This window comes from Aquarana catesbeiana, linkage group LG02, assembly GCF_042186555.1.
Source record: "Aquarana catesbeiana isolate 2022-GZ linkage group LG02, ASM4218655v1, whole genome shotgun sequence".
Taxonomy (NCBI): domain Eukaryota; kingdom Metazoa; phylum Chordata; class Amphibia; order Anura; family Ranidae; genus Aquarana; species Aquarana catesbeiana.
Genome location: NC_133325.1, coordinates 22,422,089 through 22,490,895, shown reverse-complemented (window position 1 = coordinate 22,490,895; position 68,807 = coordinate 22,422,089).

Genomic DNA, 68,807 nt, shown 5'->3' with positions numbered 1-68,807 from the left:
CCTGGCTGCTTCAGCCCACCGGCTTGGGCCCTCCGTCTGCTCTGTCAGACTGTCCAGTGCCAACAGACACACTTCTCCCTTGTACACCTGGACTCCTCGGGAGGGTGGAGCCCAGAACCCTGGTCCTGGTTCTGCTATAAGTCCAGGACCCACCTGTACAATCAACAAGCCAGACTCCTGGCTGTTCTCAAAACCCGGTCCCAGGATTGGAGATTCCATCATTCCAACATTTTGGTTCTGCTGAAGAAGAGGTCACTGCTGTGAGTTCTAGTGATACAGGTGAGTCTCCCCCTTCACCCATTTCTTTTACTGAAGTTTGTGCATTAAACGACTTAATGGAATTAGCAGATGAATCGGATCCACCCCCTGTTGATCCCACTTATTCACTAGATAAATTATCTATCAAATCTAGATCTGAATTTTATCCTGTGTCATCCAGGGGAAAAGATCTTGATCTGTTCCAGAGGTTGGTGGAGGGGGATCTGACCCGCTTGGCTCGCAGCTGCCACAAAAAACCTATCACTGACAATTTGACACAAAATGAAAAATTAGCTCTTAAAACGTTGACAGCAGATACAAGCATTGTTATCAGAAATGCAGACAAGGGGGGAACAGTGGTTATCTTAGATACTGAAACTTACACACAGGAAGCCCTACGACAGTTATCTGATACACACACTTACCAACCACTTCCATCCAATCCCACACTCCCCTTCAAGAATAAACTTTCTGCCCTTTTAGACAGAGCGGTGGCAGTAGGCATTTTTTCACAGAAAGATAAAGACAAACTTATTCCTGAACATCCTGTTATGCCTATTTTCCACCACCTGCCTAAAGTCCATAAAGGACTTTAACCCCTAACAGGACGACCCATTGTCGCAGGCATTGGTTCATTGAATGAATGTCTGGGTGAATGGGTGGACTCTCAATTGCAGCCTTTGGCAACTAGTTTGCCTGGCTATTTGAGAGACACCAAGCAATTGCTTATGAAACTTCACAATTTTCGATGGGAGAGCAATTACAGGTGAATCAGCTGCGATGTCACCAGTCTTTATTCTAGCATCCCGCACCATCTAGGCCTCCAGGCAGTTGCTTGGGCTCTCAAAACATCAGGCAGATTTTCACTTACATCTCAAGACTTCATCCTACTCACACATAACTTTTTATGTTGGACGGGGGCTACTATCTCCAAAGATGTGGGGCCTCCATGGGCGCGAAATTTTCGCCCTCCCTTGCCAACATCTTCATGGGTTGGTGGGAGAGGTCCCGCTTCTTTGGACATGATAGCCCCCGCAGACTGGATACGGTTTTTTACTGTCGCTTTATTGATGATCGTTTGTTTATTACATCAGATGCGCATGCTGATGTGGCAGATTGGCTTTCGTATTTTAACAATAATGATCTCAATTTAAAGTTCACAGGTACTCTACAATCCTGTAGTATTGAATTTCTAGATGTTAAACTTACAGGTGCAGGTAATTCTATTCACACTACCCTGTATAGGAAACCCACTGCGGGTAATACCCTTCTTTGAGCAGATTCAGCACATCCTAAGCACACCATACGAGGCGTGCCTTATGGTCAATTTCTAAGGCTCAAACGCCTGTGCAGTACCCCAGAAAGCTTCCAAAGTGAGGCAAATAAAATGGCTCAGTGGTTAAGAGATCGGGGATACGGTACAGCCTTGGTCAATAGAGCACTTACTACAGCGAGTGCTGTCCCTAGGCAGACACTTCTACGTGACAAACCCCACATTAGTTCCCCTCCAATCACCACTCCTGTATTTTCAACACCATATAGCGCGGAATTCAAACAAATAAGGAAAATTGTTACTAAATATCTCCCTATTTTACACAACGATGCTGCTTTCAACAGCATCCTCTCTAGGGGTATCAAGGTGGTCTCTCGTAGGGCGCCCACCCTGGGGAGTCTTCTCTCACCCAGTCTGGTATTGACCGAATGAACCAACTCAAATTGGTTGAGTTTGGTTGGCAACTATAAATGTGGCAAAAAGGGATGCAATTATTGCGGTCATATAAAGAAAGGAAAGCAAGTACAATCTTGCACTAAGGGCAAATCCTTTAATATCAACTCATTTATTAACTGCAACATCCAATTTATAGTATATATCATTACCTGCAACATTTGCCAGATTCAATATGTCGGGCGAACGACTCACCGCCTCAGGGACCGTTTATATGATCATTTATATGACATTGAAAAGGATAAATTAACCAATGTGGCTAGACATTGGATTTTTGTGCATCAGAAAGATGTATCCAGCCTCTCTATTCAGGGCATAGAAAAGGTGGTAACACCTGTCAGAGGAGGGGACAGGTTCCAACTGCTGTGTAAGCGCGAGGTATATTGGATATTTTCTTTAAACACGAGGATCCCCCTAGGCCTCAACTTCGAATGGGACGTCTCCTATTATTATGAGTAATTGATTATATTACTTATAATTATGAATATTTACATCATAAAAATCATAATAATTTTTCACTACCTTTATGCATTTTACAGTTATTCTCTACTGCTTTATCATACACTCTAGTCAGTTAAGTGCCAAGATATGAGTTATTTCTCCTACTAACCTCCAAGGTTCATGTATTCATGTATTATACCAAATACACAAAAACAATCTACACTTTTGACTAATCTACATGGTCTACATGAACCTCTTACCCATCACACTAGTGACTGTAGGTTAAGAATTTTAACACAGTTAAAGAGTTAAAGAGTGGTTAGTATTAATGCATGAAGTACCTTTTAACATTGTTTCATGGTGTCCATCTTGTTTATTAATAAAACATAATAAAATAAAAATTTGTACATGTAATAAACAATAAGAAAAAAGAAAAAATATTTTTATGATTTTTTGATGGACATCCATAGTACAATGTTAACAATAAATAAAAAAAATGTATTTTGTTTGTTCAACACTTTTATTTTCATTATTCATATTTATTTTTACATTTAGATTTATTGATTTATAATCTTATTTAATGTAATTTTTTATTTTTAGTTTTGAATAAATAACCTAACACACATATATATATTAATATTTATACAAAGATTTATATATATATTTTCTAATATATCTTAAACACAAAGATGTTCAATTATATATTCATATTTTGGGATCATTATTTTGTCATATGGAATATGGAGTATAGACCTGTTTTCACAATTGTATATATACATTTTATCCATTTTTCATTTTTCACTTGTTATATGTTGCATGTATGTGCACAGTAGTTGTGTGGCTAGTTTAAATGTTATAGAATGACACTATTTGTTTCATTGTGATATATAGCACAGTGATATATTTTTACCAACTTTATAGATTGGATCCGCAATGATTTCTTATGTGCCTGACTGTGTATTGAAAAATTTTCCATTTGCCGGACATATCATTATTTGGGTTATGTATCAGTGTGCTCACAGTTTTTTCACATTTTTGTGTTAGAAACCAGATGGTCAGTTGTTTAGCGGTTTTCGGCATTTGCTGATATTTATTGTTAAAGATACATTTCTATATGGGGCACCACGGGAATAACATTCAATATATTTTACATCTATTGCCACTTGAATGTGGCTTATTACTTCGATCTAGCCTTTTTTCCTGTTTTTCCGCAGTGCCCCACCTTTTATAGCCAGTTTACATTCCCCACATACATCTGTTATCCTCATAGAAACAATGTATCGCACTGCTACATTTCCTGATATATTCTCATTTAACTTTCAAGCCTCACCATTCATGTTCATTTTCTACTTGTTGAATGGTTTGCTTGCAGAGAGACTATCGTCCACTGCATGTCGTTTCACACTACATCGCAGGGCACTTTATTTTAACCAATGATTGCTCCGGCACAAAGACTGAAATGGTTAAACTGTACAATAAATTAACGGCTATGTCATGGGAACATGTCCAATTCATGCTCATCACTACAGTAACAGCATGACCACATCTGGTGTGTGTTTGCTGTCTGTTGGTGTTTGCTGGGTTGCATTTTGGGGACTTTTCCTTTTAGTTTTTAATTTGTCTTTTGCTGTCACTTTTTAAATAGCTTTATTTTTTTTTTTTTTTCTTGTTTCATCAGTCTATCAATTAAGGGGTGTGGTTAATTGCTCACAGGTGCCTATTTAACTTGTTGTAGGACTCAGTCTGAGCATGCTCAGTTTGAAGCTGTGGAGCTTGGTGTAAGTGGAGCTGGATTAAGTGGGAGTTAAAAACAAGTGTTAGAGTATACAAGTCTTGCTGTCTGTTGGTGTTTGCTGTCTGTTGGTGTGTGTTTGCTGTCTGTTGGTGTTTGCTGGGTTGCATTTTGGGGACTTTTCCTTTTAGTTTTTAATTTGCCTTTTGCTGTCACTTTTTAAATAGCTTATTTTTTTTTCTTGTTTCATCAGTCTATCAATTAAGGGGTGTGGTTAATTGCTCACAGGTGCCTATTTAACTTGTTGTAGGACTCAGTCTGAGCATGCTCAGTTTGAAGCTGTGGAGCTTGGTGTAAGTGGAGCTGGATTAAGTGGGAGTTAAAAACAAGTGTTAGAGTATACAAGTCTTGCTGTCTGTTGGTGTTTGCTGTCTGTTGGTGTGTGTTTGCTGTCTGTTGGTGTTTGCTGGGTTGCATTTTGGGGACTTTTCCTTTTAGTTTTTAATTTGCCTTTTGCTGTCACTTTTTAAATAGCTTTTTTTTTTTTTCTTGTTTCATCAGTCTATCAATTAAGGGGTGTGGTTAATTGCTCACAAGTGCCTATTTAACTTGTTGTAGGACTCAGTCTGAGCGTGCTCAGTTTGAAGCTGTGGAGCTTGGTGTAAGTGGAGCTGGATTAAGTGGGAGTTAAAAACAAGTGTTAGAGTATACAAGTCTTGCTGTCTGTTGGTGTTTGCTGTCTGTTGGTGTGTGTTTGCTGTCTGTTGGTGTTTGCTGGGTTGCATTTTGGGGACTTTTCCTTTTAGTTTTTAATTTGCCTTTTGCTGTCACTTTTTAAATAGCTTTTTTTTTTTTTTTTTTTCTTGTTTCATCAGTCTATCAATTAAGGGGTGTGGTTAATTGCTCACAGGTGCCTTTTTAACTTGTTGTAGGACTCAGTCTGAGCATGCTCAGTTTGAAGCTGTGGAGCTTGGTGTAAGTGGAGCTGGATTAAGTGGGAGTTAAAAACAAGTGTTAGAGTATACAAGTCTTGCTGTCTGTTGGTGTTTGCTGTCTGTTGGTGTGTGTTTGCTGTCTGTTGGTGTTTGCTGGGTTGCATTTTGGGGACTTTTCCTTTTAGTTTTTAATTTGCCTTTTGCTGTCACTTTTTAAATAGCTTTTTTTTTTTTTTTCTTGTTTCATCAGTCTATCAATTAAGGGGTGTGGTTAATTGCTCACAGGTGCCTATTTAACTTGTTGTAGGACTCAGTCTGAGCGTGCTCAGTTTGAAGCTGTGGAGCTTGGTGTAAGTGGAGCTGGATTAAGTGGGAGTTAAAAACAAGTGTTAGAGTATACAAGTCTTGCTGTCTGTTGGTCTTTGCTGTCTGTTGGTGTGTGTTTGCTGTCTGTTGGTGTTTGCTGGGTTGCATTTTGGGGACTTTTCCTTTTAGTTTTTAATTTGCCTTTTGCTGTCACTTTTTAAATAGCTTTTTTTTTTTTCTTGTTTCATCAGTCTATCAATTAAGGGGTGTGGTTAATTGCTCACAGGTGCCTATTTAACTTGTTGTAGGACTCAGTCTGAGCGTGCTCAGTTTGAAGCTGTGGAGCTTGGTGTAAGTGGAGCTGGATTAAGTGGGAGTTAAAAACAAGTGTTAGAGTATACAAGTCTTGCTGTCTGTTGGTGTTTGCTGTCTGTTGGTGTGTGTTTGCTGTCTTTTGTTGTTTGCTGGGTTGCATTTTGGGGACTTTTCCTTTTAGTTTTTAATTTGCCTTTTGCTGTCACTTTTTAAATAGCTTTTTTTTTTTTTTTTTTTCTTGTTTCATCAGTCTATCAATTAAGGGGTGTGGTTAATTGCTCACAGGTGCCTATTTAACTTGTTGTAGGACTCAGTCTGAGCATGCTCAGTTTGAAGCTGTGGAGCTTGGTGTAAGTGGAGCTGGATTAAGTGGGAGTTAAAAACAAGTGTTAGAGTATACAAGTCTTGCTGTCTGTTGGTGTTTGCTGTCTGTTGGTGTGTGTTTGCTGTCTGTTAGTGTTTGCTGGGTTGCATTTTGGGGACTTTTCCTTTTAGTTTTTAATTTGCCTTTTGCTGTCACTTTTTAAATAGCTTTTTTTTTTTTCTTGTTTCATCAGTCTATCAATTAAGGGGTGTGGTTAATTGCTCACACGTGCCTATTTAACTTGTTGTAGGACTCAGTCTGAGCATGCTCAGTTTGAAGCTGTGGAGCTTGGTGTAAGTGGAGCTGGATAAAGTGGGAGTTAAAAACAAGTGTTAGAGTATACAAGTCTTGCTGTCTGTTGGTGTTTGCTGTCTGTTGGTGTTTGCTGGGTTGCATTTTGGGGACTTTTGCTTTTAGTTTTTAATTTGCCTTTTGCTGTCACTTTTTAAAAAGTTTTTTTTTTTTTTTTTGTTTCATCAGTTTATCAATTAAGGGGTGTGGTTAATTGCTCACAGGTGCCTATTTAACTTGTTGTAGGACTCAGTCTGAGCATGCTCAGTTTGAAGCTGTGGAGCTTGGTGTAAGTGGAGCTGGATTAAGTGGGAGTTAAAAACAAGTGTTAGAGTATACAAGTCTTGCTGTCTGTTGGTGTTTGCTGTCTGTTGGTGTGTGTTTGCTGTCTGTTGGTGTTTGCTGGGTTGCATTTTGGGGACTTTTCCTTTTAGTTTTTAATTTGCCTTTTGCTGTCACTTTTTAAATAGCTTTTTTTTTTTTCTTGTTTCATCAGTCTATCAATTAAGGGGTGTGGTTAATTGCTCACACGTGCCTATTTAACTTGTTGTAGGACTCAGTCTGAGCATGCTCAGTTTGAAGCTGTGGAGCTTGGTGTAAGTGGAGCTGGATTAAGTGGGAGTTAAAAACAAGTGTTAGAGTATACAAGTCTTGCTGTCTGTTGGTGTTTGCTGTCTGTTGGTGTGTGTTTGCTGTCTGTTGGTGTTTGCTGGGTTGCATTTTGGGGACTTTTCCTTTTAGTTTTTAATTTGCCTTTTGCTGTCACTTTTTAAATAGCTTTTTTTTTTTTTTTCTTGTTTCATCAGTCTATCAATTAAGGGGTGTGGTTAATTGCTCACAGGTGCCTATTTAACTTGTTGTAGGACTCAGTCTGAGCATGCTCAGTTTGAAGCTGTGGAGCTTGGTGTAAGTGGAGCTGGATTAAGTGGGAGTTAAAAACAAGTGTTAGAGTATACAAGTCTTGCTGTCTGTTGGTGTTTGCTGTCTGTTGGTGTGTGTTTGCTGTCTGTTGGTGTTTGCTGGGTTGCATTTTGGGGACTTTTCCTTTTAGTTTTTAATTTGCCTTTTGCTGTCACTTTTTAAATAGCTTTTTTTTTTTTTCTTGTTTCATCAGTCTATCAATTAAGGGGTGTGGTTAATTGCTCACAGGTGCCTATTTAACTTGTTGTAGGACTCAGTCTGAGCGTGCTCAGTTTGAAGCTGTGGAGCTTGGTGTAAGTGGAGCTGGATTAAGTGGGAGTTAAAAACAAGTGTTAGAGTATACAAGTCTTGCTGTCTGTTGGTCTTTGCTGTCTGTTGGTGTGTGTTTGCTGTCTGTTGGTGTTTGCTGGGTTGCATTTTGGGGACTTTTCCTTTTAGTTTTTTATTTGCCTTTTGCTGTCACTTTTTAAATAGCTTTTTTTTTTTTCTTGTTTCATCAGTCTATCAATTAAGGGGTGTGGTTAATTGCTCACAGGTGCCTATTTAACTTGTTGTAGGACTCAGTCTGAGCGTGCTCAGTTTGAAGCTGTGGAGCTTGGTGTAAGTGGAGCTGGATTAAGTGGGAGTTAAAAACAAGTGTTAGAGTATACAAGTCTTGCTGTCTGTTGGTGTTTGCTGTCTGTTGGTGTGTGTTTGCTGTCTGTTGGTGTTTGCTGGGTTGCATTTTGGGGACTTTTCCTTTTAGTTTTTAATTTGCCTTTTGCTGTCACTTTTTAAATAGCTTTTTTTTTTTTTTTCTTGTTTCATCAGTCTATCAATTAAGGGGTGTGGTTAATTGCTCACAGGTGCCTATTTAACTTGTTGTAGGACTCAGTCTGAGCATGCTCAGTTTGAAGCTGTGGAGCTTGGTGTAAGTGGAGCTGGATTAAGTGGGAGTTAAAAACAAGTGTTAGAGTATACAAGTCTTGCTGTCTGTTGGTGTTTGCTGTCTGTTGGTGTTTGCTGGGCTGCATTTTGGGGACTTTTGCTTTTAGTTTTTAATTTGCCTTTTGCTGTCACTTTTTAAATAGCTTTTTTTTTTTTTTTTCTTGTTTCATCAGTCTATCAATTAAGGGGTGTGGTTAATTGCTCACAGGTGCCTATTTAACTTGTTGTAGGACTCAGTCTGAGCATGCTCAGTTTGAAGCTGTGGAGCTTGGTGTAAGTGGAGCTGGATTAAGTGGGAGTTAAAAACAAGTGTTAGAGTATACAAGTCTTGCTGTCTGTTGGTGTTTGCTGTCTGTTGGTGTGTGTTTGCTGTCTGTTGGTGTTTGCTGGGTTGCATTTTGGGGACTTTTCCTTTTAGTTTTTAATTTGCCTTTTGCTGTCACTTTTTAAATAGCTTTTTTTTTTTTCTTGTTTCATCAGTCTATCAATTAAGGGGTGTGGTTAATTGCTCACAGGTGCCTATTTAACTTGTTGTAGGACTCAGTCTGAGCGTGCTCAGTTTGAAGCTGTGGAGCTTGGTGTAAGTGGAGCTGGATTAAGTGGGAGTTAAAAACAAGTGTTAGAGTATACAAGTCTTGCTGTCTGTTGGTGTTTGCTGTCTGTTGGTGTGTGTTTGCTGTCTGTTGGTGTTTGCTGGGTTGCATTTTGGGGACTTTTCTTTTAGTTTTTAATTTGCCTTTTGCTGTCACTTTTTAAATAGCTTTTTTTTTTTTTTTCTTGTTTCATCAGTCTATCAATTAAGGGGTGTGGTTAATTGCTCACAGGTGCCTATTTAACTTGTTGTAGGACTCAGTCTGAGCATGCTCAGTTTGAAGCTGTGGAGCTTGGTGTAAGTGGAGCTGGATTAAGTGGGAGTTAAAAACAAGTGTTAGAGTATACAAGTCTTGCTGTCTGTTGGTGTTTGCTGTCTGTTGGTGTGTGTTTGCTGTCTGTTGGTGTTTGCTGGGTTGCATTTTGGGGACTTTTCCTTTTAGTTTTTAATTTGCCTTTTGCTGTCACTTTTTAAATAGCTTTTTTTTTTTTTTTTTCTTGTTTCATCAGTCTATCAATTAAGGGGTGTGGTTAATTGCTCACAGGTGCCTATTTAACTTGTTGTAGGACTCAGTCTGAGCATGCTCAGTTTGAAGCTGTGGAGCTTGGTGTAAGTGGAGCTGGATTAAGTGGGAGTTAAAAACAAGTGTTAGAGTATACAAGTCTTGCTGTCTGTTGGTGTTTGCTGTCTGTTGGTGTGTGTTTGCTGTCTGTTGGTGTTTGCTGGGTTGCATTTTGGGGACTTTTCCTTTTAGTTTTTAATTTGCCTTTTGCTGTCACTTTTTAAATAACTTTTTTTTTTTTCTTGTTTCATCAGTCTATCAATTAAGGGGTGTGGTTAATTGCTCACAGGTGCCTATTTAACTTGTTGTAGGACTCAGTCTGAGCGTGCTCAGTTTGAAGCTGTGGAGCTTGGTGTAAGTGGAGCTGGATTAAGTGGGAGTTAAAAACAAGTGTTAGAGTATACAAGTCTTGCTGTCTGTTGGTGTTTGCTGTCTGTTGGTGTGTGTTTGCTGTCTGTTGGTGTTTGCTGGGTTGCATTTTGGGGACTTTTCCTTTTAGTTTTTAATTTGCCTTTTGCTGTCACTTTTTAAATAGCTTTTTTTTTTTTCTTGTTTCATCAGTCTATCAATTAAGGGGTGTGGTTAATTGCTCACAGGTGCCTATTTAACTTGTTGTAGGACTCAGTCTGAGCGTGCTCAGTTTGAAGCTGTGGAGCTTGGTGTAAGTGGAGCTGGATTAAGTGGGAGTTAAAAACAAGTGTTAGAGAATACAAGTCTTGCTGTCTGTTGGTGTTTGCTGTCTGTTGGTGTGTGTTTGCTGTCTGTTGGTGTTTGCTGGGTTGCATTTTGGGGACTTTTCCTTTTAGTTTTTAATTTGCCTTTTGCTGTCACTTTTTAAATAGCTTTTTTTTTTTTTTTTTTTCTTGTTTCATCAGTCTATCAATTAAGGGGTGTGGTTAATTGCTCACAGGTGCCTATTTAACCTGTTGTAGGACTCAGTCTGAGCATGCTCAGTTTGAAGCTGTGGAGCTTGGTGTAAGTGGAGCTGGATTAAGTGGGAGTTAAAAACAAGTGTTAGAGTATACAAGTCTTGCTATCTGTTGGTGTTTGCTGTCTGTTGGTGTGTGTTTGCTGTCTGTTGGTGTTTGCTGGGTTGCATTTTGGGGACTTTTCCTTTTAGTTTTTAATTTGCCTTTTGCTGTCACTTTTTAAATAGCTTTTTTTTTTTTTCTTGTTTCATCAGTATATCAATTAAGGGGTGTGGTTAATTGCTCACAGGTGCCTATTTAACTTGTTGTAGGACTCAGTCTGAGCATGCTCAGTTTGAAGCTGTGGAGCTTGGTGTAAGTGGAGCTGGATTAAGTGGGAGTTAAAAACAAGTGTTAGAGTATACAAGTCTTGCTGTCTGTTGGTGTTTGCTGTCTGTTGGTGTGTGTTTGCTGTCTGTTGGTGTTTGCTGGGTTGCATTTTGGGGACTTTTCCTTTTAGTTTTTAATTTGCCTTTTGCTGTCACTTTTTAAATAGCTTTTTTTTTTTCTTGTTTCATCAGTCTATCAATTAAGGGGTGTGGTTAATTGCTCACAGGTGCCTATTTAACTTGTTGTAGGACTCAGTCTGAGCGTGCTCAGTTTGAAGCTGTGGAGCTTGGTGTAAGTGGAGCTGGATTAAGTGGGAATTAAAAACAAGTGTTAGAGTATACAAGTCTTGCTGTCTGTTGGTGTTTGCTGTCTGTTGGTGTGTGTTTGCTGTCTGTTGGTGTTTGCTGGGTTGCATTTTGGGGACTTTTCCTTTTAGTTTTTAATTTGCCTTTTGCTGTCACTTTTTAAATAGCTTTTTTTTTTTTTTCTTGTTTCATCAGTCTATCAATTAAGGGGTGTGGTTAATTGCTCACAGGTGCCTATTTAACTTGTTGTAGGACTCAGTCTGAGCGTGCTCAGTTTGAAGCTGTGGAGCTTGGTGTAAGTGGAGCTGGATTAAGTGGGAGTTAAAAACAAGTGTTAGAGTATACAAGTCTTGCTGTCTGTTGGTGTTTGCTGTCTGTTGGTGTGTGTTTGCTGTCTGTTGGTGTTTGCTGGGTTGCATTTTGGGGACTTTTCCTTTTAGTTTTTAATTTGCCTTTTGCTGTCACTTTTTAAATAGCTTTTTTTTTTTTTCTTGTTTCATCAGTCTATCAATTAAGGGGTGTGGTTAATTGCTCACAGGTGCCTATTTAACTTGTTGTAGGACTCAGTCTGAGCATGCTCAGTTTGAAGCTGTGGAGCTTGGTGTAAGTGGAGCTGGATTAAGTGGGAGTTAAAAACAAGTGTTAGAGTATACAAGTCTTGCTGTCTGTTGGTGTTTGCTGTCTGTTGGTGTGTGTTTGCTGTCTGTTGGTGTTTGCTGGGTTGCATTTTGGGGACTTTTCCTTTTAGTTTTTAATTTGCCTTTTGCTGTCACTTTTTAAATAGCTTTTTTTTTTTTTCTTGTTTCATCAGTCTATCAATTAAGGGGTGTGGTTAATTGCTCACAGGTGCCTATTTAACTTGTTGTAGGACTCAGTCTGAGCATGCTCAGTTTGAAGCTGTGGAGCTTGGTGTAAGTGGAGCTGGATTAAGTGGGAGTTAAAAACAAGTGTTCGAGTATACAAGTCTTGCTGTCTGTTGGTGTTTGCTGTCTGTTGGTGTGTGTTTGCTGTCTGTAGGTGTTTGCTGGGGTGCATTTTGGGGACTTTTCCTTTTAGTTTTTAATTTGCCTTTTGCTGTCACTTTTTAAATAGCTTTTTTTTTTTCTTGTTTCATCAGTCTATCAATTAAGGGGTGTGGTTAATTGCTCACAGGTGCCTATTTAACTTGTTGTAGGACTCAGTCTGAGCGTGCTCAGTTTGAAGCTGTGGAGCTTGGTGTAAGTGGAGCTGGATTAAGTGGGAGTTAAAAACAAGTGTTAGAGTATACAAGTCTTGCTGTCTGTTGGTGTTTGCTGTCTGTTGGTGTGTGTTTGCTGTCTGTTGGTGTTTGCTGGGTTGCATTTTGGGGACTTTTCCTTTTAGTTTTTAATTTGCCTTTTGCTGTCACTTTTTAAATAGCTTTTTTTTTTTTTTTCTTGTTTCATCAGTCTATCAATTAAGGGGTGTGGTTAATTGCTCACAGGTGCCTATTTAACCTGTTGTAGGACTCAGTCTGAGCATGCTCAGTTTGAAGCTGTGGAGCTTGGTGTAAGTGGAGCTGGATTAAGTGGGAGTTAAAAACAAGTGTTAGAGTATACAAGTCTTGCTGTCTGTTGGTGTTTGCTGTCTGTTGGTGTGTGTTTGCTGTCTGTTGGTGTTTGCTGGGTTGCATTTTGGGGACTTTTCCTTTTAGTTTTTAATTTGCCTTTTGCTGTCACTTTTTAAATAGCTTTTTTTTTTTTTTTTTTTTCTTGTTTCATCAGTCTATCAATTAAGGGGTGTGGTTAATTGCTCACAGGTGCCTATTTAACCTGTTGTAGGACTCAGTCTGAGCATGCTCAGTTTGAAGCTGTGGAGCTTGGTGTAAGTGGAGCTGGATTAAGTGGGAGTTAAAAACAAGTGTTAGAGTATACAAGTCTTGCTGTCTGTTGGTGTTTGCTGTCTGTTGGTGTGTGTTTGCTGTCTGTTGGTGTTTGCTGGGTTGCATTTTGGGGACTTTTCCTTTTAGTTTTTAATTTGCCTTTTGCTGTCACTTTTTAAATAGCTTTTTTTTTTTTTTTTTTTTCTTGTTTCATCAGTCTATCAATTAAGGGGTGTGGTTAATTGCTTACAGGTGCCTATTTAACTTGTTGTAGGACTCAGTCTGAGCATGCTCAGTTTGAAGCTGTGGAGCTTGGTGTAAGTGGAGCTGGATTAAGTGGGAGTTAAAAACAAGTGTTAGAGTATACAAGTGTTGCTGTCTGTTGGTGTTTGCTGTCTGTTGGTGTGTGTTTGCTGTCTGTTGGTGTTTGCTGGGTTGCATTTTGGGGACTTTTCCTTTTAGTTTTAATTTGCCTTTTGCTGTCACTTTTTAAATAGCTTTTTTTTTTTCTTGTTTCATCAGTCTATCAATTAAGGGGTGTGGTTAATTGCTCACAGGTGCCTATTTAACTTGTTGTAGGACTCAGTCTGAGCGTGCTCAGTTTGAAGCTGTGGAGCTTGGTGTAAGTGGAGCTGGATTAAGTGGGAGTTAAAAACAAGTGTTAGAATATACAAGTCTTGCTGTCTGTTGGTGTTTGCTGTCTGTTGGTGTGTGTTTGCTGTCTGTTGGTGTTTGCTGGGTTGCATTTTGGGGACTTTTCCTTTTAGTTTTTAATTTGCCTTTTGCTGTCACTTTTTAAATAGCTTTTTTTTTTTTTTCTTGTTTCATCAGTCTATCAATTAAGGGGTGTGGTTAATTTCTCACATGTGCCTATTTAACTTGTTGTAGGACTCAGTCTGAGCATGCTCAGTTTGAAGCCGTGGAGCTTGGTGTAAGTGGAGCTGGATTAAGTGGGAGTTAAAAACAAGTGTTAGAGTATACAAGTCTTGCTGTCTGTTTGTGTTTGCTGTCTGTTGGTGTGTGTTTGCTGTCTGTTGGTGTTTGCTGGGTTGCATTTTGGGGACTTTTCCTTTTAGTTTTTAATTTGCCTTTTGCTGTCACTTTTTAAATAGCTTTTTTTTTTTTTTCTTGTTTCATCAGTCTATCAATTAAGGGGTGTGGTTAATTGCTCACAGGTTCCTATTTAACTTGTTGTAGGACTCAGTCTGAGCGTGCTCAGTTTGAAGCTGTGGAGCTTGGTGTAAGTGGAGCTGGATTAAGTGGGAGTTAAAAACAAGTGTTAGAGTATACAAGTCTTGCTGTCTGTTGGTGTTTGCTGTCTGTTGGTGTGTGTTTGCTGTCTGTTGGTGTTTGCTGGGTTGCATTTTGGGGACTTTTCCTTTTAGTTTTTAATTTGCCTTTTGCTGTCACTTTTTAAATAGCTTTTTTTTTTTTTTTTCTTGTTTCATCAGTCTATCAATTAAGGGGTGTGGTTAATTGCTTACAGGTGCCTATTTAACTTGTTGTAGGACTCAGTCTGAGCATGCTCAGTTTGAAGCTGTGGAGCTTGGTGTAAGTGGAGCTGGATTAAGTGGGAGTTAAAAACAAGTGTTAGAGTATACAAGTGTTGCTGTCTGTTGGTGTTTGCTGTCTGTTGGTGTGTGTTTGCTGTCTGTTGGTGTTTGCTGGGTTGCATTTTGGGGACTTTTCCTTTTAGTTTTTAATTTGCCTTTTGCTGTCACTTTTTAAATAGCTTTTTTTTTTTTTTCTTGTTTCATCAGTCTATCAATTAAGGGGTGTGGTTAATTGCTCACAGGTGCCTATTTAACTTGTTGTAGGACTCAGTCTGAGCATGCTCAGTTTGAAGCCGTGGAGCTTGGTGTAAGTGGAGCTGGATTAAGTGGGAGTTAAAAACAAGTGTTAGAGTATACAAGTCTTGCTGTCTGTTGGTGTTTGCTGTCTGTTGGTGTGTGTTTGCTGTCTGTTGGTGTTTGCTGGGTTGCATTTTGGGGACTTTTCCTTTTAGTTTTTAATTTGCCTTTTGCTGTCACTTTTTAAATAGCTTTTTTTTTTTTCTTGTTTCATCAGTCTATCAATTAAGGGGTGTGGTTAATTGCTCACAGGTGCCTATTTAACTTGTTGTAGGACTCAGTCTGAGCGTGCTCAGTTTGAAGCTGTGGAGCTTGGTGTAAGTGGAGCTGGATTAAGTGGGAGTTAAAAACAAGTGTTAGAGTATACAAGTCTTGCTGTCTGTTGGTGTTTGCTGTCTGTTGGTGTGTGTTTGCTGTCTGTTGGTGTTTGCTGGGTTGCATTTTGGGGACTTTTCCTTTTAGTTTTTAATTTGCCTTTTGCTGTCACTTTTTAAATAGCTTTTTTTTTTTTTTTTTCTTGTTTCATCAGTCTATCAATTAAGGGGTGTGGTTAATTGCTCACAGGTGCCTATTTAACTTGTTGTAGGACTCAGTCTGAGCATGCTCAGTTTGAAGCCGTGGAGCTTGGTGTAAGTGGAGCTGGATTAAGTGGGAGTTAAAAACAAGTGTTAGAGTATACAAGTCTTGCTGTCTGTTGGTGTTTGCTGTCTGTTGGTGTGTGTTTGCTGTCTGTTGGTGTTTGCTGGGTTGCATTTTGGGGACTTTTCCTTTTAGTTTTTAATTTGTCTTTTGCTGTCACTTTTTAAATAGCTTTTTTTTTTTTTTTCTTGTTTCATCAGTCTATCAATTAAGGGGTGTGGTTAATTGCTCACGGGTGCCTATTTCACTTGTTGTAGGACTCAGTCTGAGCGTGCTCAGTTTGAAGCTGTGGAGCTTGGTGTAAGTGGAGCTGGATTAAGTGGGAGTTAAAAACAATTGTTAGAGTATACAAGTCTTGCTGTCTGTTGGTGTTTGCTGTCTGTTGGTGTGTGTTTGCTGTCTGTTGGTGTTTGCTGGGTTGCATTTTGGGGACTTTTCCTTTTAGTTTTTAATTTGCCTTTTGCTGTCACTTTTTAAATAGCTTTTTTTTTCTTGTTTCATCAGTCTATCAATTAAGGGGTGTGGTTAATTGCTCACAGGTGCCTATTTAACTTGTTGTAGGACTCAGTCTGAGCGTGCTCAGTTTGAAGCTGTGGAGCTTGGTGTAAGTGGAGATGGATTAAGTGGGAGTTAAAAACAAGTGTTAGAGTATACAAGTCTTGCTGTCTGTTGGTGTTTGCTGTCTGTTGGTGTGTGTTTGCTGTCTGTTGGTGTTTGCTGGGTTGCATTTTGGGGACTTTTCCTTTTAGTTTTTAATTTGCCTTTTGCTGTCACTTTTTAAATAGCTTTTTTTTTTTTTTTTTTCTTGTTTCATCAGTCTATCAATTAAGGGGTGTGGTTAATTGCTCACAGGTGCCTATTTAACTTGTTGTAGGACTCAGTCTGAGCATGCTCAGTTTGAAGCTGTGGAGCTTGGTGTAAGTGGAGCTGGATTAAGTGGGAGTTAAAAACAAGTGTTAGAGTATACAAGTCTTGCTGTCTGTTGGTGTTTGCTGTCTGTTGGTGTGTGTTTGCTGTCTGTTGGTGTTTGCTGGGTTGCATTTTGGGGACTTTTCCTTTTAGTTTTTAATTTGCCTTTTGCTGTCACTTTTTAAATAGCTTTTTTTTTTTTTTCTTGTTTCATCAGTCTATCAATTAAGGGGTGTGGTTAATTGCTCACAGGTGCCTATTTAACTTGTTGTAGGACTCAGTCTGAGCGTGCTCAGTTTGAAGCTGTGGAGCTTGGTGTAAGTGGAGCTGGATTAAGTGGGAGTTAAAAACAAGTGTTAGAGTATACAAGTCTTGCTGTCTGTTGGTGTTTGCTGTCTGTTGGTGTGTGTTTGCTGTCTGTTGGTGTTTGCTGGGTTGCATTTTTGGGACTTTTCCTTTTAGTTTTTAATTTGCCTTTTGCTGTCACTTTTTAAATAGCTTTTTTTTTTTTTTTTTTCTTGTTTCATCAGTCTATCAATTAAGGGGTGTGGTTAATTGCTTACAGGTGCCTATTTAACTTGTTGTAGGACTCAGTCTGAGCATGCTCAGTTTGAAGCTGTGGTGCTTGGTGTAAGTGGAGCTGGATTAAGTGGGAGTTAAAAACAAGTGTTAGAGTATACAAGTGTTGCTGTCTGTTGGTGTTTGCTGTCTGTTGGTGTGTGTTTGCTGTCTGTTGGTGTTTGCTGGGTTGCATTTTGGGGACTTTTCCTTTTAGTTTTTAATTTGCCTTTTGCTGTCACTTTTTAAATAGCTTTTTTTTTTTTTCTTGTTTCATCAGTCTATCAATTAAGGGGTGTGGTTAATTGCTCACAGGTGCCTATTTAACTTGTTGTAGGACTCAGTCTGAGCATGCTCAGTTTGAAGCCGTGGAGCTTGGTGTAAGTGGAGCTGGATTAAGTGGGAGTTAAAAACAAGTGTTAGAGTATACAAGTCTTGCTGTCTGTTGGTGTTTGCTGTCTGTTGGTGTGTGTTTGCTGTCTGTTGGTGTTTGCTGGGTTGCATTTTGGGGACTTTTCCTTTTAGTTTTTAATTTGCCTTTTGCTGTCACTTTTTAAATAGCTTTTTTTTTTTTCTTGTTTCATCAGTCTATCAATTAAGGGGTGTGGTTAATTGCTCACAGGTGCCTATTTAACTTGTTGTAGGACTCAGTCTGAGCGTGCTCAGTTTGAAGCTGTGGAGCTTGGTGTAAGTGGAGCTGGATTAAGTGGGAGTTAAAAACAAGTGTTAGAGTATACAAGTCTTGCTGTCTGTTGGTGTTTGCTGTCTGTTGGTGTGTGTTTGCTGTCTGTTGGTGTTTGCTGGGTTGCATTTTGGGGACTTTTCCTTTTAGTTTTTAATTTGCCTTTTGCTGTCACTTTTTAAATAGCTTTTTTTTTTTTTTTTTCTTGTTTCATCAGTCTATCAATTAAGGGGTGTGGTTAATTGCTCACAGGTGCCTATTTAACTTGTTGTAGGACTCAGTCTGAGCATGCTCAGTTTGAAGCCGTGGAGCTTGGTGTAAGTGGAGCTGGATTAAGTGGGAGTTAAAAACAAGTGTTAGAGTATACAAGTCTTGCTGTCTGTTGGTGTTTGCTGTCTGTTGGTGTGTGTTTGCTGTCTGTTGGTGTTTGCTGGGTTGCATTTTGGGGACTTTTCCTTTTAGTTTTTAATTTGTCTTTTGCTGTCACTTTTTAAATAGCTTTTTTTTTTTTTTCTTGTTTCATCAGTCTATCAATTAAGGGGTGTGGTTAATTGCTCACGGGTGCCTATTTCACTTGTTGTAGGACTCAGTCTGAGCGTGCTCAGTTTGAAGCTGTGGAGCTTGGTGTAAGTGGAGCTGGATTAAGTGGGAGTTAAAAACAATTGTTAGAGTATACAAGTCTTGCTGTCTGTTGGTGTTTGCTGTCTGTTGGTGTGTGTTTGCTGTCTGTTGGTGTTTGCTGGGTTGCATTTTGGGGACTTTTCCTTTTAGTTTTTAATTTGCCTTTTGCTGTCACTTTTTAAATAGCTTTTTTTTTTCTTGTTTCATCAGTCTATCAATTAAGGGGTGTGGTTAATTGCTCACAGGTGCCTATTTAACTTGTTGTAGGACTCAGTCTGAGCGTGCTCAGTTTGAAGCTGTGGAGCTTGGTGTAAGTGGAGCTGGATTAAGTGGGAGTTAAAAACAAGTGTTAGAGTATACAAGTCTTGCTGTCTGTTGGTGTTTGCTGTCTGTTGGTGTGTGTTTGCTGTCTGTTGGTGTTTGCTGGGTTGCATTTTGGGGACTTTTCCTTTTAGTTTTTAATTTGCCTTTTGCTGTCACTTTTTAAATAGCTTTTTTTTTTTTTTTTTCTTGTTTCATCAGTCTATCAATTAAGGGGTGTGGTTAATTGCTCACAGGTGCCTATTTAACTTGTTGTAGGACTCAGTCTGAGCATGCTCAGTTTGAAGCTGTGGAGCTTGGTGTAAGTGGAGCTGGATTAAGTGGGAGTTAAAAACAAGTGTTAGAGTATACAAGTCTTGCTGTCTGTTGGTGTTTGCTGTCTGTTGGTGTGTGTTTGCTGTCTGTTGGTGTTTGCTGGGTTGCATTTTGGGGACTTTTCCTTTTAGTTTTTAATTTGCCTTTTGCTGTCACTTTTTAAATAGCTTTTTTTTTTTTTTTTCTTGTTTCATCAGTCTATCAATTAAGGGGTGTGGTTAATTGCTCACAGGTGCCTATTTAACTTGTTGTAGGACTCAGTCTGAGCGTGCTCAGTTTGAAGCTGTGGAGCTTGGTGTAAGTGGAGCTGGATTAAGTGGGAGTTAAAAACAAGTGTTAGAGTATACAAGTCTTGCTGTCTGTTGGTGTTTGCTGTCTGTTGGTGTGTGTTTGCTGTCTGTTGGTGTTTGCTGGGTTGCATTTTTGGGACTTTTCCTTTTAGTTTTTAATTTGCCTTTTGCTGTCACTTTTTAAATAGCTTTTTTTTTTTTTTTTTTTCTTGTTTCATCAGTCTATCAATTAAGGGGTGTGGTTAATTGCTTACAGGTGCCTATTTAACTTGTTGTAGGACTCAGTCTGAGCATGCTCAGTTTGAAGCTGTGGTGCTTGGTGTAAGTGGAGCTGGATTAAGTGGGAGTTAAAAACAAGTGTTAGAGTATACAAGTGTTGCTGTCTGTTGGTGTTTGCTGTCTGTTGGTGTGTGTTTGCTGTCTGTTGGTGTTTGCTGGGTTGCATTTTGGGGACTTTTCCTTTTAGTTTTTAATTTGCCTTTTGCTGTCACTTTTTAAATAGCTTTTTTTTTTTTTCTTGTTTCATCAGTCTATCAATTAAGGGGTGTGGTTAATTGCTCACAGGTGCCTATTTAACTTGTTGTAGGACTCAGTCTGAGCATGCTCAGTTTGAAGCCGTGGAGCTTGGTGTAAGTGGAGCTGGATTAAGTGGGAGTTAAAAACAAGTGTTAGAGTATACAAGTCTTGCTGTCTGTTGGTGTTTGCTGTCTGTTGGTGTGTGTTTGCTGTCTGTTGGTGTTTGCTGGGTTGCATTTTGGGGACTTTTCCTTTTAGTTTTTAATTTGCCTTTTGCTGTCACTTTTTAAATAGCTTTTTTTTTTTTCTTGTTTCATCAGTCTATCAATTAAGGGGTGTGGTTAATTGCTCACAGGTGCCTATTTAACTTGTTGTAGGACTCAGTCTGAGCGTGCTCAGTTTGAAGCTGTGGAGCTTGGTGTAAGTGGAGCTGGATTAAGTGGGAGTTAAAAACAAGTGTTAGAGTATACAAGTCTTGCTGTCTGTTGGTGTTTGCTGTCTGTTGGTGTGTGTTTGCTGTCTGTTGGTGTTTGCTGGGTTGCATTTTGGGGACTTTTCCTTTTAGTTTTTAATTTGCCTTTTGCTGTCACTTTTTAAATAGCTTTTTTTTTTTTTTTTTCTTGTTTCATCAGTCTATCAATTAAGGGGTGTGGTTAATTGCTCACAGGTGCCTATTTAACTTGTTGTAGGACTCAGTCTGAGCATGCTCAGTTTGAAGCCGTGGAGCTTGGTGTAAGTGGAGCTGGATTAAGTGGGAGTTAAAAACAAGTGTTAGAGTATACAAGTCTTGCTGTCTGTTGGTGTTTGCTGTCTGTTGGTGTGTGTTTGCTGTCTGTTGGTGTTTGCTGGGTTGCATTTTGGGGACTTTTCCTTTTAGTTTTTAATTTGTCTTTTGCTGTCACTTTTTAAATAGCTTTTTTTTTTTTTTTCTTGTTTCATCAGTCTATCAATTAAGGGGTGTGGTTAATTGCTCACGGGTGCCTATTTCACTTGTTGTAGGACTCAGTCTGAGCGTGCTCAGTTTGAAGCTGTGGAGCTTGGTGTAAGTGGAGCTGGATTAAGTGGGAGTTAAAAACAATTGTTAGAGTATACAAGTCTTGCTGTCTGTTGGTGTTTGCTGTCTGTTGGTGTGTGTTTGCTGTCTGTTGGTGTTTGCTGGGTTGCATTTTGGGGACTTTTCCTTTTAGTTTTTAATTTGCCTTTTGCTGTCACTTTTTAAATAGCTTTTTTTTTCTTGTTTCATCAGTCTATCAATTAAGGGGTGTGGTTAATTGCTCACAGGTGCCTATTTAACTTGTTGTAGGACTCAGTCTGAGCGTGCTCAGTTTGAAGCTGTGGAGCTTGGTGTAAGTGGAGATGGATTAAGTGGGAGTTAAAAACAAGTGTTAGAGTATACAAGTCTTGCTGTCTGTTGGTGTTTGCTGTCTGTTGGTGTGTGTTTGCTGTCTGTTGGTGTTTGCTGGGTTGCATTTTGGGGACTTTTCCTTTTAGTTTTTAATTTGCCTTTTGCTGTCACTTTTTAAATAGCTTTTTTTTTTTTTTTTTTCTTGTTTCATCAGTCTATCAATTAAGGGGTGTGGTTAATTGCTCACAGGTGCCTATTTAACTTGTTGTAGGACTCAGTCTGAGCATGCTCAGTTTGAAGCTGTGGAGCTTGGTGTAAGTGGAGCTGGATTAAGTGGGAGTTAAAAACAAGTGTTAGAGTATACAAGTCTTGCTGTCTGTTGGTGTTTGCTGTCTGTTGGTGTGTGTTTGCTGTCTGTTGGTGTTTGCTGGGTTGCATTTTGGGGACTTTTCCTTTTAGTTTTTAATTTGCCTTTTGCTGTCACTTTTTAAATAGCTTTTTTTTTTTTTTTCTTGTTTCATCAGTCTATCAATTAAGGGGTGTGGTTAATTGCTCACAGGTGCCTATTTAACTTGTTGTAGGACTCAGTCTGAGCGTGCTCAGTTTGAAGCTGTGGAGCTTGGTGTAAGTGGAGCTGGATTAAGTGGGAGTTAAAAACAAGTGTTAGAGTATACAAGTCTTGCTGTCTGTTGGTGTTTGCTGTCTGTTGGTGTGTGTTTGCTGTCTGTTGGTGTTTGCTGGGTTGCATTTTTGGGACTTTTCCTTTTAGTTTTTAATTTGCCTTTTGCTGTCACTTTTTAAATAGCTTTTTTTTTTTTTTTTTTTCTTGTTTCATCAGTCTATCAATTAAGGGGTGTGGTTAATTGCTTACAGGTGCCTATTTAACTTGTTGTAGGACTCAGTCTGAGCATGCTCAGTTTGAAGCTGTGGTGCTTGGTGTAAGTGGAGCTGGATTAAGTGGGAGTTAAAAACAAGTGTTAGAGTATACAAGTGTTGCTGTCTGTTGGTGTTTGCTGTCTGTTGGTGTGTGTTTGCTGTCTGTTGGTGTTTGCTGGGTTGCATTTTGGGGACTTTTCCTTTTAGTTTTTAATTTGCCTTTTGCTGTCACTTTTTAAATAGCTTTTTTTTTTTTTCTTGTTTCATCAGTCTATCAATTAAGGGGTGTGGTTAATTGCTCACAGGTGCCTATTTAACTTGTTGTAGGACTCAGTCTGAGCATGCTCAGTTTGAAGCCGTGGAGCTTGGTGTAAGTGGAGCTGGATTAAGTGGGAGTTAAAAACAAGTGTTAGAGTATACAAGTCTTGCTGTCTGTTGGTGTTTGCTGTCTGTTGGTGTGTGTTTGCTGTCTGTTGGTGTTTGCTGGGTTGCATTTTGGGGACTTTTCCTTTTAGTTTTTAATTTGCCTTTTGCTGTCACTTTTTAAATAGCTTTTTTTTTTTTCTTGTTTCATCAGTCTATCAATTAAGGGGTGTGGTTAATTGCTCACAGGTGCCTATTTAACTTGTTGTAGGACTCAGTCTGAGCGTGCTCAGTTTGAAGCCGTGGAGCTTGGTGTAAGTGGAGCTGGATTAAGTGGGAGTTAAAAACAAGTGTTAGAGTATACAAGTCTTGCTGTCTGTTGGTGTTTGCTGTCTGTTGGTGTGTGTTTGCTGTCTGTTGGTGTTTGCTGGGTTGCATTTTGGGGACTTTTCCTTTTAGTTTTTAATTTGCCTTTTGCTGTCACTTTTTAAATAGCTTTTTTTTTTTTCTTGTTTCATCAGTCTATCAATTAAGGGGTGTGGTTAATTGCTCACAGGTGCCTATTTAACTTGTTGTAGGACTCAGTCTGAGCGTGCTCAGTTTGAAGCTGTGGAGCTTGGTGTAAGTGGAGCTGGATTAAGTGGGAGTTAAAAACAAGTGTTAGAGTATACAAGTCTTGCTGTCTGTTGGTGTTTGCTGTCTGTTGGTGTGTGTTTGCTGTCTGTTGGTGTTTGCTGGGTTGCATTTTGGGGACTTTTCCTTTTAGTTTTTAATTTGCCTTTTGCTGTCACTTTTTAAATAGCTTTTTTTTTTTTCTTGTTTCATCAGTCTATCAATTAAGGGGTGTGGTTAATTGCTCACAGGTGCCTATTTAACTTGTTGTAGGACTCAGTCTGAGCGTGCTCAGTTTGAAGCTGTGGAGCTTGGTGTAAGTGGAGCTGGATTAAGTGGGAGTTAAAAACAAGTGTTAGAGTATACAAGTCTTGCTGTCTGTTGGTGTTTGCTGTCTGTTGGTGTGTGTTTGCTGTCTGTTGGTGTTTGCTGGGTTGCATTTTGGGGACTTTTCCTTTTAGTTTTTAATTTGCCTTTTGCTGTCACTTTTTAAATAGCTTTTTTTTTTTTTTTTTCTTGTTTCATCAGTCTATCAATTAAGGGGTGTGGTTAATTGCTCACAGGTGCCTATTTAACTTGTTGTAGGACTCAGTCTGAGCATGCTCAGTTTGAAGCCGTGGAGCTTGGTGTAAGTGGAGCTGGATTAAGTGGGAGTTAAAAACAAGTGTTAGAGTATACAAGTCTTGCTGTCTGTTGGTGTTTGCTGTCTGTTGGTGTGTGTTTGCTGTCTGTTGGTGTTTGCTGGGTTGCATTTTGGGGACTTTTCCTTTTAGTTTTTAATTTGTCTTTTGCTGTCACTTTTTAAATAGCTTTTTTTTTTTTTCTTGTTTCATCAGTCTATCAATTAAGGGGTGTGGTTAATTGCTCACGGGTGCCTATTTCACTTGTTGTAGGACTCAGTCTGAGCGTGCTCAGTTTGAAGCTGTGGAGCTTGGTGTAAGTGGAGCTGGATTAAGTGGGAGTTAAAAACAATTGTTAGAGTATACAAGTCTTGCTGTCTGTTGGTGTTTGCTGTCTGTTGGTGTGTGTTTGCTGTCTGTTGGTGTTTGCTGGGTTGCATTTTGGGGACTTTTCCTTTTAGTTTTTAATTTGCCTTTTGCTGTCACTTTTTAAATAGCTTTTTTTTTCTTGTTTCATCAGTCTATCAATTAAGGGGTGTGGTTAATTGCTCACAGGTGCCTATTTAACTTGTTGTAGGACTCAGTCTGAGCGTGCTCAGTTTGAAGCTGTGGAGCTTGGTGTAAGTGGAGCTGGATTAAGTGGGAGTTAAAAACAAGTGTTAGAGTATACAAGTCTTGCTGTCTGTTGGTGTTTGCTGTCTGTTGGTGTGTGTTTGCTGTCTGTTGGTGTTTGCTGGGTTGCATTTTGGGGACTTTTCCTTTTAGTTTTTAATTTGCCTTTTGCTGTCACTTTTTAAATAGCTTTTTTTTTTCTTGTTTCATCAGTCTATCAATTAAGGGGTGTGGTTAATTGCTCACAGGTGCCTATTTAACTTGTTGTAGGACTCAGTCTGAGCATGCTCAGTTTGAAGCTGTGGAGCTTGGTGTAAGTGGAGCTGGATTAAGTGGGAGTTAAAAACAAGTGTTAGAGTATACAAGTCTTGCTGTCTGTTGGTGTTTGCTGTCTGTTGGTGTGTGTTTGCTGTCTGTTGGTGTTTGCTGGGTTGCATTTTGGGGACTTTTCCTTTTAGTTTTTAATTTGCCTTTTGCTGTCACTTTTTAAATAGCTTTTTTTTTTTTTTTTCTTGTTTCATCAGTCTATCAATTAAGGGGTGTGGTTAATTGCTCACAGGTGCCTATTTAACTTGTTGTAGGACTCAGTCTGAGCGTGCTCAGTTTGAAGCTGTGGAGCTTGGTGTAAGTGGAGCTGGATTAAGTGGGAGTTAAAAACAAGTGTTAGAGTATACAAGTCTTGCTGTCTGTTGGTGTTTGCTGTCTGTTGGTGTGTGTTTGCTGTCTGTTGGTGTTTGCTGGGTTGCATTTTTGGGACTTTTCCTTTTAGTTTTTAATTTGCCTTTTGCTGTCACTTTTTAAATAGCTTTTTTTTTTTTTTTTTTTTCTTGTTTCATCAGTCTATCAATTAAGGGGTGTGGTTAATTGCTTACAGGTGCCTATTTAACTTGTTGTAGGACTCAGTCTGAGCATGCTCAGTTTGAAGCTGTGGTGCTTGGTGTAAGTGGAGCTGGATTAAGTGGGAGTTAAAAACAAGTGTTAGAGTATACAAGTGTTGCTGTCTGTTGGTGTTTGCTGTCTGTTGGTGTGTGTTTGCTGTCTGTTGGTGTTTGCTGGGTTGCATTTTGGGGACTTTTCCTTTTAGTTTTTAATTTGCCTTTTGCTGTCACTTTTTAAATAGCTTTTTTTTTTTTTCTTGTTTCATCAGTCTATCAATTAAGGGGTGTGGTTAATTGCTCACAGGTGCCTATTTAACTTGTTGTAGGACTCAGTCTGAGCGTGCTCAGTTTGAAGCTGTGGAGCTTGGTGTAAGTGGAGCTGGATTAAGTGGGAGTTAAAAACAAGTGTTAGAGTATACAAGTCTTGCTGTCTGTTGGTGTTTGCTGTCTGTTGGTGTGTGTTTGCTGTCTGTTGGTGTTTGCTGGGTTGCATTTTGGGGACTTTTCCTTTTAGTTTTTAATTTGCCTTTTGCTGTCACTTTTTAAATAGCTTTTTTTTTTTTTTCTTGTTTCATCAGTCTATCAATTAAGGGGTGTGGTTAATTGCTCACAGGTGCCTATTTAACTTGTTGTAGGACTCAGTCTGAGCGTGCTCAGTTTGAAGCTGTGGAGCTTGGTGTAAGTGGAGCTGGATTAAGTGGGAGTTAAAAACAAGTGTTAGAGTATACAAGTCTTGCTGTCTGTTGGTGTTTGCTGTCTGTTGGTGTGTGTTTGCTGTCTGTTGGTGTTTGCTGGGTTGCATTTTTGGGACATTTCCTTTTAGTTTTTAATTTGCCTTTTGCTGTCACTTTTTAAATAGCTTTTTTTTTTTTTTTTTTCTTGTTTCATCAGTCTATCAATTAAGGGGTGTGGTTAATTGCTTACAGGTGCCTATTTAACTTGTTGTAGGACTCAGTCTGAGCATGCTCAGTTTGAAGCTGTGGTGCTTGGTGTAAGTGGAGCTGGATTAAGTGGGAGTTAAAAACAAGTGTTAGAGTATACAAGTGTTGCTGTCTGTTGGTGTTTGCTGTCTGTTGGTGTGTGTTTGCTGTCTGTTGGTGTTTGCTGGGTTGCATTTTGGGGACTTTTCCTTTTAGTTTTTAATTTGCCTTTTGCTGTCACTTTTTAAATAGCTTTTTTTTTTTTTCTTGTTTCATCAGTCTATCAATTAAGGGGTGTGGTTAATTGCTCACAGGTGCCTATTTAACTTGTTGTAGGACTCAGTCTGAGCGTGCTCAGTTTGAAGCTGTGGAGCTTGGTGTAAGTGGAGCTGGATTAAGTGGGAGTTAAAAACAAGTGTTAGAGTATACAAGTCTTGCTGTCTGTTGGTGTTTGCTGTCTGTTGGTGTGTGTTTGCTGTCTGTTGGTGTTTGCTGGGTTGCATTTTGGGGACTTTTCCTTTTAGTTTTTAATTTGCCTTTTGCTGTCACTTTTTAAATAGCTTTTTTTTTTTTTTCTTGTTTCATCAGTCTATCAATTAAGGGGTGTGGTTAATTGCTCACAGGTGCCTATTTAACTTGTTGTAGGACTCAGTCTGAGCGTGCTCAGTTTGAAGCTGTGGAGCTTGGTGTAAGTGGAGCTGGATTAAGTGGGAGTTAAAAACAAGTGTTAGAGTATACAAGTCTTGCTGTCTGTTGGTGTTTGCTGTCTGTTGGTGTGTGTTTGCTGTCTGTTGGTGTTTGCTGGGTTGCATTTTTGGGACTTTTCCTTTTAGTTTTTAATTTGCCTTTTGCTGTCACTTTTTAAATAGCTTTTTTTTTTTTTTTTTCTTGTTTCATCAGTCTATCAATTAAGGGGTGTGGTTAATTGCTTACAGGTGCCTATTTAACTTGTTGTAGGACTCAGTCTGAGCATGCTCAGTTTGAAGCTGTGGTGCTTGGTGTAAGTGGAGCTGGATTAAGTGGGAGTTAAAAACAAGTGTTAGAGTATACAAGTGTTGCTGTCTGTTGGTGTTTGCTGTCTGTTGGTGTGTGTTTGCTGTCTGTTGGTGTTTGCTGGGTTGCATTTTGGGGACTTTTCCTTTTAGTTTTTAATTTGCCTTTTGCTGTCACTTTTTAAATAGCTTTTTTTTTTTTTCTTGTTTCATCAGTCTATCAATTAAGGGGTGTGGTTAATTGCTCACAGGTGCCTATTTAACTTGTTGTAGGACTCAGTCTGAGCATGCTCAGTTTGAAGCCGTGGAGCTTGGTGTAAGTGGAGCTGGATTAAGTGGGAGTTAAAAACAAGTGTTAGAGTATACAAGTCTTGCTGTCTGTTGGTGTTTGCTGTCTGTTGGTGTGTGTTTGCTGTCTGTTGGTGTTTGCTGGGTTGCATTTTGGGGACTTTTCCTTTTAGTTTTTAATTTGCCTTTTGCTGTCACTTTTTAAATAGCTTTTTTTTTTTTCTTGTTTCATCAGTCTATCAATTAAGGGGTGTGGTTAATTGCTCACAGGTGCCTATTTAACTTGTTGTAGGACTCAGTCTGAGCGTGCTCAGTTTGAAGCTGTGGAGCTTGGTGTAAGTGGAGCTGGATTAAGTGGGAGTTAAAACAAGTGTTAGAGTATACAAGTCTTGCTGTCTGTTGGTGTTTGCTGTCTGTTGGTGTGTGTTTGCTGTCTGTTGGTGTTTGCTGGGTTGCATTTTGGGGACTTTTCCTTTTAGTTTTTAATTTGCCTTTTGCTGTCACTTTTTAAATAGCTTTTTTTTTTTTTTTTCTTGTTTCATCAGTCTATCAATTAAGGGGTGTGGTTAATTGCTCACAGGTGCCTATTTAACTTGTTGTAGGACTCAGTCTGAGCATGCTCAGTTTGAAGCCGTGGAGCTTGGTGTAAGTGGAGCTGGATTAAGTGGGAGTTAAAAACAAGTGTTAGAGTATACAAGTCTTGCTGTCTGTTGGTGTTTGCTGTCTGTTGGTGTGTGTTTGCTGTCTGTTGGTGTTTGCTGGGTTGCATTTTGGGGACTTTTCCTTTTAGTTTTTAATTTGTCTTTTGCTGTCACTTTTTAAATAGCTTTTTTTTTTTTTTCTTGTTTCATCAGTCTATCAATTAAGGGGTGTGGTTAATTGCTCACGGGTGCCTATTTCACTTGTTGTAGGACTCAGTCTGAGCGTGCTCAGTTTGAAGCTGTGGAGCTTGGTGTAAGTGGAGCTGGATTAAGTGGGAGTTAAAAACAATTGTTAGAGTATACAAGTCTTGCTGTCTGTTGGTGTTTGCTGTCTGTTGGTGTGTGTTTGCTGTCTGTTGGTGTTTGCTGGGTTGCATTTTGGGGACTTTTCCTTTTAGTTTTTAATTTGTCTTTTGCTGTCACTTTTTAAATAGCTTTTTTTTTTCTTGTTTCATCAGTCTATCAATTAAGGGGTGTGGTTAATTGCTCACGGGTGCCTATTTCACTTGTTGTAGGACTCAGTCTGAGCGTGCTCAGTTTGAAGCTGTGGAGCTTGGTGTAAGTGGAGCTGGATTAAGTGGGAGTTAAAAACAAGTGTTAGAGTATACAAGTCTTGCTGTCTGTTGGTGTTTGCTGTCTGTTGGTGTGTGTTTGCTGTCTGTTGGTGTTTGCTGGGTTGCATTTTGGGGACTTTTCCTTTTAGTTTTTAATTTGCCTTTTGCTGTCACTTTTTAAATACCTTTTTTTTTTTTTTTTCTTGTTTCATCAGTCTATCAATTAAGGGGTGTGGTTAATTGCTCACAGGTGCCTATTTAACTTGTTGTAGGACTCAGTCTGAGCATGCTCAGTTTGAAGCTGTGGAGCTTGGTGTAAGTGGAGCTGGATTAAGTGGGAGTTAAAAACAAGTGTTAGAGTATACAAGTCTTGCTGTCTGTTGGTGTTTGCTGTCTGTTGGTGTGTGTTTGCTGTCTGTTGGTGTTTGCTGGGTTGCATTTTGGGGACTTTTCCTTTTAGTTTTTAATTTGCCTTTTGCTGTCACTTTTTAAATAGCTTTTTTTTTTTTTTTTCTTGTTTCATCAGTCTATCAATTAAGGGGTGTGGTTAATTGCTCACAGGTGCCTATTTAACTTGTTGTAGGACTCAGTCTGAGCGTGCTCAGTTTGAAGCTGTGGAGCTTGGTGTAAGTGGAGCTGGATTAAGTGGGAGTTAAAAACAAGTGTTAGAGTATACAAGTCTTGCTGTCTGTTGGTGTTTGCTGTCTGTTGGTGTGTGTTTGCTGTCTGTTGGTGTTTGCTGGGTTGCATTTTTGGGACTTTTCCTTTTAGTTTTTAATTTGCCTTTTGCTGTCACTTTTTAAATAGCTTTTTTTTTTTTTTTTTTTCTTGTTTCATCAGTCTATCAATTAAGGGGTGTGGTTAATTGCTTACAGGTGCCTATTTAACTTGTTGTAGGACTCAGTCTGAGCATGCTCAGTTTGAAGCTGTGGTGCTTGGTGTAAGTGGAGCTGGATTAAGTGGGAGTTAAAAACAAGTGTTAGAGTATACAAGTGTTGCTGTCTGTTGGTGTTTGCTGTCTGTTGGTGTGTGTTTGCTGTCTGTTGGTGTTTGCTGGGTTGCATTTTGGGGACTTTTCCTTTTAGTTTTTAATTTGCCTTTTGCTGTCACTTTTTAAATAGCTTTTTTTTTTTTCTTGTTTCATCAGTCTATCAATTAAGGGGTGTGGTTAATTGCTCACAGGTGCCTATTTAACTTGTTGTAGGACTCAGTCTGAGCGTGCTCAGTTTGAAGCTGTGGAGCTTGGTGTAAGTGGAGCTGGATTAAGTGGGAGTTAAAAACAAGTGTTAGAGTATACAAGTCTTGCTGTCTGTTGGTGTTTGCTGTCTGTTGGTGTGTGTTTGCTGTCTGTTGGTGTTTGCTGGGTTGCATTTTGGGGACTTTTCCTTTTAGTTTTTAATTTGCCTTTTGCTGTCACTTTTTAAATAGCTTTTTTTTTTTTTTTTCTTGTTTCATCAGTCTATCAATTAAGGGGTGTGGTTAATTGCTCACAGGTGCCTATTTAACTTGTTGTAGGACTCAGTCTGAGCATGCTCAGTTTGAAGCCGTGGAGCTTGGTGTAAGTGGAGCTGGATTAAGTGGGAGTTAAAAACAAGTGTTAGAGTATACAAGTCTTGCTGTCTGTTGGTGTTTGCTGTCTGTTGGTGTGTGTTTGCTGTCTGTTGGTGTTTGCTGGGTTGCATTTTGGGGGCTTTTCCTTTTAGTTTTTAATTTGTCTTTTGCTGTCACTTTTTAAATAGCTTTTTTTTTTTTTTCTTGTTTCATCAGTCTATCAATTAAGGGGTGTGGTTAATTGCTCACGGGTGCCTATTTCACTTGTTGTAGGACTCAGTCTGAGCGTGCTCAGTTTGAAGCTGTGGAGTTTGGTGTAAGTGGAGCTGGATTAAGTGGGAGTTAAAAACAATTGTTAGAGTATACAAGTCTTGCTGTCTGTTGGTGTTTGCTGTCTGTTGGTGTGTGTTTGCTGTCTGTTGGTGTTTGCTGGGTTGCATTTTGGGGACTTTTCCTTTTAGTTTTTAATTTGCCTTTTGCTGTCACTTTTTAAATAGCTTTTTTTTTCTTGTTTCATCAGTCTATCAATTAAGGGGTGTGGTTAATTGCTCACAGGTGCCTATTTAACTTGTTGTAGGACTCAGTCTGAGCGTGCTCAGTTTGAAGCTGTGGAGCTTGGTGTAAGTGGAGCTGGATTAAGTGGGAGTTAAAAACAAGTGTTAGAGTATACAAGTCTTGCTGTCTGTTGGTGTTTGCTGTCTGTTGGTGTGTGTTTGCTGTCTGTTGGTGTTTGCTGGGTTGCATTTTTGGGACTTTTCCTTTTAGTTTTTAATTTGCCTTTTGCTGTCACTTTTTAAATAGCTTTTTTTTTTTTTTTTTTTTTCTTGTTTCATCAGTCTATCAATTAAGGGGTGTGGTTAATTGCTTACAGGTGCCTATTTAACTTGTTGTAGGACTCAGTCTGAGCATGCTCAGTTTGAAGTTGTGGTGCTTGGTGTAAGTGGAGCTGGATTAAGTGGGAGTTAAAAACAAGTGTTAGAGTATACAAGTGTTGCTGTCTGTTGGTGTTTGCTGTCTGTTGGTGTGTGTTTGCTGTCTGTTGGTGTTTGCTGGGTTGCATTTTGGGGACTTTTCCTTTTAGTTTTAATTTGCCTTTTGCTGTCACTTTTTAAATAGCTTTTTTTTTTCTCTTGTTTCATCAGTCTATCAATTAAGGGGTGTGGTTAATTGCTCACAGGTGCCTATTTAACTTGTTGTAGGACTCAGTCTGAGCGTGCTCAGTTTGAAGCTGTGGAGCTTGGTGTAAGTGGAGCTGGATTAAGTGGGAGTTAAAAACAAGTGTTAGAGTATACAAGTCTTGCTGTCTGTTGGTGTTTGCTGTCTGTTGGTGTGTGTTTGCTGTCTGTTGGTGTTTGCTGGGTTGCATTTTGGGGACTTTTCCGTTTAGTTTTTAATTTGCCTTTTGCTGTCACTTTTTAAATAGCTTTTTTTTTTTTTCTTGTTTCATCAGTCTATCAATTAAGGGGTGTGGTTAATTGCTCACAGGTGCCTATTTAACTTGTTGTAGGACTCAGTCTGAGCATGCTCAGTTTGAAGCTGTGGAGCTTGGTGTAAGTGGAGCTGGATTAAGTGGGAGTTAAAAACAAGTGTTAGAGTATACAAGTCTTGCTGTCTGTTGGTGTTTGCTGTCTGTTGGTGTGTGTTTGCTGTCTGTTGGTGTTTGCTGGGTTGCATTTTGGGGACTTTTCCTTTTAGTTTTTAATTTGCCTTTTGCTGTCACTTTTTAAATAGCTTTTTTTTTTTTCTTGTTTCATCAGTCTATCAATTAAGGGGTGTGGTTAATTGCTCACAGGTGCCTATTTAACTTGTTGTAGGACTCAGTCTGAGCGTGCTCAGTTTGAAGCTGTGGAGCTTGGTGTAAGTGGAGCTGGATTAAGTGGGAGTTAAAAACAAGTGTTAGAGTATACAAGTCTTGCTGTCTGTTGGTGTTTGCTGTCTGTTGGTGTGTGTTTGCTGTCTGTTGGTGTTTGCTGGGTTGCATTTTGGGGACTTTTCCTTTTAGTTTTTAATTTGCCTTTTGCTGTCACTTTTTAAATAGCTTTTTTTTTTTTTTTCTTGTTTCATCAGTCTATCAATTAAGAGGTGTGGTTAATTGCTCACAGGTGCCTATTTAACTTGTTGTAGGACTCAGTCTGAGCATGCTCAGTTTGAAGCTGTGGAGCTTGGTGTAAGTGGAGCTGGATTAAGTGGGAGTTAAAAACAAGTGTTAGAGTATACAAGTCTTGCTGTCTGTTGGTGTTTGCTGTCTGTTGGTGTGTGTTTGCTGTCTGTTGGTGTTTGCTGGGTTGCATTTTGGGGACTTTTCCTTTTAGTTTTTAATTTGCCTTTTGCTGTCACTTTTTAAATAGCTTTTTTTTTTTTTCTTGTTTCATCAGTCTATCAATTAAGGGGTGTGGTTAATTGCTCACAGGTGCCTATTTAAATTGTTGTAGGACTCAGTCTGAGCATGCTCAGTTTGAAGCTGTGGAGCTTGGTGTAAGTGGAGCTGGATTAAGTGGGAGTTAAAAACAAGTGTTAGAGTATACAAGTCTTGCTGTCTGTTGGTGTTTGCTGTCTGTTGGTGTGTGTTTGCTGTCTGTTGGTGTTTGCTGGGTTGCATTTTGGGGACTTTTCCTTTTAGTTTTTAATTTGCCTTTTGCTGTCACTTTTTAAATAGCTTTTTTTTTTTTCTTGTTTCATCAGTCTATCAATTAAGGGGTGTGGTTAATTGCTCACAGGTGCCTATTTAACTTGTTGTAGGACTCAGTCTGAGCGTGCTCAGTTTGAAGCTGTGGAGCTTGGTGTAAGTGGAGCTGGATTAAGTGGAGGTTAAAAACAAGTGTTAGAGTATACAAGTCTTGCTGTCTGTTGGTGTTTGCTGTCTGTTGGTGTGTGTTTGCTGTCTGTTGGTGTTTGCTGGGTTGCATTTTGGGGACTTTTCCTTTTAGTTTTTAATTTGCCTTTTGCTGTCACTTTTTAAATAGCTTTTTTTTTTTTCTTGTTTCATCAGTCTATCAATTAAGGAGTGTGGTTAATTGCTCACAGGTGCCTATTTAACTTGTTGTAGGACTCAGTCTGAGCATGCTCAGTTTGAAGCTGTGGAGCTTGGTGTAAGTGGAGCTGGATTAAGTGGGAGTTAAAAACAAGTGTTAGAGTATACAAGTCTTGCTGTCTGTTGGTGTTTGCTGTCTGTTGGTGTGTGTTTGCTGTCTGTAGGTGTTTGCTGGGATGCATTTTGGGGACTTTTCCTTTTAGTTTTTAATTTGCCTTTTGCTGTCACTTTTTAAATAGCTTTTTTTTTTTTTTTTCTTGTTTCATCAGTCTATCAATTAAGGGGTGTGGTTAATTGCTCACAGGTGCCTATTTAACTTGTTGTAGGACTCAGTCTGAGCATGCTCAGTTTGAAGCTGTGGAGCTTGGTGTAAGTGGAGCTGGATTAAGTGGGAGTTAAAAACAAGTGTTAGAGTATACAAGTCTTGCTGTCTGTTGGTGTTTGCTGTCTGTTGGTGTGTGTTTGCTGTCTGTTGGTGTTTGCTGGGTTGCATTTTGGGGACTTTTCCTTTTAGTTTTTAATTTGCCTTTTGCTGTCACTTTTTAAATAGCTTTTTTTTTTTTTTTTTCTTGTTTCATCAGTCTATCAATTAAGGGGTGTGGTTAATTGCTCACAGGTGCCTATTTAACTTGTTGTAGGACTCAGTCTGAGCGTGCTCAGTTTGAAGCTGTGGAGCTTGGTATAAGTGGAGCTGGATTAAGTGGAGGTTAAAAACAAGTGTTAGAGTATACAAGTCTTGCTGTCTGTTGGTGTTTGCTGTCTGTTGGTGTGTGTTTGCTGTCTGTTGGTGTTTGCTGGGTTGCATTTTGGGGACTTTTCCTTTTAGTTTTTAATTTGCCTTTTGCTGTCACTTTTTAAATAGCTTTTTTTTTTTTTTCTTGTTTCATCAGTCTATCAATTAAGGAGTGTGGTTAATTGCTCACAGGTGCCTATTTAACTTGTTGTAGGACTCAGTCTGAGCATGCTCAGTTTGAAGCTGTGGAGCTTGGTGTAAGTGGAGCTGGATTAAGTGGGAGTTAAAAACAAGTGTTAGAGTATACAAGTCTTGCTGTCTGTTGGTGTTTGCTGTCTGTTGGTGTGTGTTTGCTGTCTGTTGGTGTTTGCTGGGTTGCATTTTGGGGACTTTTCCTTTTAGTTTTTAATTTGTCTTTTGCTGTCACTTTTTAAATAGCTTTTTTTTTTCTTGTTTCATCAGTCTATCAATTAAGGGGTGTGGTTAATTGCTCTCGGGTGCCTATTTCACTTGTTGTAGGACTCAGTCTGAGCGTGCTCAGTTTGAAGCTGTGGAGCTTGGTGTAAGTGGAGCTGGATTAAGTGGGAGTTAAAAACAAGTGTTAGAGTATACAAGTCTTGCTGTCTGTTGGTGTTTGCTGTCTGTTGGTGTGTGTTTGCTGTCTGTTGGTGTTTGCTGGGTTGCATTTTGGGGACTTTTCCTTTTAGTTTTTAATTTGCCTTTTGCTGTCACTTTTTAAATAGCTTTTTTTTTTTTCTTGTTTCATCAGTCTATCAATTAAGGGGTGTGGTTAATTGCTCACAGGTGCCTATTTAACTTGTTGTAGGACTCAGTCTGAGCATGCTCAGTTTGAAGCTGTGGAGCTTGGTGTAAGTGGAGCTGGATTAAGTGGGAGTTAAAAACAAGTGTTAGAGTATACAAGTCTTGCTGTCTGTTGGTGTTTGCTGTCTGTTGGTGTGTGTTTGCTGTCTGTTGGTGTTTGCTGGGTTGCATTTTGGGGACTTTTCCTTTTAGTTTTTAATTTGCCTTTTGCTGTCACTTTTTAAATTGCTTTTTTTTTTTTTTTCTTGTTTCATCAGTCTATCAATTAAGGGGTGTGGTTAATTGCTCACAGGTGCCTATTTAACTTGTTGTAGGACTCAGTCTGAGCATGCTCAGTTTGAAGCTGTGGAGCTTGGTGTAAGTGGAGCTGGATTAAGTGGGAGTTAAAAACAAGTGTTAGAGTATACAAGTCTTGCTGTCTGTTGGTGTTTGCTGTCTGTTGGTGTGTGTTTGCTGTCTGTTGTTGTTTGCTGGGTTGCATTTTGGGGACTTTTCCTTTTAGTTTTTAATTTGTCTTTTGCTGTCACTTTTTAAATAGCTTTTTTTTTTTTTCTTGTTTCATCAGTCTATCAATTAAGGGGTGTGGTTAATTGCTCACGGGTGCCTATTTCACTTGTTGTAGGACTCAGTCTGAGCGTGCTCAGTTTGAAGCTGTGGAGCTTGGTGTAAGTGGAGCTGGATTAAGTGGGAGTTAAAAACAAGTGTTAGAGTATACAAGTCTTGCTGTCTGTTGGTGTTTGCTGTCTGTTGGTGTGTGTTTGCTGTCTGTAGGTGTTTGCTGGGATGCATTTTGGGGACTTTTCCTTTTAGTTTTTAATTTGCCTTTTGCTGTCACTTTTTAAATAGCTTTTTTTTTTTTCTTGTTTCATCAGTCTATCAATTAAGGGGTGTGGTTAATTGCTCACAGGTGCCTATTTAAATTGTTGTAGGACTCAGTCTGAGCATGCTCAGTTTGAAGCTGTGGAGCTTGGTGTAAGTGGAGCTGGATTAAGTGGGAGTTAAAAACAAGTGTTAGAGTATACAAGTCTTGCTGTCTGTTGGTGTTTGCTGTCTGTTGGTGTGTGTTTGCTGTCTGTTGGTGTTTGCTGGGTTGCATTTTGGGGACTTTTCCTTTTAGTTTTTAATTTGCCTTTTGCTGTCACTTTTTAAATAGCTTTTTTTTTTTTTCTTGTTTCATCAGTCTATCAATTAAGGGGTGTGGTTAATTGCTCACAGGTGCCTATTTAACTTGTTGTAGGACTCAGTCTGAGCGTGCTCAGTTTGAAGCTGTGGAGCTTGGTGTAAGTGGAGCTGGATTAAGTGGAGGTTAAAAACAAGTGTTAGAGTATACAAGTCTTGCTGTCTGTTGGTGTTTGCTGTCTGTTGGTGTGTGTTTGCTGTCTGTTGGTGTTTGCTGGGTTGCATTTTGGGGACTTTTCCTTTTAGTTTTTAATTTGCCTTTTGCTGTCACTTTTTAAATAGCTTTTTTTTTTTTCTTGTTTCATCAGTCTATCAATTAAGGAGTGTGGTTAATTGCTCACAGGTGCCTATTTAACTTGTTGTAGGACTCAGTCTGAGCATGCTCAGTTTGAAGCTGTGGAGCTTGGTGTAAGTGGAGCTGGATTAAGTGGGAGTTAAAAACAAGTGTTAGAGTATACAAGTCTTGCTGTCTGTTGGTGTTTGCTGTCTGTTGGTGTGTGTTTGCTGTCTGTAGGTGTTTGCTGGGATGCATTTTGGGGACTTTTCCTTTTAGTTTTTAATTTGCCTTTTGCTGTCACTTTTTAAATAGCTTTTTTTTTTTTTCTTGTTTCATCAGTCTATCAATTAAGGGGTGTGGTTAATTGCTCACAGGTGCCTATTTAACTTGTTGTAGGACTCAGTCTGAGCATGCTCAGTTTGAAGCTGTGGAGCTTGGTGTAAGTGGAGCTGGATTAAGTGGGAGTTAAAAACAAGTGTTAGAGTATACAAGTCTTGCTGTCTGTTGGTGTTTGCTGTCTGTTGGTGTGTGTTTGCTGTCTGTTGGTGTTTGCTGGGTTGCATTTTGGGGACTTTTCCTTTTAGTTTTTAATTTGCCTTTTGCTGTCACTTTTTAAATAGCTTTTTTTTTTCTTGTTTCATCAGTCTATCAATTAAGGGGTGTGGTTAATTGCTCACAGGTGCCTATTTAACTTGTTGTAGGACTCAGTCTGAGCATGCACAGTTTGAAGCTGTGGAGCTTGGTGTAAGTGGAGCTGGATTAAGTGGGAGTTAAAAACAAGTGTTAGAGTATACAAGTCTTGCTGTCTGTTGGTGTTTGCTGTCTGTTGGTGTGTGTTTGCTGTCTGTTGGTGTTTGCTGGGTTGCATTTTGGGGACTTTTCCTTTTAGTTTTTAATTTGCCTTTTGCTGTCACTTTTTAAATAGCTTTTTTTTTTTTTTTCTTGTTTCATCAGTCTATCAATTAAGGGGTGTGGTTAATTGCTCACAGGTGCCTATTTAACTTGTTGTAGGACTCAGTCTGAGCATGCTCAGTTTGAAGCTGTGGAGCTTGGTATAAGTGGAGCTGGATTAAGTGGAGGTTAAAAACAAGTGTTAGAGTATACAAGTCTTGCTGTCTGTTGGTGTTTGCTGTCTGTTGGTGTGTGTTTGCTGTCTGTTGGTGTTTGCTGGGTTGCATTTTGGGGACTTTTCCTTTTAGTTTTTAATTTGCCTTTTGCTGTCACTTTTTAAATAGCTTTTTTTTTTTTCTTGTTTCATCAGTCTATCAATTAAGGAGTGTGGTTAATTGCTCACAGGTGCCTATTTAACTTGTTGTAGGACTCAGTCTGAGCATGCTCAGTTTGAAGCTGTGGAGCTTGGTGTAAGTGGAGCTGGATTAAGTGGGAGTTAAAAACAAGTGTTCGAGTATACAAGTCTTGCTGTCTGTTGGTGTTTACTGTCTGTTGGTGTGTGTTTGCTGTCTGTAGGTGTTTGCTGGGATGCATTTTGGGGACTTTTCCTTTTAGTTTTTAATTTGCCTTTTGCTGTCACTTTTTAAATAGCTTTTTTTTTTTTTTCTTGTTTCATCAGTCTATCAATTAAGGGGTGTGGTTAATTGCTCACAGGTGCCTATTTAAATTGTTGTAGGACTCAGTCTGAGCATGCTCAGTTTGAAGCTGTGGAGCTTGGTGTAAGTGGAGCTGGATTAAGTGGGAGTTAAAAACAAGTGTTAGAGTATACAAGTCTTGCTGTCTGTTGGTGTTTGCTGTCTGTTGGTGTGTGTTTGCTGTCTGTTGGTGTTTGCTGGGTTGCATTTTGGGGACTTTTCCTTTTAGTTTTTAATTTGTCTTTTGCTGTCACTTTTTAAATAGCTTTTTTTTTTCTTGTTTCATCAGTCTATCAATTAAGGGGTGTGGTTAATTGCTCACGGGTGCCTATTTCACTTGTTGTAGGACTCAGTCTGAGCGTGCTCAGTTTGAAGCTGTGGAGCTTGGTGTAAGTGGAGCTGGATTAAGTGGGAGTTAAAAACAAGTGTTAGAGTATACAAGTCTTGCTGTCTGTTGGTGTTTGCTGTCTGTTGGTGTGTGTTTGCTGTCTGTTGGTGTTTGCTGGGTTGCATTTTGGGGACTTTTCCTTTTAGTTTTTAATTTGCCTTTTGCTGTCACTTTTTAAATAGCTTTTTTTTTTTTTCTTGTTTCATCAGTCTATCAATTAAGGGGTGTGGTTAATTGCTCACAGGTGCCTATTTAACTTGTTGTAGGACTCAGTCTGAGCATGCTCAGTTTGAAGCTGTGGAGCTTGGTGTAAGTGGAGCTGGATTAAGTGGGAGTTAAAAACAAGTGTTAGAGTATACAAGTCTTGCTGTCTGTTGGTGTTTGCTGTCTGTTGGTGTGTGTTTGCTGTCTGTTGGTGTTTGCTGGGTTGCATTTTGGGGACTTTTCCTTTTAGTTTTTAATTTGCCTTTTGCTGTCACTTTTTAAATAGCTTTTTTTTTTTTTTCTTGTTTCATCAGTCTATCAATTAAGGGGTGTGGTTAATTGCTCACAGGTGCCTATTTAACTTGTTGTAGGACTCAGTCTGAGCGTGCTCAGTTTGAAGCTGTGGAGCTTGGTGTAAGTGGAGCTGGATTAAGTGGGAGTTAAAAACAAGTGTTAGAGTATACAAGTCTTGCTGTCTGTTGGTGTTTGCTGTCTGTTGGTGTGTGTTTGCTGTCTGTTGTTGTTTGCTGGGTTGCATTTTGGGGACTTTTCCTTTTAGTTTTTAATTTGTCTTTTGCTGTCACTTTTTAAATAGCTTTTTTTTTTTTCTTGTTTCATCAGTCTATCAATTAAGGGGTGTGGTTAATTGCTCACAGGTGCCTATTTCACTTGTTGTAGGACTCAGTCTGAGCGTGCTCAGTTTGAAGCTGTGGAGCTTGGTGTAAGTGGAGCTGGATTAAGTGGGAGTTAAAAACAAGTGTTAGAGTATACAAGTCTTGCTGTCTGTTGGTGTTTGCTGTCTGTTGGTGTGTGTTTGCTGTCTGTTGGTGTTTGCTGGGTTGCATTTTGGGGACTTTTCCTTTTAGTTTTTAATTTGCCTTTTGCTGTCACTTTTTAAATAGCTTTTTTTTTTTTCTTGTTTCATCAGTCTATCAATTAAGGGGTGTGGTTAATTGCTCACAGGTGCCTATTTAACTTGTTGTAGGACTCAGTCTGAGCATGCTCAGTTTGAAGCTGTGGAGCTTGGTGTAAGTGGAGCTGGATTAAGTGGGAGTTAAAAACAAGTGTTAGAGTATACAAGTCTTGCTGTCTGTTGGTGTTTGCTGTCTGTTGGTGTGTGTTTGCTGTCTGTTGGTGTTTGCTGGGTTGCATTTTGGGGACTTTTCCTTTTAGTTTTTAATTTGCCTTTTGCTGTCACTTTTTAAATAGCTTTTTTTTTTTTTTCTTGTTTCATCAGTCTATCAATTAAGGGGTGTGGTTAATTGCTCACAGGTGCCTATTTAACTTGTTGTAGGACTCAGTCTGAGCGTGCTCAGTTTGAAGCTGTGGAGCTTGGTGTAAGTGGAGCTGGATTAAGTGGGAGTTAAAAACAAGTGTTAGAGTATACAAGTCTTGCTGTCTGTTGGTGTTTGCTGTCTGTTGGTGTGTGTTTGCTGTCTGTTGGTGTTTGCTGGGTTGCATTTTGGGGACTTTTCCTTTTAGTTTTTAATTTGTCTTTTGCTGTCACTTTTTAAATAGCTTTTTTTTTTTTCTTGTTTCATCAGTCTATCAATTAAGGGGTGTGGTTAATTGCTCACGGGTGCCTATTTCACTTGTTGTAGGACTCAGTCTGAGCGTGCTCAGTTTGAAGCTGTGGAGCTTGGTGTAAGTGGAGCTGGATTAAGTGGGAGTTAAAAACAAGTGTTAGAGTATACAAGTCTTGCTGTCTGTTGGTGTTTGCTGTCTGTTGGTGTGTGTTTGCTGTCTGTTGGTGTTTGCTGGGTTGCATTTTGGGGACTTTTCCTTTTAGTTTTTAATTTGCCTTTTGCTGTCACTTTTTAAATAGCTTTTTTTTTTTCTTGTTTCATCAGTCTATCAATTAAGGGGTGTGGTTAATTGCTCACAGGTGCCTATTTAACTTGTTGTAGGACTCAGTCTGAGCATGCTCAGTTTGAAGCTGTGGAGCTTGGTGTAAGTGGAGCTGGATTAAGTGGGAGTTAAAAACAAGTGTTAGAGTATACAAGTCTTGCTGTCTGTTGGTGTTTGCTGTCTGTTGGTGTGTGTTTGCTGTCTGTTGGTGTTTGCTGGGTTGCATTTTGGGGACTTTTCCTTTTAGTTTTTAATTTGCCTTTTGCTGTCACTTTTTAAATAGCTTTTTTTTTTTTTTTCTTGTTTCATCAGTCTATCAATTAAGGGGTGTGGTTAATTGCTCACAGGTGCCTATTTAACTTGTTGTAGGACTCAGTCTGAGCGTGCTCAGTTTGAAGCTGTGGAGCTTGGTGTAAGTGGAGCTGGATTAAGTGGGAGTTAAAAACAAGTGTTAGAGTATACAAGTCTTGCTGTCTGTTGGTGTTTGCTGTCTGTTGGTGTGTGTTTGCTGTCTGTTGGTGTTTGCTGGGTTGCATTTTGGGGACTTTTCCTTTTAGTTTTTAATTTGCCTTTTGCTGTCACTTTTTAAATAGCTTTTTTTTTTTTTTTCTTGTTTCATCAGTCTATCAATTAAGGGGTGTGGTTAATTGCTCACAGGTGCCTATTTAACTTGTTGTAGGACTCAGTCTGAGCGTGCTCAGTTTGAAGCTGTGGAGCTTGGTGTAAGTGGAGCTGGATTAAGTGGGAGTTAAAAACAAGTGTTAGAGTATACAAGTCTTGCTGTCTGTTGGTGTTTGCTGTCTGTTGGTGTGTGTTTGCTGTCTGTTGGTGTTTGCTGGGTTGCATTTTGGGGACTTTTCCTTTTAGTTTTTAATTTGCCTTTTGCTGTCACTTTTTAAATAGCTTTTTTTTTTTTTTTTTCTTGTTTCATCAGTCTATCAATTAAGGGGTGTGGTTAATTGCTCACAGGTGCCTATTTAACTTGTTGTAGAACTCAGTCTGAGCGTGCTCAGTTTGAAGCTGTGGAGCTTGGTGTAAGTGGAGCTGGATTAAGTGGGAGTTAAAAACAAGTGTTAGAGTATACAAGTCTTGCTGTCTGTTGGTGTTTGCTGTCTGTTGGTGTGTGTTTGCTGTCTGTTGGTGTTTGCTGGGTTGCATTTTGGGGACTTTTCCTTTTAGTTTTTAATTTGCCTTTTGCTGTCACTTTTTAAATAGCTTTTTTTTTTTTTTCTTGTTTCATCAGTCTATCAATTAAGGGGTGTGGTTAATTGCTCACAGGTGCCTATTTAACTTGTTGTAGGACTCAGTCTGAGCATGCTCAGTTTGAAGCTGTGGAGCTTGGTGTAAGTGGAGCTGGATTAAGTGGGAGTTAAAAACAAGTGTTAGAGTATACAAGTCTTGCTGTCTGTTGGTGTTTGCTGTCTGTTGGTGTGTGTTTGCTGTCTGTTGGTGTTTGCTGGGTTGCATTTTGGGGACTTTTCCTTTTAGTTTTTAATTTGCCTTTTGCTGTCACTTTTTAAATAGCTTTTTTTTTTTTTTCTTGTTTCATCAGTCTATCAATTAAGGGGTGTGGTTAATTGCTCACAGGTGCCTATTTAACTTGTTGTAGGACTCAGTCTGAGCATGCTCAGTTTGAAGCTGTGGAGCTTGGTGTAAGTGGAGCTGGATTAAGTGGGAGTTAAAAACAAGTGTTAGAGTATACAAGTCTTGCTGTCTGTTGGTGTTTGCTGTCTGTTGGTGTGTGTTTGCTGTCTGTTGGTGTTTGCTGGGTTGCATTTTGGGGACTTTTCCTTTTAGTTTTTAATTTGTCTTTTGCTGTCACTTTTTAAATAGCTTTTTTTTTTTCTTGTTTCATCAGTCTATCAATTAAGGGGTGTGGTTAATTGCTCACGGGTGCCTATTTCACTTGTTGTAGGACTCAGTCTGAGCGTGCTCAGTTTGAAGCTGTGGAGCTTGGTGTAAGTGGAGCTGGATTAAGTGGGAGTTAAAAACAAGTGTTAGAGTATACAAGTCTTGCTGTCTGTTGGTGTTTGCTGTCTGTTGGTGTGTGTTTGCTGTCTGTTGGTGTTTGCTGGGTTGCATTTTGGGGACTTTTCCTTTTAGTTTTTAATTTGCCTTTTGCTGTCACTTTTTAAATAGCTTTTTTTTTTTTTTTTCTTGTTTCATCAGTCTATCAATTAAGGGGTGTGGTTAATTGCTCACAGGTGCCTATTTAACTTGTTGTAGGACTCAGTCTGAGCATGCTCAGTTTGAAGCTGTGGAGCTTGGTGTAAGTGGAGCTGGATTAAGTGGGAGTTAAAAACAAGTGTTAGAGTATACAAGTCTTGCTGTCTGTTGGTGTTTGCTGTCTGTTGGTGTGTGTTTGCTGTCTGTTGGTGTTTGCTGGGTTGCATTTTGGGGACTTTTCCTTTTAGTTTTTAATTTGCCTTTTGCTGTCACTTTTTAAATAGCTTTTTTTTTTTCTTGTTTCATCAGTCTATCAATTAAGGGGTGTGGTTAATTGCTCACAGGTGCCTATTTAACTTGTTGTAGGACTCAGTCTGAGCGTGCTCAGTTTGAAGCTGTGGAGCTTGGTGTAAGTGGAGCTGGATTAAGTGGGAGTTAAAAACAAGTGTTAGAGTATACAAGTCTTGCTGTCTGTTGGTGTTTGCTGTCTGTTGGTGTGTGTTTGCTGTCTGTTGGTGTTTGCTGGGTTGCATTTTGGGGACTTTTCCTTTTAGTTTTTAATTTGCCTTTTGCTGTCACTTTTTAAATAGCTTTTTTTTTTTTCTTGTTTCATCAGTCTATCAATTAAGGGGTGTGGTTAATTGCTCACAGGTGCCTATTTAACTTGTTGTAGGACTCAGTCTGAGCATGCTCAGTTTGAAGCTGTGGAGCTTGGTGTAAGTGGAGCTGGATTAAGTGGGAGTTAAAAACAAGTGTTAGAGTATACAAGTCTTGCTGTCTGTTGGTGTTTGCTGTCTGTTGGTGTGTGTTTGCTGTCTGTTGGTGTTTGCTGGGTTGCATTTTGGGGACTTTTCCTTTTAGTTTTTAATTTGTCTTTTGCTGTCACTTTTTAAATAGCTTTTTTTTTTTTCTTGTTTCATCAGTCTATCAATTAAGGGGTGTGGTTAATTGCTCACGGGTGCCTATTTCACTTGTTGTAGGACTCAGTCTGAGCGTGCTCAGTTTGAAGCTGTGGAGCTTGGTGTAAGTGGAGCTGGATTAAGTGGGAGTTAAAAACAAGTGTTAGAGTATACAAGTCTTGCTGTCTGTTGGTGTTTGCTGTCTGTTGGTGTGTGTTTGCTGTCTGTTGGTGTTTGCTGGGTTGCATTTTGGGGACTTTTCCTTTTAGTTTTTAATTTGCCTTTTGCTGTCACTTTTTAAATAGCTTTTTTTTTTTCTTGTTTCATCAGTCTATCAATTAAGGGGTGTGGTTAATTGCTCACAGGTGCCTATTTAACTTGTTGTAGGACTCAGTCTGAGCATGCTCAGTTTGAAGCTGTGGAGCTTGGTGTAAGTGGAGCTGGATTAAGTGGGAGTTAAAAACAAGTGTTAGAGTATACAAGTCTTGCTGTCTGTTGGTGTTTGCTGTCTGTTGGTGTGTTTTTGCTGTCTGTTGGTGTTTGCTGGGTTGCATTTTGGGGACTTTTCCTTTTAGTTTTTAATTTGCCTTTTGCTGTCACTTTTTAAATAGCTTTTTTTTTTTTTCTTGTTTCATCAGTCTATCAATTAAGGGGTGTGGTTAATTGCTCACAGGTGCCTATTTAACTTGTTGTAGGACTCAGTCTGAGCGTGCTCAGTTTGAAGCTGTGGAGCTTGGTGTAAGTGGAGCTGGATTAAGTGGGAGTTAAAAACAAGTGTTAGAGTATACAAGTCTTGCTGTCTGTTGGTGTTTGCTGTCTGTTGGTGTGTGTTTGCTGTCTGTTGGTGTTTGCTGGGTTGCATTTTGGGGACTTTTCCTTTTAGTTTTTAATTTGCCTTTTGCTGTCACTTTTTAAATAGCTTTTTTTTTTTTCTTGTTTCATCAGTCTATCAATTAAGGGGTGTGGTTAATTGCTCACAGGTGCCTATTTAACTTGTTGTAGGACTCAGTCTGAGCATGCTCAGTTTGAAGCTGTGGAGCTTGGTGTAAGTGGAGCTGGATTAAGTGGGAGTTAAAAACAAGTGTTAGAGTATACAAGTCTTGCTGTCTGTTGGTGTTTGCTGTCTGTTGGTGTGTGTTTGCTGTCTGTTGGTGTTTGCTGGGTTGCATTTTGGGGACTTTTCCTTTTAGTTTTTAATTTGTCTTTTGCTGTCACTTTTTAAATAGCTTTTTTTTTTTTTCTTGTTTCATCAGTCTATCAATTAAGGGGTGTGGTTAATTGCTCACGGGTGCCTATTTCACTTGTTGTAGGACTCAGTCTGAGCGTGCTCAGTTTGAAGCTGTGGAGCTTGGTGTAAGTGGAGCTGGATTAAGTGGGAGTTAAAAACAAGTGTTAGAGTATACAAGTCTTGCTGTCTGTTGGTGTTTGCTGTCTGTTGGTGTGTGTTTGCTGTCTGTTGGTGTTTGCTGGGTTGCATTTTGGGGACTTTTCCTTTTAGTTTTTAATTTGCCTTTTGCTGTCACTTTTTAAATAGCTTTTTTTTTTCTTGTTTCATCAGTCTATCAATTAAGGGGTGTGGTTAATTGCTCACAGGTGCCTATTTAACTTGTTGTAGGACTCAGTCTGAGCATGCTCAGTTTGAAGCTGTGGAGCTTGGTGTAAGTGGAGCTGGATTAAGTGGGAGTTAAAAACAAGTGTTAGAGTATACAAGTCTTGCTGTCTGTTGGTGTTTGCTGTCTGTTGGTGTGTGTTTGCTGTCTGTTGGTGTTTGCTGGGTTGCATTTTGGGGACTTTTCCTTTTAGTTTTTAATTTGCCTTTTGCTGTCACTTTTTAAATAGCTTTTTTTTTTTTTTTCTTGTTTCATCAGTCTATCAATTAAGGGGTGTGGTTAATTGCTCACAGGTGCCTATTTAACTTGTTGTAGGACTCAGTCTGAGCGTGCTCAGTTTGAAGCTGTGGAGCTTGGTGTAAGTGGAGCTGGATTAAGTGGGAGTTAAAAACAAGTGTTAGAGTATACAAGTCTTGCTGTCTGTTGGTGTTTGCTGTCTGTTGGTGTGTGTTTGCTGTCTGTTGGTGTTTGCTGGGTTGCATTTTGGGGTCTTTTCCTTTTAGTTTTTAATTTGCCTTTTGCTGTCACTTTTTAAATAGCTTTTTTTTTTTTCTTGTTTCATCAGTCTATCAATTAAGGGGTGTGGTTAATTGCTCACAGGTGCCTATTTAACTTGTTGTAGGACTCAGTCTGAGCGTGCTCAGTTTGAAGCTGTGGAGCTTGGTGTAAGTGGAGCTGGATTAAGTGGGAGTTAAAAACAAGTGTTAGAGTATACAAGTCTTGCTGTCTGTTGGTGTTTGCTGTCTGTTGGTGTGTGTTTGCTGTCTGTTGGTGTTTGCTGGGTTGCATTTTGGGGACTTTTCCTTTTAGTTTTTAATTAGCCTTTTGCTGTCACTTTTTAAATAGCTTTTTTTTTTTTTTCTTGTTTCATCAGTCTATCAATTAAGAGGTGTGGTTAATTGCTCACAGGTGCCTATTTAACTTGTTGTAGGACTCAGTCTGAGCATGCTCAGTTTGAAGCTGTGGAGCTTGGTGTAAGTGGAGCTGGATTAAGTGGGAGTTAAAAACAAGTGTTAGAGTATACAAGTCTTGCTGTCTGTTGGTGTTTGCTGTCTGTTGGTGTGTGTTTGCTGTCTGTTGGTGTTTGCTGGGTTGCATTTTGGGGACTTTTCCTTTTAGTTTTTAATTTGCCTTTTGCTGTCACTTTTTAAATAGCTTTTTTTTTTTTTTTTCTCGTTTCATCAGTCTATCAATTAAGGGGTGTGGTTAATTGCTCACAGGTGCCTATTTAACTTGTTGTAGGACTCAGTCTGAGCATGCTCAGTTTGAAGCTGTGGAGCTTGGTGTAAGTGGAGCTGGATTAAGTGGGAGTTAAAAACAAGTGTTCGAGTATACAAGTCTTGCTGTCTGTTGGTGTTTGCTGTCTGTTGGTGTGTGTTTGCTGTCTGTAGGTGTTTGCTGGGATGCATTTTGGGGACTTTTCCTTTTAGTTTTTAATTTGCCTTTTGCTGTCACTTTTTAAATAGCTTTTTTTTTTTTTCTTGTTTCATCAGTCTATCAATTAAGGGGTGTGGTTAATTGCTCACAGGTGCCTATTTAACTTGTTGTAGGACTCAGTCTGAGCGTGCTCAGTTTGAAGCTGTGGAGCTTGGTGTAAGTGGAGCTGGATTAAGTGGAGGTTAAAAACAAGTGTTAGAGTATACAAGTCTTGCTGTCTGTTGGTGTTTGCTGTCTGTTGGTGTGTGTTTGCTGTCTGTTGGTGTTTGCTGGGTTGCATTTTGGGGACTTTTCCTTTTAGTTTTTAATTTGCCTTTTGCTGTCACTTTTTAAATAGCTTTTTTTTTTTCTTGTTTCATCAGTCTATCAATTAAGGAGTGTGGTTAATTGCTCACAGGTGCCTATTTAACTTGTTGTAGGACTCAGTCTGAGCATGCTCAGTTTGAAGCTGTGGAGCTTGGTGTAAGTGGAGCTGGATTAAGTGGGAGTTAAAAACAAGTGTTCGAGTATACAAGTCTTGCTGTCTGTTGGTGTTTGCTGTCTGTTGGTGTGTGTTTGCTGTCTGTAGGTGTTTGCTGGGATGCATTTTGGGGACTTTTCCTTTTAGTTTTTAATTTGCCTTTTGCTGTCACTTTTTAAATAGCTTTTTTTTTTTTTCTTGTTTCATCAGTCTATCAATTAAGGGGTGTGGTTAATTGCTCACAGGTGCCTATTTAACTTGTTGTAGGACTCAGTCTGAGCATGCTCAGTTTGAAGCTGTGGAGCTTGGTGTAAGTGGAGCTGGATTAAGTGGGAGTTAAAAACAAGTGTTAGAGTATACAAGTCTTGCTGTCTGTTGGTGTTTGCTGTCTGTTGGTGTGTGTTTGCTGTCTGTTGGTGTTTGCTGGGTTGCATTTTGGGGACTTTTCCTTTTAGTTTTTAATTTGCCTTTTGCTGTCACTTTTTAAATAGCTTTTTTTTTTTTTCTTGTTTCATCAGTCTATCAATTAAGGGGTGTGGTTAATTGCTCACAGGTGCCTATTTAACTTGTTGTAGGACTCAGTCTGAGCATGCTCAGTTTGAAGCTGTGGAGCTTGGTGTAAGTGGAGCTGGATTAAGTGGGAGTTAAAAACAAGTGTTAGAGTATACAAGTCTTGCTGTCTGTTGGTGTTTGCTGTCTGTTGGTGTGTGTTTGCTGTCTGTTGGTGTTTGCTGGGTTGCATTTTGGGGACTTTTCCTTTTAGTTTTTAATTTGCCTTTTGCTGTCACTTTTTAAATAGCTTTTTTTTTTTTTTTTTCTTGTTTCATCAGTCTATCAATTAAGGGGTGTGGTTAATTGCTCACAGGTGCCTATTTAACTTGTTGTAGGACTCAGTCTGAGCGTGCTCAGTTTGAAGCTGTGGAGCTTGGTGTAAGTGGAGCTGGATTAAGTGGAGGTTAAAAACAAGTGTTAGAGTATACAAGTCTTGCTGTCTGTTGGTGTTTGCTGTCTGTTGGTGTGTGTTTGCTGTCTGTTGGTGTTTGCTGGGTTGCATTTTGGGGACTTTTCCTTTTAGTTTTTAATTTGCCTTTTGCTGTCACTTTTTAAATAGCTTTTTTTTTTTTTCTTGTTTCATCAGTCTATCAATTAAGGAGTGTGGTTAATTGCTCACAGGTGCCTATTTAACTTGTTGTAGGACTCAGTCTGAGCATGCTCAGTTTGAAGCTGTGGAGCTTGGTGTAAGTGGAGCTGGATTAAGTGGGAGTTAAAAACAAGTGTTCGAGTATACAAGTCTTGCTGTCTGTTGGTGTTTACTGTCTGTTGGTGTGTGTTTGCTGTCTGTAGGTGTTTGCTGGGATGCATTTTGGGGACTTTTCCTTTTAGTTTTTAATTTGCCTTTTGCTGTCACTTTTTAAATAGCTTTTTTTTTTTTCTTGTTTCATCAGTCTATCAATTAAGGGGTGTGGTTTAAATGCTCACAGGTGCCTATTTAAATTGTTGTAGGACTCAGTCTGAGCATGCTCAGTTTGAAGCTGTGGAGCTTGGTGTAAGTGGAGCTGGATTAAGTGGGAGTTAAAAACAAGTGTTAGAGTATACAAGTCTTGCTGTCTGTTGGTGTTTGCTGTCTGTTGGTGTGTGTTTGCTGTCTGTTGGTGTTTGCTGGGTTGCATTTTGGGGACTTTTCCTTTTAGTTTTTAATTTGTCTTTTGCTGTCACTTTTTAAATAGCTTTTTTTTTTTCTTGTTTCATCAGTCTATCAATTAAGGGGTGTGGTTAATTGCTCACGGGTGCCTATTTCACTTGTTGTAGGACTCAGTCTGAGCGTGCTCAGTTTGAAGCTGTGGAGCTTGGTGTAAGTGGAGCTGGATTAAGTGGGAGTTAAAAACAAGTGTTAGAGTATACAAGTCTTGCTGTCTGTTGGTGTTTGCTGTCTGTTGGTGTGTGTTTGCTGTCTGTTGGTGTTTGCTGGGTTGCATTTTGGGGACTTTTCCTTTTAGTTTTTAATTTGCCTTTTGCTGTCACTTTTTAAATAGCTTTTTTTTTTTTCTTGTTTCATCAGTCTATCAATTAAGGGGTGTGGTTAATTGCTCACAGGTGCCTATTTAACTTGTTGTAGGACTCAGTCTGAGCATGCTCAGTTTGAAGCTGTGGAGCTTGGTGTAAGTGGAGCTGGATTAAGTGGGAGTTAAAAACAAGTGTTAGAGTATACAAGTCTTGCTGTCTGTTGGTGTTTGCTGTCTGTTGGTGTGTGTTTGCTGTCTGTTGGTGTTTGCTGGGTTGCATTTTGGGGACTTTTCCTTTTAGTTTTTAATTTGCCTTTTGCTGTCACTTTTTAAATAGCTTTTTTTTTTTTTTTCTTGTTTCATCAGTCTATCAATTAAGGGGTGTGGTTAATTGCTCACAGGTGCCTATTTAACTTGTTGTAGGACTCAGTCTGAGCGTGCTCAGTTTGAAGCTGTGGAGCTTGGTGTAAGTGGAGCTGGATTAAGTGGGAGTTAAAAACAAGTGTTAGAGTATAAAAGTCTTGCTGTCTGTTGGTGTTTGCTGTCTGTTGGTGTGTGTTTGCTGTCTGTTGGTGTTTGCTGGGTTGCATTTTTGGGACTTTTCCTTTTAGTTTTTAATTTGTCTTTTGCTGTCACTTTTTAAATAGCTTTTTTTTTTTTCTTGTTTCATCAGTCTATCAATTAAGGGGTGTGGTTAATTGCTCACGGGTGCCTATTTCACTTGTTGTAGGACTCAGTCTGAGCGTGCTCAGTTTGAAGCTGTGGAGCTTGGTGTAAGTGGAGCTGGATTAAGTGGGAGTTAAAAACAAGTGTTAGAGTATACAAGTCTTGCTGTCTGTTGGTGTTTGCTGTCTGTTGGTGTGTGTTTGCTGTCTGTTGGTGTTTGCTGGGTTGCATTTTGGGGACTTTTCCTTTTAGTTTTTAATTTGCCTTTTGCTGTCACTTTTTAAATAGCTTTTTTTTTTTTCTTGTTTCATCAGTCTATCAATTAAGGGGTGTGGTTAATTGCTCACAGGTGCCTATTTAACTTGTTGTAGGACTCAGTCTGAGCATGCTCAGTTTGAAGCTGTGGAGCTTGGTGTAAGTGGAGCTGGATTAAGTGGGAGTTAAAAACAAGTGTTAGAGTATACAAGTCTTGCTGTCTGTTGGTGTTTGCTGTCTGTTGGTGTGTGTTTGCTGTCTGTTGGTGTTTGCTGGGTTGCATTTTGGGGACTTTTCCTTTTAGTTTTTAATTTGCCTTTTGCTGTCACTTTTTAAATAGCTTTTTTTTTTTTCTTGTTTCATCAGTCTATCAATTAAGGGGTGTGGTTAATTGCTCACAGGTGCCTATTTAACTTGTTGTAGGACTCAGTCTGAGCATGCTCAGTTTGAAGCTGTGGAGCTTGGTGTAAGTGGAGCTGGATTAAGTGGGAGTTAAAAACAAGTGTTCGAGTATACAAGTCTTGCTGTCTGTTGGTGTTTGCTGTCTGTTGGTGTGTGTTTGCTGTTTGTAGGTGTTTGCTGGGATGCATTTTGGGGACTTTTCCTTTTAGTTTTTAATTTGCCTTTTGCTGTCACTTTTTAAATAGCTTTTTTTTTTTTTTTTCTTGTTTCATCAGTCTATCAATTAAGGGGTGTGGTTAATTGCTCACAGGTGCCTATTTAACTTGTTGTAGGACTCAGTCTGAGCGTGCTCAGTTTGAAGCTGTGGAGCTTGGTGTAAGTGGAGCTGGATTAAGTGGAGGTTAAAAACAAGTGTTAGAGTATACAAGTCTTGCTGTCTGTTGGTGTTTGCTGTCTGTTGGTGTGTGTTTGCTGTCTGTTGGTGTTTGCTGGGTTGCATTTTGGGGACTTTTCCTTTTAGTTTTTAATTTGCCTTTTGCTGTCACTTTTTAAATAGCTTTTTTTTTTTTCTTGTTTCATCAGTCTATCAATTAAGGAGTGTGGTTAATTGCTCACAGGTGCCTATTTAACTTGTTGTAGGACTCAGTCTGAGCATGCTCAGTTTGAAGCTGTGGAGCTTGGTGTAAGTGGAGCTGGATTAAGTGGGAGTTAAAAACAAGTGTTCGAGTATACAAGTCTTGCTGTCTGTTGGTGTTTACTGTCTGTTGGTGTGTGTTTGCTGTCTGTAGGTGTTTGCTGGGATGCATTTTGGGGACTTTTCCTTTTAGTTTTTAATTTGCCTTTTGCTGTCACTTTTTAAATAGCTTTTTTTTTTTTTTCTTGTTTCATCAGTCTATCAATTAAGGGGTGTGGTTTAAATGCTCACAGGTGCCTATTTAAATTGTTGTAGGACTCAGTCTGAGCATGCTCAGTTTGAAGCTGTGGAGCTTGGTGTAAGTGGAGCTGGATTAAGTGGGAGTTAAAAACAAGTGTTAGAGTATACAAGTCTTGCTGTCTGTTGGTGTTTGCTGTCTGTTGGTGTGTGTTTGCTGTCTGTTGGTGTTTGCTGGGTTGCATTTTGGGGACTTTTCCTTTTAGTTTTTAATTTGTCTTTTGCTGTCACTTTTTAAATAGCTTTTTTTTTTTTCTTGTTTCATCAGTCTATCAATTAAGGGGTGTGGTTAATTGCTCACGGGTGCCTATTTCACTTGTTGTAGGACTCAGTCTGAGCGTGCTCAGTTTGAAGCTGTGGAGCTTGGTGTAAGTGGAGCTGGATTAAGTGGGAGTTAAAAACAAGTGTTCGAGTATACAAGTCTTGCTGTCTGTTGGTGTTTGCTGTCTGTTGGTGTGTGTTTGCTGTCTGTTGGTGTTTGCTGGGTTGCATTTTGGGGACTTTTCCTTTTAGTTTTTAATTTGCCTTTTGCTGTCACTTTTTAAATAGCTTTTTTTTTTTCTTGTTTCATCAGTCTATCAATTAAGGGGTGTGGTTAATTGCTCACAGGTGCCTATTTAACTTGTTGTAGGACTCAGTCTGAGCATGCTCAGTTTGAAGCTGTGGAGCTTGGTGTAAGTGGAGCTGGATTAAGTGGGAGTTAAAAACAAGTGTTAGAGTATACAAGTCTTGCTGTCTGTTGGTGTTTGCTGTCTGTTGGTGTGTGTTTGCTGTCTGTTGGTGTTTGCTGGGTTGCATTTTGGGGACTTTTCCTTTTAGTTTTTAATTTGCCTTTTGCTGTCACTTTTTAAATAGCTTTTTTTTTTTTTTCTTGTTTCATCAGTCTATCAATTAAGGGGTGTGGTTAATTGCTCACAGGTGCCTATTTAACTTGTTGTAGGACTCAGTCTGAGCGTGCTCAGTTTGAAGCTGTGGAGCTTGGTGTAAGTGGAGCTGGATTAAGTGGGAGTTAAAAACAAGTGTTAGAGTATACAAGTCTTGCTGTCTGTTGGTGTTTGCTGTCTGTTGGTGTGTGTTTGCTGTCTGTTGGTGTTTGCTGGGTTGCATTTTTGGGACTTTTCCTTTTAGTTTTTAATTTGTCTTTTGCTGTCACTTTTTAAATAGCTTTTTTTTTTTTCTTGTTTCATCAGTCTATCAATTAAGGGGTGTGGTTAATTGCTCACGGGTGCCTATTTCACTTGTTGTAGGACTCAGTCTGAGCGTGCTCAGTTTGAAGCTGTGGAGCTTGGTGTAAGTGGAGCTGGATTAAGTGGGAGTTAAAAACAAGTGTTAGAGTATACAAGTCTTGCTGTCTGTTGGTGTTTGCTGTCTGTTGGTGTGTGTTTGCTGTCTGTTGGTGTTTGCTGGGTTGCATTTTGGGGACTTTTCCTTTTAGTTTTTAATTTGCCTTTTGCTGTCACTTTTTAAATAGCTTTTTTTTTTTCTTGTTTCATCAGTCTATCAATTAAGGGGTGTGGTTAATTGCTCACAGGTGCCTATTTAACTTGTTGTAGGACTCAGTCTGAGCATGCTCAGTTTGAAGCTGTGGAGCTTGGTGTAAGTGGAGCTGGATTAAGTGGGAGTTAAAAACAAGTGTTAGAGTATACAAGTCTTGCTGTCTGTTGGTGTTTGCTGTCTGTTGGTGTGTGTTTGCTGTCTGTTGGTGTTTGCTGGGTTGCATTTTGGGGACTTTTCCTTTTAGTTTTTAATTTGCCTTTTGCTGTCACTTTTTAAATAGCTTTTTTTTTTTTCTTGTTTCATCAGTCTATCAATTAAGGGGTGTGGTTAATTGCTCACAGGTGCCTATTTAACTTGTTGTAGGACTCAGTCTGAGCGTGCTCAGTTTGAAGCTGTGGAGCTTGGTGTAAGTGGAGCTGGATTAAGTGGGAGTTAAAAACAAGTGTTAGAGTATACAAGTCTTGCTGTCTGTTGGTGTTGGTGTTTGCTGTCTGTTGGTGTGTGTTTGCTGTCTGTTGGTGTTTGCTGGGTTGCATTTTGGGGACTTTTCCTTTTAGTTTTTAATTTGCCTTTTGCTGTCACTTTTTAAATAGCTTTTTTTTTTTTTCTTGTTTCATCAGTCTATCAATTAAGGGGTGTGGTTAATTGCTCACAGGTGCCTATTTAACTTGTTGTAGGACTCAGTCTGAGCATGCTCAGTTTGAAGCTGTGGAGCTTGGTGTAAGTGGAGCTGGATTAAGTGGGAGTTAAAAACAAGTGTTCGAGTATACAAGTCTTGCTGTCTGTTGGTGTTTGCTGTCTGTTGGTGTGTGTTTGCTGTCTGTAGGTGTTTGCTGGGATGCATTTTGGGGACTTTTCCTTTTAGTTTTTAATTTGCCTTTTGCTGTCACTTTTTAAATAGCTTTTTTTTTTTTTCTTGTTTCATCAGTCTATCAATTAAGGGGTGTGGTTAATTGCTCACAGGTGCCTATTTAACTTGTTGTAGGACTCAGTCTGAGCATGCTCAGTTTGAAGCTGTGGAGCTTGGTGTAAGTGGAGCTGGATTAAGTGGGAGTTAAAAACAAGTGTTCGAGTATAAAAGTCTTGCTGTCTGTTGGTGTTTGCTGTCTGTTGGTGTGTGTTTGCTGTCTGTAGGTGTTTGCTGGGATGCATTTTGGGGACTTTTCCTTTTAGTTTTTAATTTGCCTTTTGCTGTCACTTTTTAAATAGCTTTTTTTTTTTTCTTGTTTCATCAGTCTATCAATTAAGGGGTGTGGTTAATTGCTCACAGGTGCCTATTTAACTTGTTGTAGGACTCAGTCTGAGCATGCTCAGTTTGAAGCTGTGGAGCTTGGTGTAAGTGGAGCTGGATTAAGTGGGAGTTAAAAACAAGTGTTCGAGTATAAAAGTCTTGCTGTCTGTTGGTGTTTGCTGTCTGTTGGTGTGTGTTTGCTGTCTGTAGGTGTTTGCTGGGATGCATTTTGGGGACTTTTCCTTTTAGTTTTTAATTTGCCTTTTGCTGTCACTTTTTAAATAGCTTTTTTTTTTTTCTTGTTTCATCAGTCTATCAATTAAGGGGTGTGGTTAATTGCTCACAGGTGCCTATTTAACTTGTTGTAGGACTCAGTCTGAGCATGCTCAGTTTGAAGCTGTGGAGCTTGGTGTAAGTGGAGCTGGATTAAGTGGGAGTTAAAAACAAGTGTTAGAGTATACAAGTCTTGCTGTCTGTTGGTGTTTGCTGTCTGTTGGTGTGTGTTTGCTGTCTGTTGGTGTTTGCTGGGTTGCATTTTGGGGACTTTTCCTTTTAGTTTTTAATTTGCCTTTTGCTGTCACTTTTTAAATAGCTTTTTTTTTTTTTTTTCTTGTTTCATCAGTCTATCAATTAAGGGGTGTGGTTAATTGCTCACAGGTGCCTATTTAACTTGTTGTAGGACTCAGTCTGAGCGTGCTCAGTTTGAAGCTGTGGAGCTTGGTGTAAGTGGAGCTGGATTAAGTGGAGGTTAAAAACAAGTGTTAGAGTATACAAGTCTTGCTGTCTGTTGGTGTTTGCTGTCTGTTGGTGTGTGTTTGCTGTCTGTTGGTGTTTGCTGGGTTGCATTTTGGGGACTTTTCCTTTTAGTTTTTAATTTGCCTTTTGCTGTCACTTTTTAAATAGCTTTTTTTTTTTTCTTGTTTCATCAGTCTATCAATTAAGGAGTGTGGTTAATTGCTCACAGGTGCCTATTTAACTTGTTGTAGGACTCAGTCTGAGCATGCTCAGTTTGAAGCTGTGGAGCTTGGTGTAAGTGGAGCTGGATTAAGTGGGAGTTAAAAACAAGTGTTCGAGTATACAAGTCTTGCTGTCTGTTGGTGTTTACTGTCTGTTGGTGTGTGTTTGCTGTCTGTAGGTGTTTGCTGGGATGCATTTTGGGGACTTTTCCTTTTAGTTTTTAATTTGCCTTTTGCTGTCACTTTTTAAATAGCTTTTTTTTTTTTTTCTTGTTTCATCAGTCTATCAATTAAGGGGTGTGGTTTAAATGCTCACAGGTGCCTATTTAAATTGTTGTAGGACTCAGTCTGAGCATGCTCAGTTTGAAGCTGTGGAGCTTGGTGTAAGTGGAGCTGGATTAAGTGGGAGTTAAAAACAAGTGTTAGAGTATACAAGTCTTGCTGTCTGTTGGTGTTTGCTGTCTGTTGGTGTGTGTTTGCTGTCTGTTGGTGTTTGCTGGGTTGCATTTTGGGGACTTTTCCTTTTAGTTTTTAATTTGTCTTTTGCTGTCACTTTTTAAATAGCTTTTTTTTTTCTTGTTTCATCAGTCTATCAATTAAGGGGTGTGGTTAATTGCTCACGGGTGCCTATTTCACTTGTTGTAGGACTCAGTCTGAGCGTGCTCAGTTTGAAGCTGTGGAGCTTGGTGTAAGTGGAGCTGGATTAAGTGGGAGTTAAAAACAAGTGTTAGAGTATACAAGTCTTGCTGTCTGTTGGTGTTTGCTGTCTGTTGGTGTGTGTTTGCTGTCTGTTGGTGTTTGCTGGGTTGCATTTTTGGGACTTTTCCTTTTAGTTTTTAATTTGTCTTTTGCTGTCACTTTTTAAATAGCTTTTTTTTTTTTCTTGTTTCATCAGTCTATCAATTAAGGGGTGTGGTTAATTGCTCACGGGTGCCTATTTCACTTGTTGTAGGACTCAGTCTGAGCGTGCTCAGTTTGAAGCTGTGGAGCTTGGTGTAAGTGGAGCTGGATTAAGTGGGAGTTAAAAACAAGTGTTAGAGTATACAAGTCTTGCTGTCTGTTGGTGTTTGCTGTCTGTTGGTGTGTGTTTGCTGTCTGTTGGTGTTTGCTGGGTTGCATTTTGGGGACTTTTCCTTTTAGTTTTTAATTTGCCTTTTGCTGTCACTTTTTAAATAGCTTTTTTTTTTCTTGTTTCATCAGTCTATCAATTAAGGGGTGTGGTTAATTGCTCACAGGTGCCTATTTAACTTGTTGTAGGACTCAGTCTGAGCATGCTCAGTTTGAAGCTGTGGAGCTTGGTGTAAGTGGAGCTGGATTAAGTGGGAGTTAAAAACAAGTGTTAGAGTATACAAGTCTTGCTGTCTGTTGGTGTTTGCTGTCTGTTGGTGTGTGTTTGCTGTCTGTTGGTGTTTGCTGGGTTGCATTTTGGGGACTTTTCCTTTTAGTTTTTAATTTGCCTTTTGCTGTCACTTTTTAAATAGCTTTTTTTTTTTTCTTGTTTCATCAGTCTATCAATTAAGGGGTGTGGTTAATTGCTCACAGGTGCCTATTTAACTTGTTGTAGGACTCAGTCTGAGCATGCTCAGTTTGAAGCTGTGGAGCTTGGTGTAAGTGGAGCTGGATTAAGTGGGAGTTAAAAACAAGTGTTCGAGTATACAAGTCTTGCTGTCTGTTGGTGTTTGCTGTCTGTTGGTGTGTGTTTGCTGTCTGTAGGTGTTTGCTGGGATGCATTTTGGGGACTTTTCCTTTTAGTTTTTAATTTGCCTTTTGCTGTCACTTTTTAAATAGCTTTTTTTTTTTTCTTGTTTCATCAGTCTATCAATTAAGGGGTGTGGTTAATTGCTCACAGGTGCCTATTTAAATTGTTGTCGGACTCAGTCTGAGCATGCTCAGTTTGAAGCTGTGGAGCTTGGTGTAAGTGGAGCTGGATTAAGTGGGAGTTAAAAACAAGTGTTAGAGTATACAAGTCTTGCTGTCTGTTGGTGTTTGCTGTCTGTTGGTGTGTGTTTGCTGTCTGTTGGTGTTTGCTGGGTTGCATTTTGGGGACTTTTCCTTTTAGTTTTTAATTTGCCTTTTGCTGTCACTTTTTAAATAGCTTTTTTTTTTTTCTTGTTTCATCAGTCTATCAATTAAGGGGTGTGGTTAATTGCTCACAGGTGCCTATTTAACTTGTTGTAGGACTCAGTCTGAGCATGCTCAGTTTGAAGCTGTGGAGCTTGGTGTAAGTGGAGCTGGATTAAGTGGGAGTTAAAAACAAGTGTTCGAGTATACAAGTCTTGCTGTCTGTTGGTGTTTGCTGTCTGTTGGTGTGTGTTTGCTGTCTGTAGGTGTTTGCTGGGATGCATTTTGGGGACTTTTCCTTTTAGTTTTTAATTTGCCTTTTGCTGTCACTTTTTAAATAGCTTTTTTTTTTTTCTTGTTTCATCAGTCTATCAATTAAGGGGTGTGGTTAATTGCTCACAGGTGCCTATTTAAATTGTTGTAGGACTCAGTCTGAGCATGCTCAGTTTGAAGCTGTGGAGCTTGGTGTAAGTGGAGCTGGATTAAGTGGGAGTTAAAAACAAGTGTTAGAGTATACAAGTCTTGCTGTCTGTTGGTGTTTGCTGTCTGTTGGTGTGTGTTTGCTGTCTGTTGGTGTTTGCTGGGTTGCATTTTGGGGACTTTTCCTTTTAGTTTTTAATTTGCCTTTTGCTGTCACTTTTTAAATAGCTTTTTTTTTTTTTCTTGTTTCATCAGTCTATCAATTAAGGGGTGTGGTTAATTGCTCACAGGTGCCTATTTAACTTGTTGTAGGACTCAGTCTGAGCGTGCTCAGTTTGAAGCTGTGGAGCTTGGTGTAAGTGGAGCTGGATTAAGTGGAGGTTAAAAACAAGTGTTAGAGTATACAAGTCTTGCTGTCTGTTGGTGTTTGCTGTCTGTTGGTGTGTGTTTGCTGTCTGTTGGTGTTTGCTGGGTTGCATTTTGGGGACTTTTCCTTTTAGTTTTTAATTTGCCTTTTGCTGTCACTTTTTAAATAGCTTTTTTTTTTTTCTTGTTTCATCAGTCTATCAATTAAGGAGAGTGGTTAATTGCTCACAGGTGCCTATTTAACTTGTTGTAGGACTCAGTCTGAGCATGCTCAGTTTGAAGCTGTGGAGCTTGGTGTAAGTGGAGCTGGATTAAGTGGGAGTTAAAAACAAGTGTTCGAGTATACAAGTCTTGCTGTCTGTTGGTGTTTGCTGTCTGTTGGTGTGTGTTTGCTGTCTGTAGGTGTTTGCTGGGATGCATTTTGGGGACTTTTCCTTTTAGTTTTTAATTTGCCTTTTGCTGTCACTTTTTAAATAGCTTTTTTTTTTTTCTTGTTTCATCAGTCTATCAATTAAGGGGTGTGGTTAATTGCTCACAGGTGCCTATTTAACTTGTTGTAGGACTCAGTCTGATCGTGCTCAGTTTGAAGCTGTGGAGCTTGGTGTAAGTGGAGCTGGATTAAGTGGGAGTTAAAAACAAGTGTTAGAGTATACAAGTCTTGCTGTCTGTTGGTGTTTGCTGTCTGTTGGTGTGTGTTTGCTGTCTGTTGGTGTTTGCTGGGTTGCATTTTGGGGACTTTTCCTTTTAGTTTTTTATTTGCCTTTTGCTGTCACTTTTTAAATAGCTTTTTTTTTTTTCTTGTTTCATCAGTCTATCAATTAAGGGGTGTGGTTAATTGCTCACAGGTGCCTATTTAAATTGTTGTAGGACTCAGTCTGAGCATGCTCAGTTTGAAGCTGTGGAGCTTGGTGTAAGTGGAGCTGGATTAAGTGGGAGTTAAAAACAAGTGTTAGAGTATACAAGTCTTGCTGTCTGTTGGTGTTTGCTGTCTGTTGGTGTGTGTTTGCTGTCTGTTGGTGTTTGCTGGGTTGCATTTTGGGGACTTTTCCTTTTAGTTTTTGATTTGCCTTTTGCTGTCACTTTTTAAATAGCTTTTTTTTTTTTCTTGTTTCATCAGTCTATCAATTAAGGGGTGTGGTTAATTGCTCACAGGTGCCTATTTAAATTGTTGTAGGACTCAGTCTGAGCATGCTCAGTTTGAAGCTGTGGAGCTTGGTGTAAGTGGAGCTGGATTAAGTGGGAGTTAAAAACAAGTGTTAGAGTATACAAGTCTTGCTGTCTGTTGGTGTTTGCTGTCTGTTGGTGTGTGTTTGCTGTCTGTTGGTGTTTGCTGGGTTGCATTTTGGGGACTTTTCCTTTTAGTTTTTAATTTGCCTTTTGCTGTCACTTTTTAAATAGCTTTTTTTTTTTTTCTTGTTTCATCAGTCTATCAATTAAGGGGTGTGGTTAATTGCTCACAGGTGCCTATTTAACTTGTTGTAGGACTCAGTCTGAGCGTGCTCAGTTTGAAGCTGTGGAGCTTGGTGTAAGTGGAGCTGGATTAAGTGGAGGTTAAAAACAAGTGTTAGAGTATACAAGTCTTGCTGTCTGTTGGTGTTTGCTGTCTGTTGGTGTGTGTTTGCTGTCTGTTGGTGTTTGCTGGGTTGCATTTTGGGGACTTTTCCTTTTAGTTTTTAATTTGCCTTTTGCTGTCACTTTTTAAATAGCTTTTTTTTTTTCTTGTTTCATCAGTCTATCAATTAAGGAGAGTGGTTAATTGCTCACAGGTGCCTATTTAACTTGTTGTAGGACTCAGTCTGAGCATGCTCAGTTTGAAGCTGTGGAGCTTGGTGTAAGTGGAGCTGGATTAAGTGGGAGTTAAAAACAAGTGTTCGAGTATACAAGTCTTGCTGTCTGTTGGTGTTTGCTGTCTGTTGGTGTGTGTTTGCTGTCTGTAGGTGTTTGCTGGGATGCATTTTGGGGACTTTTCCTTTTAGTTTTTAATTTGCCTTTTGCTGTCACTTTTTAAATAGCTTTTTTTTTTTTCTTGTTTCATCAGTCTATCAATTAAGGGGTGTGGTTAATTGCTCACAGGTGCCTATTTAACTTGTTGTAGGACTCAGTCTGATCGTGCTCAGTTTGAAGCTGTGGAGCTTGGTGTAAGTGGAGCTGGATTAAGTGGGAGTTAAAAACAAGTGTTAGAGTATACAAGTCTTGCTGTCTGTTGGTGTTTGCTGTCTGTTGGTGTGTGTTTGCTGTCTGTTGGTGTTTGCTGGGTTGCATTTTGGGGACTTTTCCTTTTAGTTTTTTATTTGCCTTTTGCTGTCACTTTTTAAATAGCTTTTTTTTTTTTCTTGTTTCATCAGTCTATCAATTAAGGGGTGTGGTTAATTGCTCACAGGTGCCTATTTAACTTGTTGTAGGACTCAGTCTGAGCATGCTCAGTTTGAAGCTGTGGAGCTTGGTGTAAGTGGAGCTGGATTAAGTGGGAGTTAAAAACAAGTGTTAGAGTATACAAGTCTTGCTGTCTGTTGGTGTTTGCTGTCTGTTGGTGTGTGTTTGCTGTCTGTTGGTGTTTGCTGGGTTGCATTTTGGGGACTTTTCCTTTTAGTTTTTAATTTGCCTTTTGCTGTCACTTTTTAAATAGCTTTTTTTTTTTTTTTTCTTGTTTCATCAGTCTATCAATTAAGGGGTGTGGTTAATTGCTCACAGGTGCCTATTTAACTTGTTGTAGGACTCAGTCTGAGCGTGCTCAGTTTGAAGCTGTGGAGCTTGGTGTAAGTGGAGCTGGATTAAGTGGAGGTTAAAAACAAGTGTTAGAGTATACAAGTCTTGCTGTCTGTTGGTGTTTGCTGTCTGTTGGTGTGTGTTTGCTGTCTGTTGGTGTTTGCTGGGTTGCATTTTGGGGACTTTTCCTTTTAGTTTTTAATTTGCCTTTTGCTGTCACTTTTTAAATAGCTTTTTTTTTTTCTTGTTTCATCAGTCTATCAATTAAGGAGTGTGGTTAATTGCTCACAGGTGCCTATTTAACTTGTTGTAGGACTCAGTCTGAGCATGCTCAGTTTGAAGCTGTGGAGCTTGGTGTAAGTGGAGCTGGATTAAGTGGGAGTTAAAAACAAGTATTCGAGTATACAAGTCTTGCTGTCTGTTGGTGTTTACTGTCTGTTGGTGTGTGTTTGCTGTCTGTAGGTGTTTGCTGGGATGCATTTTGGGGACTTTTCCTTTTAGTTTTTAATTTGCCTTTTGCTGTCACTTTTTAAATAGCTTTTTTTTTTTTTTCTTGTTTCATCAGTCTATCAATTAAGGGGTGTGGTTAATTGCTCACAGGTGCCTATTTAAATTGTTGTAGGACTCAGTCTGAGCATGCTCAGTTTGAAGCTGTGGAGCTTGGTGTAAGTGGAGCTGGATTAAGTGGGAGTTAAAAACAAGTGTTAGAGTATACAAGTCTTGCTGTCTGTTGGTGTTTGCTGTCTGTTGGTGTGTGTTTGCTGTCTGTTGGTGTTTGCTGGGTTGCATTTTGGGGACTTTTCCTTTTAGTTTTTAATTTGCCTTTTGCTGTCACTTTTTAAATAGCTTTTTTTTTTCTTGTTTCATCAGTCTATCAATTAAGGGGTGTGGTTAATTGCTCACAGGTGCCTATTTAACTTGTTGTAGGACTCAGTCTGAGCATGCTCAGTTTGAAGCTGTGGAGCTTGGTGTAAGTGGAGCTGGATTAAGTGGGAGTTAAAAACAAGTGTTAGAGTATACAAGTCTTGCTGTCTGTTGGTGTTTGCTGTCTGTTGGTGTGTGTTTGCTGTCTGTTGGTGTTTGCTGGGTTGCATTTTGGGGACTTTTCCTTTTAGTTTTTAATTTGCCTTTTGCTGTCACTTTTTAAATAGCTTTTTTTTTTTTTTTTCTTGTTTCATCAGTCTATCAATTAAGGGGTGTGGTTAATTGCTCACAGGTGCCTATTTAACTTGTTGTAGGACTCAGTCTGAGCGTGCTCAGTTTGAAGCTGTGGAGCTTGGTGTAAGTGGAGCTGGATTAAGTGGGAGTTAAAAACAAGTGTTAGAGTATACAAGTCTTGCTGTCTGTTGGTGTTTGCTGTCTGTTGGTGTGTGTTTGCTGTCTGTTGGTGTTTGCTGGGTTGCATTTTGGGGACTTTTCCTTTTAGTTTTTAATTTGCCTTTTGCTGTCACTTTTTAAATAGCTTTTTTTTTTTTCTTGTTTCATCAGTCTATCAATTAAGGGGTGTGGTTAATTGCTCACAGGTGCCTATTTAACTTGTTGTAGGACTCAGTCTGAGCGTGCTCAGTTTGAAGCTGTGGAGCTTGGTGTAAGTGGAGCTGGATTAAGTGGGAGTTAAAAACAAGTGTTAGAGTATACAAGTCTTGCTGTCTGTTGGTGTTTGCTGTCTGTTGGTGTGTGTTTGCTGTCTGTTGGTGTTTGCTGGGTTGCATTTTGGGGACTTTTCCTTTTAGTTTTTAATTTGTCTTTTGCTGTCACTTTTTAAATAGCTTTTTTTTTTTTCTTGTTTCATCAGTCTATCAATTAAGGGGTGTGGTTAATTGCTCACGGGTGCCTATTTCACTTGTTGTAGGACTCAGTCTGAGCGTGCTCAGTTTGAAGCTGTGGAGCTTGGTGTAAGTGGAGCTGGATTAAGTGGGAGTTAAAAACAAGTGTTAGAGTATACAAGTCTTGCTGTCTGTTGGTGTTTGCTGTCTGTTGGTGTGTGTTTGCTGTCTGTTGGTGTTTGCTGGGTTGCATTTTGGGGACTTTTCCTTTTAGTTTTTAATTTGCCTTTTGCTGTCACTTTTTAAATAGCTTTTTTTTTTTCTTGTTTCATCAGTCTATCAATTAAGGGGTGTGGTTAATTGCTCACAGGTGCCTATTTAACTTGTTGTAGGACTCAGTCTGAGCGTGCTCAGTTTGAAGCTGTGGAGCTTGGTGTAAGTGGAGCTGGATTAAGTGGGAGTTAAAAACAAGTGTTAGAGTATACAAGTCTTGCTGTCTGTTGGTGTTTGCTGTCTGTTGGTGTGTGTTTGCTGTCTGTTGGTGTTTGCTGGGTTGCATTTTGGGGACTTTTCCTTTTAGTTTTTAATTTGCCTTTTGCTGTCACTTTTTAAATAGCTTTTTTTTTTTTTTTCTTGTTTCATCAGTCTATCAATTAAGGGGTGTGGTTAATTGCTCACAGGTGCCTATTTAACTTGTTGTAGGACTCAGTCTGAGCGTGCTCAGTTTGAAGCTGTGGAGCTTGGTGTAAGTGGAGCTGGATTAAGTGGGAGTTAAAAACAAGTGTTCGAGTATACAAGTCTTGCTGTCTGTTGGTGTTTACTGTCTGTTGGTGTGTGTTTGCTGTCTGTAGGTGTTTGCTGGGATGCATTTTGGGGACTTTTCCTTTTAGTTTTTAATTTGCCTTTTGCTGTCACTTTTTAAATAGCTTTTTTTTTTTTTTTCTTGTTTCATCAGTCTATCAATTAAGGGGTGTGGTTAATTGCTCACGGGTGCCTATTTAACTTGTTGTAGGACTCAGTCTGAGCGTGCTCAGTTTGAAGCTGTGGAGCTTGGTGTAAGTGGAGCTGGATTAAGTGGGAGTTAAAAACAAGTGTTAGAGTATACAAGTCTTGCTGTCTGTTGGTGTTTGCTGTCTGTTGGTGTGTGTTTGCTGTCTGTTGGTGTTTGCTGGGTTGCATTTTGGGGACTTTTCCTTTTAGTTTTTAATTTGCCTTTTGCTGTCACTTTTTAAATAGCTTTTTTTTTTTTCTTGTTTCATCAGTCTATCAATTAAGGGGTGTGGTTAATTGCTCACAGGTGCCTATTTAACTTGTTGTAGGACTCAGTCTGAGCATGCTCAGTTTGAAGCTGTGGAGCTTGGTGTAAGTGGAGCTGGATTAAGTGGGAGTTAAAAACAAGTGTTAGAGTATACAAGTCTTGCTGTCTGTTGGTGTTTGCTGTCTGTTGGTGTGTGTTTGCTGTCTGTTGGTGTTTGCTGGGTTGCATTTTGGGGACTTTTCCTTTTAGTTTTTAATTTGCCTTTTGCTGTCACTTTTTAAATAGCTTTTTTTTTTTTTTTCTTGTTTCATCAGTCTATCAATTAAGGGGTGTGGTTAATTGCTCACAGGTGCCTATTTAACTTGTTGTAGGACTCAGTCTGAGCGTGCTCAGTTTGAAGCTGTGGAGCTTGGTGTAAGTGGAGCTGGATTAAGTGGGAGTTAAAAACAAGTGTTAGAGTATACAAGTCTTGCTGTCTGTTGGTGTTTGCTGTCTGTTGGTGTGTGTTTGCTGTCTGTTGGTGTTTGCTGGGTTGCATTTTGGGGACTTTTCCTTTTAGTTTTTAATTTGTCTTTTGCTGTCACTTTTTAAATAGCTTTTTTTTTTTTCTTGTTTCATCAGTCTATCAATTAAGGGGTGTGGTTAATTGCTCACGGGTGCCTATTTCACTTGTTGTAGGACTCAGTCTGAGCGTGCTCAGTTTGAAGCTGTGGAGCTTGGTGTAAGTGGAGCTGGATTAAGTGGGAGTTAAAAACAAGTGTTAGAGTATACAAGTCTTGCTGTCTGTTGGTGTTTGCTGTCTGTTGGTGTGTGTTTGCTGTCTGTTGGTGTTTGCTGGGTTGCATTTTGGGGACTTTTCCTTTTAGTTTTTAATTTGCCTTTTGCTGTCACTTTTTAAATAGCTTTTTTTTTTTCTTGTTTCATCAGTCTATCAATTAAGGGGTGTGGTTAATTGCTCACAGGTGCCTATTTAACTTGTTGTAGGACTCAGTCTGAGCATGCTCAGTTTGAAGCTGTGGAGCTTGGTGTAAGTGGAGCTGGATTAAGTGGGAGTTAAAAACAAGTGTTAGAGTATACAAGTCTTGCTGTCTGTTGGTGTTTGCTGTCTGTTGGTGTGTGTTTGCTGTCTGTTGGTGTTTGCTGGGTTGCATTTTGGGGACTTTTCCTTTTAGTTTTTAATTTGCCTTTTGCTGTCACTTTTTAAATAGCTTTTTTTTTTTTTTCTTGTTTCATCAGTCTATCAATTAAGGGGTGTGGTTAATTGCTCACAGGTGCCTATTTAACTTGTTGTAGAACTCAGTCTGAGCGTGCTCAGTTTGAAGCTGTGGAGCTTGGTGTAAGTGGAGCTGGATTAAGTGGGAGTTAAAAACAAGTGTTAGAGTATACAAGTCTTGCTGTCTGTTGGTGTTTGCTGTCTGTTGGTGTGTGTTTGCTGTCTGTTGGTGTTTGCTGGGTTGCATTTTGGGGACTTTTCCTTTTAGTTTTTAATTTTCCTTTTGCTGTCACTTTTTAAATAGCTTTTTTTTTTTTTTCTTGTTTCATCAGTCTATCAATTAAGGGGTGTGGTTTAAATGCTCACAGGTGCCTATTTAAATTGTTGTAGGACTCAGTCTGAGCATGCTCAGTTTGAAGCTGTGGAGCTTGGTGTAAGTGGAGCTGGATTAAGTGGGAGTTAAAAACAAGTGTTAGAGTATACAAGTCTTGCTGTCTGTTGGTGTTTGCTGTCTGTTGGTGTGTGTTTGCTGTCTGTTGGTGTTTGCTGGGTTGCATTTTGGGGACTTTTCCTTTTAGTTTTTAATTTGTCTTTTGCTGTCACTTTTTAAATAGCTTTTTTTTTTCTTGTTTCATCAGTCTATCAATTAAGGGGTGTGGTTAATTGCTCACGGGTGCCTATTTCACTTGTTGTAGGACTCAGTCTGAGCGTGCTCAGTTTGAAGCTGTGGAGCTTGGTGTAAGTGGAGCTGGATTAAGTGGGAGTTAAAAACAAGTGTTAGAGTATACAAGTCTTGCTGTCTGTTGGTGTTTGCTGTCTGTTGGTGTGTGTTTGCTGTCTGTTGGTGTTTGCTGGGTTGCATTTTTGGGACTTTTCCTTTTAGTTTTTAATTTGTCTTTTGCTGTCACTTTTTAAATAGCTTTTTTTTTTTTCTTGTTTCATCAGTCTATCAATTAAGGGGTGTGGTTAATTGCTCACGGGTGCCTATTTCACTTGTTGTAGGACTCAGTCTGAGCGTGCTCAGTTTGAAGCTGTGGAGCTTGGTGTAAGTGGAGCTGGATTAAGTGGGAGTTAAAAACAAGTGTTAGAGTATACAAGTCTTGCTGTCTGTTGGTGTTTGCTGTCTGTTGGTGTGTGTTTGCTGTCTGTTGGTGTTTGCTGGGTTGCATTTTGGGGACTTTTCCTTTTAGTTTTTAATTTGCCTTTTGCTGTCACTTTTTAAATAGCTTTTTTTTTTCTTGTTTCATCAGTCTATCAATTAAGGGGTGTGGTTAATTGCTCACAGGTGCCTATTTAACTTGTTGTAGGACTCAGTCTGAGCATGCTCAGTTTGAAGCTGTGGAGCTTGGTGTAAGTGGAGCTGGATTAAGTGGGAGTTAAAAACAAGTGTTAGAGTATACAAGTCTTGCTGTCTGTTGGTGTTTGCTGTCTGTTGGTGTGTGTTTGCTGTCTGTTGGTGTTTGCTGGGTTGCATTTTGGGGACTTTTCCTTTTAGTTTTTAATTTGCCTTTTGCTGTCACTTTTTAAATAGCTTTTTTTTTTTTCTTGTTTCATCAGTCTATCAATTAAGGGGTGTGGTTAATTGCTCACAGGTGCCTATTTAACTTGTTGTAGGACTCAGTCTGAGCATGCTCAGTTTGAAGCTGTGGAGCTTGGTGTAAGTGGAGCTGGATTAAGTGGGAGTTAAAAACAAGTGTTCGAGTATACAAGTCTTGCTGTCTGTTGGTGTTTGCTGTCTGTTGGTGTGTGTTTGCTGTCTGTAGGTGTTTGCTGGGATGCATTTTGGGGACTTTTCCTTTTAGTTTTTAATTTGCCTTTTGCTGTCACTTTTTAAATAGCTTTTTTTTTTTTCTTGTTTCATCAGTCTATCAATTAAGGGGTGTGGTTAATTGCTCACAGGTGCCTATTTAAATTGTTGTAGGACTCAGTCTGAGCATGCTCAGTTTGAAGCTGTGGAGCTTGGTGTAAGTGGAGCTGGATTAAGTGGGAGTTAAAAACAAGTGTTAGAGTATACAAGTCTTGCTGTCTGTTGGTGTTTGCTGTCTGTTGGTGTGTGTTTGCTGTCTGTTGGTGTTTGCTGGGTTGCATTTTGGGGACTTTTCCTTTTAGTTTTTAATTTGCCTTTTGCTGTCACTTTTTAAATAGCTTTTTTTTTTTTTCTTGTTTCATCAGTCTATCAATTAAGGGGTGTGGTTAATTGCTCACAGGTGCCTATTTAACTTGTTGTAGGACTCAGTCTGAGCGTGCTCAGTTTGAAGCTGTGGAGCTTGGTGTAAGTGGAGCTGGATTAAGTGGAGGTTAAAAACAAGTGTTAGAGTATACAAGTCTTGCTGTCTGTTGGTGTTTGCTGTCTGTTGGTGTGTGTTTGCTGTCTGTTGGTGTTTGCTGGGTTGCATTTTGGGGACTTTTCCTTTTAGTTTTTAATTTGCCTTTTGCTGTCACTTTTTAAATAGCTTTTTTTTTTTTCTTGTTTCATCAGTCTATCAATTAAGGAGAGTGGTTAATTGCTCACAGGTGCCTATTTAACTTGTTGTAGGACTCAGTCTGAGCATGCTCAGTTTGAAGCTGTGGAGCTTGGTGTAAGTGGAGCTGGATTAAGTGGGAGTTAAAAACAAGTGTTCGAGTATACAAGTCTTGCTGTCTGTTGGTGTTTGCTGTCTGTTGGTGTGTGTTTGCTGTCTGTAGGTGTTTGCTGGGATGCATTTTGGGGACTTTTCCTTTTAGTTTTTAATTTGCCTTTTGCTGTCACTTTTTAAATAGCTTTTTTTTTTTTCTTGTTTCATCAGTCTATCAATTAAGGGGTGTGGTTAATTGCTCACAGGTGCCTATTTAACTTGTTGTAGGACTCAGTCTGATCGTGCTCAGTTTGAAGCTGTGGAGCTTGGTGTAAGTGGAGCTGGATTAAGTGGGAGTTAAAAACAAGTGTTAGAGTATACAAGTCTTGCTGTCTGTTGGTGTTTGCTGTCTGTTGGTGTGTGTTTGCTGTCTGTTGGTGTTTGCTGGGTTGCATTTTGGGGACTTTTCCTTTTAGTTTTTTATTTGCCTTTTGCTGTCACTTTTTAAATAGCTTTTTTTTTTTCTTGTTTCATCAGTCTATCAATTAAGGGGTGTGGTTAATTGCTCACAGGTGCCTATTTAAATTGTTGTAGGACTCAGTCTGAGCATGCTCAGTTTGAAGCTGTGGAGCTTGGTGTAAGTGGAGCTGGATTAAGTGGGAGTTAAAAACAAGTGTTAGAGTATACAAGTCTTGCTGTCTGTTGGTGTTTGCTGTCTGTTGGTGTGTGTTTGCTGTCTGTTGGTGTTTGCTGGGTTGCATTTTGGGGACTTTTCCTTTTAGTTTTTGATTTGCCTTTTGCTGTCACTTTTTAAATAGCTTTTTTTTTTTTCTTGTTTCATCAGTCTATCAATTAAGGGGTGTGGTTAATTGCTCACAGGTGCCTATTTAAATTGTTGTAGGACTCAGTCTGAGCATGCTCAGTTTGAAGCTGTGGAGCTTGGTGTAAGTGGAGCTGGATTAAGTGGGAGTTAAAAACAAGTGTTAGAGTATACAAGTCTTGCTGTCTGTTGGTGTTTGCTGTCTGTTGGTGTGTGTTTGCTGTCTGTTGGTGTTTGCTGGGTTGCATTTTGGGGACTTTTCCTTTTAGTTTTTAATTTGCCTTTTGCTGTCACTTTTTAAATAGCTTTTTTTTTTTTTCTTGTTTCATCAGTCTATCAATTAAGGGGTGTGGTTAATTGCTCACAGGTGCCTATTTAACTTGTTGTAGGACTCAGTCTGAGCGTGCTCAGTTTGAAGCTGTGGAGCTTGGTGTAAGTGGAGCTGGATTAAGTGGAGGTTAAAAACAAGTGTTAGAGTATACAAGTCTTGCTGTCTGTTGGTGTTTGCTGTCTGTTGGTGTGTGTTTGCTGTCTGTTGGTGTTTGCTGGGTTGCATTTTGGGGACTTTTCCTTTTAGTTTTTAATTTGCCTTTTGCTGTCACTTTTTAAATAGCTTTTTTTTTTTTCTTGTTTCATCAGTCTATCAATTAAGGAGAGTGGTTAATTGCTCACAGGTGCCTATTTAACTTGTTGTAGGACTCAGTCTGAGCATGCTCAGTTTGAAGCTGTGGAGCTTGGTGTAAGTGGAGCTGGATTAAGTGGGAGTTAAAAACAAGTGTTCGAGTATACAAGTCTTGCTGTCTGTTGGTGTTTGCTGTCTGTTGGTGTGTGTTTGCTGTCTGTAGGTGTTTGCTGGGATGCATTTTGGGGACTTTTCCTTTTAGTTTTTAATTTGCCTTTTGCTGTCACTTTTTAAATAGCTTTTTTTTTTTTCTTGTTTCATCAGTCTATCAATTAAGGGGTGTGGTTAATTGCTCACAGGTGCCTATTTAACTTGTTGTAGGACTCAGTCTGATCGTGCTCAGTTTGAAGCTGTGGAGCTTGGTGTAAGTGGAGCTGGATTAAGTGGGAGTTAAAAACAAGTGTTAGAGTATACAAGTCTTGCTGTCTGTTGGTGTTTGCTGTCTGTTGGTGTGTGTTTGCTGTCTGTTGGTGTTTGCTGGGTTGCATTTTGGGGACTTTTCCTTTTAGTTTTTTATTTGCCTTTTGCTGTCACTTTTTAAATAGCTTTTTTT